At 42.4% G+C, this 72089-nt stretch overlaps 2 protein-coding genes across 2 annotated transcripts; both read left to right on the top strand.

Moving 5' to 3' along the window:
* Nucleotides 1–28936: 28936 nt before the first annotated feature.
* LOC124696657 (B3 domain-containing protein Os11g0197600-like) lies at nt 28937–34444 on the top strand. The gene is made up of 5 exons (XM_047229356.1): nt 28937–29158; nt 31601–32384; nt 32851–32961; nt 33089–33252; nt 33949–34444. Exons 1-5 carry the CDS (start codon nt 28937–28939, stop codon nt 34228–34230), a joined length of 1563 nt encoding a protein of 520 aa, XP_047085312.1. The 3' UTR covers nt 34231–34444.
* Nucleotides 34445–35652: 1208 nt separating this feature from the next.
* On the top strand, nt 35653–40687 carry LOC124696656 (B3 domain-containing protein Os11g0197600-like). The gene is made up of 5 exons (XM_047229355.1): nt 35653–35787; nt 38288–38999; nt 39459–39569; nt 39697–39860; nt 40139–40687. Exons 1-5 carry the CDS (start codon nt 35653–35655, stop codon nt 40418–40420), a joined length of 1404 nt encoding a protein of 467 aa, XP_047085311.1. The 3' UTR covers nt 40421–40687.
* The last annotated feature ends 31402 nt before the right edge of the window (nt 40688–72089 follow it).

The following is a 72089-nucleotide window of genomic DNA, read 5'->3' as shown; positions in this document are numbered from 1 at the left end:
CTAGACGTAGAGGGCTGTAGCTAATGTTTTATTGAGTTCTTGCAATGTGCCACTACAGGACCAAGGTGGATTCAAATTTTTTGAGTACTAACCCCTCTAATGAAGTTTATGAGAAGTTTGGTGTGAAGGAAGTTTTCAAGGGTCAAGAGAGGAGGATGATATATGATCAAGAAGAGTGAAAAGTCAAAGCTTGGGGATGCCCCCGTGGTTCATCCCTGCATACTTCAAGAAGACTCAAGCGTCTAAGCTTGGGGATGCCCAAGGCATCCCCTTCTTCATCAACTTATCAGGTTCCTCCCCTGAAACTATATTTTTATTCGGTCACATCATATGTGTTTTACTTGGAGCGTCTGTCTGTTTATTTTCGTTTTGTTTATGTTTGAATAAATTCGGATCCTAGCAATCCTTGTGTGGGAGAGATACACGCTCCGCTTTTTCATATGAACACTCGTGTTCTTCGTTTTACTTTTAATGTTCAATGATAAAAGTTGGAAGCTACAATACTTATTTGGTTGGAAAAGGAAAATGCCTCATATGTCTTGGATAATTTGACACCTGGCAATTGTTTTGAGCTCTCAAGTAGATCATGATTAAGTTTTTTTTTCATGTAGTCTAAGCCTATTAGTGGAGAACTACTGTAGAGCTTGTTGAAATTGGTTTGCATAATTGATCTCTCTTAAGGTCTAGATATTTTCTAGTAAAAGTGTTTGAGCAACAAGGAAGACAGTGTAGAGTATTATAATGCTTGCAATATGTTCTTATGTGAGTTTTGCTGTACCAGTTCATACTTGTGTTTGCTTCAAATAACCTTGGTAGCCCAAAGCCTTGTACTGAGAGGGAATGCTTCTCGCGCATCCAAAACCTTGAGCCAACCACTATGCCATTTGTGTCCACCATACCTACCTACTATGTGGTATTTCCTGCCATTCCAAAGTAAATTGCTTGAGTGCTACCTTTAAACAATTCAAAATGCTTCTCAATTTGTGTTAATGTTTTATAGCTCATGAGGAAGTATGTGGTGTTTATCTTTCAATCTTGTTGGGCAACTTTTACCAATGGACTAGTGGCTTCATCCGCTTATCCAATAATTTTGCAAAAAGAGCTGGCAATGGGATTCCCAGTCTCAAATTAATTAAAAAAAAATAGACACTCCTCCATGGTATGTGATTGTTGGACGGCACCCGAGGATTCGGTTAGCCATGGCTTGTGTAAGCGAAGGTTGGGAGGAGTGTCATCATAATAAAACTAAAATAAAAAGGCACTCCTTCATGGTATGAGATTGTTGGCAAGCACCCGAGGATTCGGTTAGCCATGGTTTGTGAAAGAAAGGTTGGAAGGAGTGCCACCCAAAAATAAAAATAATTCATGGGAGCCGCTCTTTGAAGGTTTGTCTAGCAAGGGGGTTAGAGTGCCCACTACCATTCGTTGACAACAACAAACACCTCTCAACACTTTACTTTTATGCTCTCTTTATGTTTTCAAAACCAAAGCTCTAGCACAAATATAGCAATCGATGCTTTCCTCTTTGAAGGGCCATTCTTTTGCTTTATGTTGAGTCAGTTTACCTACTTCCTTCCATCTTAGAAGCAAACACTTGTGTTAACTGTGCATTGATTCTTACATACTTGCATATTTGCATTCATCATATTACTTTGTGTTGACAATTATCCATGAGATATGCATGTTACAAGTTGAAAGCAACCGCTGAAACTTATATCTTCCTTTGTGTTGCTTCGATGCCTTTACTTTGAACTTATTGCTTTAAGAGTTAACTCTTGTGCAAGACTTTTGATACTTGTCTTGAAAGTACTCTTCATTAAAAGTTTTGCTATATGTTATCTATTTGTTAGCAACTATAGATCATTGCCTTGAGTCACTTCATTCATTTCATATGCTTTGTAATAGTATGATCAAGGTTATGTAAGTAGCATGTCACTACAGAAATTATTCTTTTTATCGTTTACTGCTCGGGACGAGCGAGGAACTAAGCTTGGGGATGCTGATACGTCCCCGACGTATCCATAATTTCTGTCGTTCCATGCTTGTTTTATGACAATACTTACATGTTTTGCTTGCACTTTATGATGATTTCATGCATTTTCCGGAACTAACCTATTAACAAGATGCCACGGTGCCAGTTCTGTTTTCTGCTGTTTTTGGTTCCGGAAAGGTTGTTCGAGGCAATATTCTCGGAATTCGACGAAACGAAGACCAAACCTCCTATTTTTCCCGGAAGCATCCGAACACCGAAGAAGAGTCGGAGAGGGGCCGAGAGGGCCACCACACCATAGGGCGGCGCGGCCTGGCCCGGGCCCGCGCCGGCTGTGGTGGGGAGCCCTCGAGTGCCCCCTGCGCCGCCTCTTCGCCTATAAGATCCCTTTCGACCTAAAAACACCGTAACTCTTGACGAAACTCCGAGAAAGACTCCGGGCGCCGCCGCCATCGCGAAACTCCAATTCGGGGGAAAGAAGTCTCTGTCCCGGCACCCTGCCGGGGCGGGGAAGTGCCCCCGGAAGCCATCTCCATCAACGCCATCGCCTCCATCATGCTCCGTGAGTAGTTCCCCCATGGACTACGGGTTCTAGCTGTAGCTAGTTGGTATCATCTCTCCTATGTACTTCAATACAATGATCTCATGAGCTGCCTTACATGATTGAGATTCATCTGATGTAATCGGTGTTGTGTTTGTCGGGATCCGATGGATTGTTACGTTATGATTGTCTATCTACAAAGTTTATGAAGTTATTGTTGCTGCAATCTTATTATGCTTAATGCTTGTCACTAGGGCCCGAGTGGCATGATCTTAGATTAGAGCTTTATAATTATTGCTTAGATTGTATCTACAAGTTGTATGCACATGTCACTGTCCGGAACCAAAGGCCCCGAAGTGACAGAAATCGGGACAACCGGAGGGGATGGCGGTGATGTGAGGGACACATGTTTTCACGGAGTGTTAATGCTTTGCTCCGGTGCTCTATTAAAAGGAGTACCTTAATATCCGAGTAGTTTCCCTAGAGGCCCGGCTGCCACCGGCTGGTAGGACAAAAGATGTTGTGCAAGTTTCTCATTGCGAGCACGTACGACTATTATTGGGAAACATGCCTACATGATTAATGATCTTGATATTCTGTCTTAATGCTATTTCAATCCTATCAATTGCCCGATTGTAATTTGTTCACCCAACACTTGTTATTGGAGAGTTACCACTAGTGTAGATAGCTGGGAACCCCGGTCCATCTTTCATCATCATATACTCGTTCTATATGTCAATGTTTTCTGGTGCCATTGCTCTCATATTACTATTACTGCTGCTGTGTTATTGTTACTACTGCTCTCATATCACTGCTACTTTCACATCACCCATGTTGCTAGTGCTTTTCCAGGTGCAGCTGAATTGACAACTCAGTTGTTAAGGCTTATAAGTATTCTTTACCTCCCCTTGTGTCGAATCAATAAATTTGGGTTTTACTTCCCTCGAAGACTGTTGCGATCCCCTATACTTGTGGGTCATCAGTCGTCGTCAGGTGACCTGTGTCGTTTGTTTTGAACAACATCTTCTCCATCTGCCCAGCGATTCGCTATTTCCATGAGCGTTGCTATTGTTTTCGGGTTAGTCCTTCCCAAGTCCTCGATTAGGTCCTTTCTTGGGATCCCCGCAAAAAACGCATCTATTGCTCTTTCGTCAGATATGTTTTCTGCCGAATTTTTAATAATGTTCCACCTCTGGATGTATGTCCTCATTGGCTCATCAAACTTCTGCCTGCATGCCCTCAGCTGCTCTATTGATGCAGGTTTCTTGCATGTGGATAGAAAGTTTTTCACAAACATGTCCTCGAAAGGTTCCCAGCTGTCGATGGATCCTGCTGGTAACTTTTTTATCCATGATCTTGCGGCTCCGCTTAGGTGGACCTGGATGCTCTGCATGGCAGTTGCTTTAGTTCCACCTGTCAACTTCACTGTCTCCAGATAGTCGACTAACCAGTCCTCAGGATCTTGCAAACCATCTAATTTTTTTTAGTTGTCGGGTAACTTAAACCCAGACGGAACCCGAGTTTTACGAACTCGTCGAGTAAAGCAAGGGAGCCCACACATATCCTCCTCATCTACTTCTGGTGAATGCCGACGTTCTCTCCTTTCTTGCCGTGATCTATCGACTCGTGCTTGCGTCGTTGTGTCTCTTGCGTCACCTATCCTTGGAGGATCTTGCGCTACTATGGCGGTCGAGGACTATTTCGCCTCGGGGCACCTTCGGGTGGTGCGCTTGTACTTGCGAACGCTATTCCCATGGCCCCAACTCCTGCCATAGCCATGTTGTACAACGCTTCTCTTGGATCTCCAGGAGGTGGCCTGGATGCCAATATATAAGCCTGAGTCGCCATGTATCCAGCTTCCGGTGTTTTGGGAATGATGTTTCCTCTTGTATCTATCGACATAAAAGACATGTCGAGGTTTTGGATCAGATGCTCCCGCTCGCCCTCAGGTATATGCTATAGCCGAGATCTTCCTCTATCACAAGCTGCTCTATGGTTATCTCCCGAGGTTCCTGATTGTCTACTTTGCTAAGCTCTTCGCTTGCTCAACGCGGAGACTGCAGCTTTTCTTTGCCCGAGTATCACCCTTTGTTTTTCCAACTCTCGGCTAGCGCATGTGAGTCTATATTGATATGCTTGCAGCTCTTCCACCGTGGCCATGGTAGTCATCGGTTCTGTACCGTTGATAGCTCTTGTCGCTCTGTCCCAAGCTTCTTGCGAAAGTTGTAATCTCTGGCGAGGCGTAGGCCCGACGTACTTGCTCCCCAATCCTCGTGTGAGGTCAGCGGGATTGATGTATGGATTTCCCAAATCATCGAAAGCCTCTGATGCTTCCTCATCTGGACGACTTGACTCCCCGATCACACAAACTTGATGGTATGTTGGCATTGTGTCCTCATCTTCGGGGTCGGTGACACCGTCGTAACGATCGGCGAAGACCTCCCGAATAGAAGTTGATCTGTCGATGAAGTTGAAGCTATCGATGCTTTCCAAGTCGCTGTCCAGATCGGAGTCCGTAAACGACCCGAAAGACATCCCGCCGAACAGATTGGTGAGATCTCCGCCGGTAGCGGGCTTGACGCAGGTTGCCGACGAAATTTCCTCGTCGCTTAACTTGATTGATGATGATGATCCCGAGAAATCGGAACCAAACGCTAATGGTCCTGAACAAATCGATGCCGCTAAACGATGTGATCCTTCTATCCCGATGCAGAAGTGGAAGCTCCCGAACTTCATCTCCATTGGCTCTTCCAGATAGGCATATGCATCCAAACGGAGGGTGAGGAACAAAATAACCGAGACCAGTTTTGATCTGTTTACCTCCGTCCATCATGTTGCTTGACACCGAAGATGTCGATGATGTTGAACGTGCCATCGAGATCAGCTCCTTGTCGCCTCTAATTTCCACAGACGGCGCCATTGACAAGGTATCTACTTGTCAATGCCTACAAGTTGTAGACTAGGATTTCGTGGAAAGTAGAAGGCAAGTAGATCTCGAAGGTTTCAGCCAAAAAGGTGCTCGACTGCTAGGGTTGTGTTGACAATGAATCGATACTTTCTTTCTCCCTCGACTGCCCCTTATATAGGAGGTGGAGCCGAGGGTTTCGTGATGTACAAGTTACAAACAGCGGGAGACTCTTTGAGTTCGTCCCGTATAATTACAAGTCTCTATTCCTAATATATCTATAATTTCCATATCGATGCTTTATTGGGGATGCCTATGTCACTTACCGATTGTCTACCAAGTCTGAACTCTGACCCCTTCACATGGAACAATTGGGGAACACTTATATTAAGGACGTATGCATGGGAGTGAATCCAAATAAAAATGAAGAATTATTTAGTGAGAGCAAGGTTGTAGAGGTAAAAATATCAATTTCCTGGCAGTTTGCATGTGAACTTTCATAAATTTTCACTGGAAACATTAAACAACTCATCATGAAAGAAAACTTCAAATATTATCATATACTAGTACAAATGCCCGTGCGTTGCAACGAGAACGATACTAAAGTATTTGCTTTGGACACACTGATGCGTTGCATCTAGAAAAAACAACTTTTTTGACGAAAATCATTTATATGACCTAAATTTTTTCAAAAAATCAACTCACATAATCCTAGCATCAATTTTCCTTTTTATCCTAATCATTAATTTTTGTTATGTTTTTGTTTGAGCTGCTCCCATAATTTTTTGAATTAGCTTTATTTAATTATTTTATACTCTATTTAAATTTATTTCCAAATCAACCGACCACAATCTAAGAGAAATTGTCGGATTCACATATGACTGTAAAAGGTTGAATGCACAGATGAAAAAGATAATAAATAAATAAAAGCACTGATCTACTTACATCTTACTACGAATCAGCAGCTCAAAAATTAAACGCTCTAAGCAAAAGTTAGCACATATAAAACACTGAAGACTTAACTTACCAATGCAATACCTAAACCCACGGCACGGAGAGCTCCCCAGACCAAAGCCATCACCCATGAGGCTCCGGTTCAATACTCAAGTGTGCTACTCACATTGGCGTGGAGTGCTAATAACATGTCTGTTTATGCAGCAATCAAGCTACATAGAAATTTCATTGAATCAGAAAATCTGTCATTCTTTACAAGTTTTCAGTTCGTCTACAGAGAGTGCATTGCCCAACACTGATCTTGTCATGAAAGCCGTTGGTGGTGAAATCCAGGTCCAGCCGCTTGCAGGGGTGATGAACATTGGTGCGCAAAAATTAATGCAATTCATATGCATCATACAATACACACGAACGTACATGACATAAGTACCAATCGTAAGAAACTAAACCCGCCCCAATGGGCAGCAGCAACGGAGGCTGCATGAAGGTACCCTGCTCTTCATCTCTACAGGTAGAGAAAACTACAGGTGTCTAGGATATACCACGCCGGGCACTCCATCCCACGGGTTTGTAAATCAGGCCGAGCACCTGCCTCGCCATCCTCGACCGCCGTCGAGGCCACCTACTCGACCAGGATAATCCCCTTGTGCTGACGTTGCTCCATCCACACAGCCGCCGGTGCACGTCGTGTCAGATCTCCGGTAACGCCGACCGTCTCCGGTCATACCTCGCCGAATAGGTGCACCACAGGAAGGGCGTCTCCCTGATGTGCCTCACGATCTCCACGATCGACTCCCGCATCCTCTCCTCCACCGTCCACCCTCCCCCACCTCCTCTTCATTGCAGCCATCTTCCCCGGTCACAGACTACACCTGCTTATATAGGCTGCATTAGGAAATAAGTGTATACACACAAAATCATATATTGGAAAACCTGCAATCCAAAGCTGTTCACACAGCCAAATAGCAAAGCTAGACACCACAAGTGTTGTTTCAATTGGTGTACATGAAGTAGCATTATATTATTGTTATCATAGATCATCATCGTGTATTTGAGTTTTCTAAGTGCCCTTTCCATGTTTTTATTATAATAGTATAGTACAAAAAGTAAAATAGGTCGGATTATTTTGTACAAATTTCAAGATAATCCCGTAGCATGAAAGGTAAATCTAATTCTTGCTCTTATACTTAGAATTGTTGATATGTATAAGTGGATTACACAACCTACACTATATGACGTGTAGACTACATCTATATCAAAATGAAAAAGAAAATATCATCGGGAGGATACACATCGCAATAAATGTTTACAGAAATTTCAATATGAGTGCACTATTAGAGTTCAGTATGAGTTTGCAAAGTTAATTATGTCGTAATTCCTTACATTTTTCCATGAAGTGTAGCTTTCAGGAACAATAATGTTATCCCCTTGATGATACAGAAGTAGCAGTACATGAAAACGATATGTAAGATACTGGGAACATCAAGTGCAAAATGTAATAAACATGAGACATGCATTTCTGTAATCACTGTATTAATGATAAAGAATAATACAACACCTCAGATATGTACCACTTATCCGTAGTCAAAGGTGAAGAGAACCCACCTCTCTCTTCTAGTGTAATAATAGATGGCTCTGAAGATATCTTGCAATTTCATCTAAAACTCTGATAAATAAGCATCAATGGATGATGCTCCAAAACTGAAATAAATCAAAGTGAATTTTGCCAGTTTTCACACACGGAAAAGTCATGGACCTATATATACAGCATAATCAAAAGCACTAAATTACTTAACTCAAATTGTATTACCCATGTATGCAACTTTTAGTGAACTACTTACTTATTTCACACATCAAAAGTCAAGGGGCCTATATAGAGCCAGCTATTACATTTTGAAAGATGCCACTAACAAGACACATTAGGATCATCAAGGATTGTTTGGAAGCATGACCTTCATTAACCACTTGTCGAACAACAATTCCAAAAACATGGCACACATTTTTTTAATTAGTATGTCACATGGAATGTAATTTATGTACTAAATATTGAAGGTTTGGCAAATCGCATCCTTATTTCCTATTCGTGACAGTAGGTTTGATTACAACATATTTGCAACACTCTTTTGTGATTTACATATCATGATATTTTCTTAACATTCATGAAGAAAAGGTAGTCCTACAGCATAACCAAAATGACTGACTGTAAAATAAAATAAAATGGTGTGGTTCAAGCATATACCAAGTCTGTAGAAGCGTATTTTAACTTTAGACCACTGGTGTGCTCCCTGTGAGCTCTGTAGTTTTCTTCTTGTGTTCTGTTTCAACTTATTTCCTCTACCACAGAACAAGTAGCAGACGGGCCTGAAGCCGAAAGCGAAAAGACCTAGGGTTGGGATTTTTGTTGCCATAACTGTTTCAGTACTTGACCTGTTTTCATTAGCATGGAATGGATACTATGTTCTTGCGTTCGATTAGGAATTTGATTACTCTGTCTGATTAGATAAGATTGCCAGTCTGATTTGAGAACACTGTATTGTATGCAAGATCTGTCTCCTATATCAGAGTTGAGTTAGTTTGCTCAATAATCAAGAAAATAAGTTACCCGTCATCTTCCTTTCCACATGCAGCCCATTGACATGACCACCCAGAATCTTCTCTTTGACTCCGTCGATTCATCTCATCTCAAATAGAAAATGTGCTGTACCGAACCAATTTGCAGCGAACCAATTTGCAGCTGAGATGGAACTAATGCAGTAACCAGAGTAGGCAGCTGGGGCTGGGCGGCGTCTGGAACTGTAATGGGGATGGAGAAACTGTCTTCTTGGAGGGGCACAAACGAAAATCATTGGTAAATTTTGCATTTCCTGGCATTCACGGATTCAATTCTAATCAACTATACTGATTTGTAAGGAATAAAAGGGAAATCCAAAAGGATACTGGAACCAATAACCTAACACCACAACAGTAATAATATCCTATGAGACCATAAAGATTTTTGTAATGCATCATCACTTCATATAATATCATGAACCAACATGCAGAGATACATGCGACCAACTTGTGTTACCATAACCTGGGCCCTTGTGGAAGGCCTCTTTTGTGCAACTCAACGGTGTATAGATTGCACTAAACAATATATAAAATGTGAAAAATGAATAACCAGACTAAGGAAATAGTCGGAGGTCAAAAGATACTACCAGCTTTTACAGGACCAAAGACAGGGCCAGTATCATCTATGTACTCAGCAATCTTGAGTCCATATACCCTAGTAACACAAAGATAAGGACATTAAACGGGGATAATTCTGCATGTTTAGTCAACACCATTAGATTGGTTGTTTCTACCTCTGTAGAAAACACAAATTGTCAATCAACCCCAAATCCAAACGTGCAGAAGCATGAAATCATGGGGGGAGGATGATACTACGAGGAGATAGATCGTGACTGGTAGCTCACCCCTATTGATTTCTTATGAGTTTGCAAAAAAAAAAGTACGGTATCGTACATCAGGAATGGTTGAGACCATCAAATGAACAAAAGAACAATATCAATAAGGGATGATATTTATCATGCCCAATTAGAAAAAATATGAATAAGAATTTTAAAGATCTTACCTCAGTACCAGTATATGCAATTCCAAGAAGCAGGCACTTCTCAGCCAGATCACACCTATAGTTGATAATATAATGAATGGATCGCCTTGATTACAATGCGAAGAAGAGCATCCCCCATAGGTTCTTTTTAGTAGTAACATCAAAAGGAGGAGAGCATACCTCTGGAAGCTATATAAAATGTGTGTGTGAATGCACAATGTACAGTGATTTAGTGAAGGGGCGTGCTGCAAAACCTGCACATTAGAAGATATGTGTGTGTGAATGATCCTAATCTTTTGCCCTCAAAGATAGATATTGCTTATTGCTAAAGCATTCCTGCAATTTCTTCTTCTTGCATAAACAAGGCCGACATTTTCTTTCTGTACAAATGGGGAACAATAATAAAAGGAGATAACTGTAAGATCACTAAATATGAAGCTAGTTATTTTAAAACATGCATACCGCAGTTTTTTTCCGTCATCCAAGTAAATTGTTATTCCAATCGTTGTCAACATCAGGAATCCTCATCCTTTCAATCTTCCAATCTTAAGATTCTTAGCTTAGTCATAAAACAGGCATCATTGAGAACCCACCCTCCAGGATTGAGGTCCAGAATCAACAAATCTGCCATAAAAAGCAAACGTCATGTCCATGAGACACCAATCTCAGTTTTAACGGAATCTCTTATGATAGCTAACCTTCTAGGATTGAGACTAAAAATCAGAAAATATGGAATAAGAAAACTATAATGTCATGCCCATCAATACATCCATTTTTTTAACTCCGGTCTATTCAGAAATTCAGATGTCCAGCAGTACACAATTAATACTGAAAATAATGGCAGTATTCTCTCCCTGGAAATAATCTATAAAATTTACAGATAAGAAAAGAACTTCTATAAGATAGGCCAGGAAAAGACCTTGAGGGAGAAGAAGAGCAATTTCGTGTAATTTGTACAATAGTGATGGATCGGAGACCATGGAGATGAAGGCGTTCAGAGGAATACCGTTGGATTCGAGGCTGCTGCGGACACAGATTGGTGCTGCGGTGAGGTGACGCCATATCCGCCCATCCTCTTATCACCGGCTCCTTACCTTGGTCGCAATTCGCAAATTACACCGATCTGGCGCTACCACCGCAGCTTGGGTTACGGCCATGAGCATTGCCACGCCGGAGGAGAGAGGAGGGAGGTAGAGGAGAGGTAGAGGCGTGAGCCCTTCACATCCCTCAGAAGCTAGACGGGTCCTCCTCAGTCATCTCCTGGAATCAGACCACCCTGCGAGATCTGAGCTACAGAGGCATGACGGCGGCGCGAGATCTGAGCTGCTGAGGAAGAGCAAACGCGTGTGGTGGGCGGGCCGGCGGCGGCGATCAGGGTGCCCGGCGGCGCACGAACTGGTGAGAGGTGGGGATTTGGGTGTGCTCGCTCGAGTTGAGACTGACCAACGAAGAGGTGCTACTGTGCTAGTGATTTGCTGGGCTTGGCCCATTTGAGCCCGGGCGAAGCGTGACGAAATGACGAAAGGCAAAGTTGTATTGGCAGAATAAGGAACATGTTTCTCCTTTTTAAGTAGTGTAGACTTTAAACATGATAGAAACTCCCATAATTCCTCGTGTTTATGTGGGAAGTTATAGATCAAATTTCGAGGTGATATTACGATTAATTGGCACCATAAGCTCTGCAACACAGACATGACTTTGGTCATATCTTCCTTTGGCTTGCCACATGTGTAAATTTAGTAGGAGAGTGGTACTCACACTTGGAAGCACTAGTTCATGAACTGGTTTATATCAACATCAATAATGAATCCAGTACTAATTCCGGCTCCCAGATTTCACCAAAATCTTCATGTGCATCAGTTATTATGCATTTCGTAATATACCTTCACGGTGGAATACAAACGATAGAGCTATGTGTTGTCATCATCATCAATAAAACTAGACTATCAACCCATTTTAGGATCTCCATGTATGGTCATTTGATCACATCGACTAACAAAACGATTTCATCAATATGCTTTTGTCATACAAATCTGAAACTTAACAATGTAGAGTCCCACATAGGGGATATGGATAGGATACACTATAGTATAGCACACAGTTTAATAAATACTTCACAGTGTTTGGTAACCCATATAAGTAAGTCACTACACATCTCAAGTGCATTTGACATTGCGTTATACCTAGAGATGACAACTTAGACATTTTTCCGTAACGTCTCAAGTTTGGTGAGTCCATGAACTGTGGAACATCCAAATATAATTGGTTCAATATCTACATATCCATGACATGCGAAATATAGTCATCAACCACTACATATGCTAGTATATTATTCATATGTCTTCTCACATGGATTTTGAATGTGGACCAATTTATTATAACATTCAAGTTTTGTACAGAATATCATAAATAGAATACAACTTATGAATGATTTGGTGATTTAACCATGGTTCATGGTCTCACAACGAGAGGGAAAACTACAATTATGAGGATTAATTTGAATATGATGATTGGCTAACTAATCCATGAATAAACGGATTACTGATATTCACTACAAAAGTTAACTAGATGAATGATTCTATCAAGTCGTCCTAGAACCACAATTAACTTACGCAAGAAAGACTTTAGTTTCCTACAAATGAATAAGAACACAGAAGAAGATAATGCAACATGCATTTTTTTACAGTGTGTTAAAGGAGATTGTCTATATCATGATCATCAAGAAAAGGTGAAAATGAGGGTTCAAACCCTCAAGTTTTTTTAATTACACTCTAAATGTTCTCCCAAATTGATGAAAGAATTGTGGCATCTTATCATACATGGATAGCAGTTCTTCACAAACTTGTATGACATTAGGATGATTTAAACTTGTAAAAAAAATCATATTGTTTAATACCAATTTAAGGGAATATCAAATACATATCAAATGGAGGCACTTATTGTCTATGAAAACTCGATACAGCTTGTAAATGTTATTCCTATACTAGTATGAACCTACTATAAAATTTCCATGGATTTTTTAATAGTAACATGTATCCTCATGCTATAAAATTTCAAGGTGTGCCAACAAATTCCTAGTTCTTTGAAAGTGCACATCTACTTCCAAATTCTGGATAAGTCATTCAGGGAACACTGCAAAAAAGTCCACCTTACCCGACGGATTTTTTTGACGGCACAAGCGGTAGTCGCCTGCAAAAATATTTTGGCCGCTGATGGGCATTCCCGGCGCCCAGCAAGGCAAAAGCCTAGAAATTTTTCCATGCTAGATGTCATGCCAGCGAAATATTACGCCATGGTTGTCGGCAAGCAAGCCCGGCAACACGTAATGCCGCGGTAGATTAAGGGAGGCACATAGTAGCGCGATGTGGATCCTGTGTGACGTGTTGACTTGTAAACCTTGTCTCACTGACTGGTATGATCCACCACTTTAATGTTGTACGTCCGAGACATTTGCAATATTTTTTTCTGTTTCATGCATATTGATAGCTAAATATAACTAATGATTTTGTGTATCCCCAGACTAATAATGTTTCACGTTATACATGGACAATTTAAATTTCACAACTTTCTAAAACTTCACTCGGAGCAATGTGCACCAAACCCAGGTCAATGATCCAAATCACTTTAGCCTTCAATTTTATAAAGGTGGAACTCAGCTGATCCGTTGCTGACTACATATTATGGGCCCTTTTAGCAAGTGCGGCTCACATAGCTGGACCACACTTGCTCAAAAGGTCCTAGAGAAGTAAAGAACTAATCCGTATTTGCCACACTCCCACTATATATATATAAGAGAGAGAAAATAAGAGAGAGGGAACCCTAGCCCCACCTCCCATTTTCACAACCTATCCCCACACCGCTGCATTTTCTTAACACTGGTTTCCAGTTAATTAGTAAGCGAATTGTATGCTGTGAAACTGCACCGGATCTTGCACGGCTCTCTAAGCGCCGTGCCGAATCCATATATGTACGCTTGTTCTTTTGTCCCCTTCTATGCAGATTTATTCCCCATCCAATCACACATCCCATTGCATCTTGTTTATCTGGATAAATATGCTTGTTCTTCCGTCTCCTTATTAATCATTGGAGTTCTTCTTTCAGATCCACACCGAGGTCGTCAACTTAGGCATGCGCAAGATGGCGTGCAGATGCGCTATGATGATGATGTCTTCATCTAGCTTTCGGATTATAGCATGTAGATTAGTTAACACCGACGCGATTCATAAATTGTGCAGAATAGAGAGAAGCTCACTATATCTAAGAGACTAAAACTAATTGATAGTTTGCTTTCTAACTAGTTTTTTAGATCTAGATCTGCTGAATAGAGAGGGGCTCAAGAGGCTATCTCTTTTCCCCTCTTTATTAGAAAATTTACAACTAACCTTTGTGTCTTAGTGGTTGCACTGTAATTCGATGTAATTGAATGAAAATATTTCATCTTAATGAAGTTAGAAATCTTTATCTGGAACGAGATCTTGTTAGCACTAATTGCGATTAACTATTCTACTGTCGATATATCCACAAAACACGGCAAAATAATGTGCCACCACTTCTTTGTGCACGACACTAAAATTATCAGCCGAGGCATTTCAATTTATATGGCGCGCACGAGAACGCATGGCGTATCACGATGTGCCAAGTGAAAAGACTGCCCGCTTTGTAGTTTTCTCGACATAGGTATCCCCGGTAGCTTTTTTCTTGTTGTGCTAGCGCGAACTTGGGGATTACGGACGGGCTGCAGCGTTTAAAGCCGTCGCGGGCTGTAACGGCCCAGGATAGGACCCCTTATTAGATTCTCTGTTCTTTTCTTTTGTGCATCATCATGGTATATGCATCATCTCATTCATGTTTTAACAAAATAAAATTAGTTTTATAAACCCTAGCTATTTTATTTTTCTCTCTCATATGGTTTTAATAATAAAACCTCCTCTTCTCTTTCTTTTAACCAAACCCTAACTTCCAAAATCAGTTTTGTAATTTCATTTTAAAACTGGACTTGTTTTGGTGTGGTTTTCAAAGTTGTAATCAAAATCAGTTTTCAAAATCAAAGAGGAAAACAATTTTGAAATAAAAACAAAACCTCTAACCCTCTCTCCTCCCCGGCCCACCCCTCTCTCTTCTTCTTCTTTCACCCGGTGACCATCTCTCTCTCCCAGCCCAGGTGGCCACTTTCTTCTTCTGGCCCTTTTCCTCTCTGGCCCGAGTCCAGCCCACCTCCACACATCGAAGGGGTATCCCCTTCTCATATGTCGTCTTCCTGGACGAGTCACGCAGAAGGCGTGCTCGCCCTACGCCACCACTCTGTGGTCCTCCACCGCAACCACCGCGCCTCCCTCCTCCCCTTTTTAATCCTCTCCATGCCTTCTCCAAACCCTAGCTCTTCTCCCTCCCTCACGCCGCCACGCCCATCTTTTCTTCCACCCCTTTTCTCCTTCTGTGTGAGCACCCCGTGAACCACCGCCGCAGCACCTCCGGCGCCCCAACGTTCTGGTCAACCCCGAGCTCATACGAGACCACCATTCGACGTGCCTCATCCTCCTTGTCTTCCTCCCCAAGAGAATCGAACCGTGGCGCCCTAAATCGAGCGGTATATCGCCGTTCCCCTTCTTCGTCTCCGGCAGCAAATCGGCGATTCCGGCGACCACCGCCCTCCTTCGGCGCCATAGGCACCTCCTTCGGCTTCCTGGTAATACACCGCACCCCCTGGTCCTCCTCTCGCCCCTTTTCTTCCTCTCTACCGTGCTCCCGTTGTTGATGCCGGCCGCTCCTCCGCAGGTCCTCGACGCCGGCGATGCTCCGGTGAACTTCAGCCGACGGCGCCGCCTCCATACGGTCCGCGCCGATGAGACGAACCTGACGCACCCCCCCGCGCATCCAGGGACACCCTGCAACGCCCGCACGCCATGCCGCCCCTGCGTGGTCACCGCCGTTTCCCGCGACGCGCGCGGCATTCTTTTTTTTTGCCGAACAGCTTCCGTGCATGCTCGCACACTTCGCCACGCAAGCAGCCAACGTGGCAGCGGCCCCACTTGTCAGCCTATGCGGCTAGGTAACCCAGGGGTGAGAAAAGCCTCCACAGATCTGGATCTGTTCCTTTTTCATCAAGCCCCCTGCCAGTTTTTATCTCCTAACCCGCAGTCCCTGTGACTGTCTGTTTCGAAGAAAACCCCCTGCATTCCTGGAGATCCAACTCGGGCCCCCTTCTGCCTAGTCAGCGTCGCGTCAGCACCCTGGCCCCATCTGTCAGCCACCGTGGCTAGCTCCCTCTCGGTGAGAAAAGCCCCGGCTCTTTTCTGTTTTACTGAAAATTCCAGAAAATGTGTAAATCTCGTATAAATCATATCTTTTAAATCGTAACTCGAAATTAAAAGTGTTCTATATGAATTTTGATCAGAAAAATGCAAGGAACATTAATATGCCATCCATTCATTTGTTCGCATCTCGCATCATGTCGTGACGTGATAGTTCGTGCATCCCACCTAACATATATGCGGAGTATTTCGGAACACCACCTAGGTTTTCCCCGCTCCGTTTAATTTTGATGTAGCGCACCCCTGCCATGCTATTCCATGCTAATCAACACTTAAATTTGCCGGTAGAAAATGCAAATTCAACCCTAATTGTTTGCCCGGGTTCCGATCCCGCTTAATGTGGATAAGATGCATTGCACCATCGCTGCCATGTTATGCACATCATCTTGATCATGTTGGATCTTTATTCGTAGTAGTAAGTTTGCATTCGTTGCTTGTTCCAGCATTTGCTTCTTCCCGGATAGGACCACGAAGTGATGTTGTGAGATACGACGAGTTCTCCGACAAGTTCTTCTGCAGCTTTTCACAGGCGAGCCCTCTCTCTTCCCCTATTTTACTCTCTCCCTCGCACTGCTATCCTTATGTTGCGATTCTTTATCGAGTCACGTGTCCTATTCCACTTGTTTACCATAATAATCCTATATGTATCATTCCTTACCCATAGCCGTTGCTTGATGTTTGAGCCTTGCGAGTCGTAGGCGTGTTTAGGCTCGTTGTTTATCTCGATCCGTTATCGGGATATGCTTGGGTTGTTGGGAGGTTATCACATGCTATATCGGTTGTTGGAGATACACATGCTTTACTTATTTGTTAACAACTAAAATTGTAAGCGAGAGGCATCTGTGAGCCCCTTTGCGAAAGCATCGGAATTTTGACTTGCTAATGTCCCCTAGGACCCGAGTTCTTGTTATCTGTTCCGAGATTGAGCGCTCTACCCATGCGTGGGGACGATTATCGGGACCCCCCCTCACGCATTACCTTTTCTCAAGTCAGTTGAAAAGGGGGCCACAACCTGGTTTTATTTGCCTATGCCATGTATGCCATGCTTTACTTACTGTTGCCTTCGGGTGTTTACTTCCTGTTGCCTTCGGGTGTTTATATTATGTACTGTACCCTGCGGGACGTTTAGCGAAGCGTGTGGTTTGCACGCCTAGCCGCCGACGCAAACCCTGAGTCCATCTCGGAGTACGGCCAGACTTCGTCACGGGTAGCTTAGTTGGGTGGCCCCCCTAGACTTTCTTGTTGAACTGGGAATGGTCTTGTTGTGAGACATCCACCTGTCGTAAGTGGGTCGAGCATGCGTATGGTTACATTTGGGTAGCCCCTGCAGGGTGTACATCTTATCGATAAGCCGTGTCCGCGGTTATGGACGACTTGGAATTGTATAGCTTGATCATAGAACAACTTACACCTTATAGTACTTGTTGTTAGTAATTTGATAATAACTGGCGTAGTAATATAGCATTACTACAACCGATACCTAATAAAACTTGTCCACCGTTGAGTGCCTTTTACATTGCCTCTTCGCAATTGTTGGAGGGGATATGTGTAATCGGTTGGGTTATGTTTGTGTAGTATTTTATCTGTTACCTTATGCGCTCTCTTATCTTATCTGAGTAGACGGATGTTGTAGTGTGTCTCTATTGGTTATAGTTTTGCTGCCGCTAAACCTACCATATAGCCCCAGGCGATATATATATATACTCGCCCGGCGAGCATAGCCATTTCTAGTCTTGCTAAGTACGTGCCGGAGTTCGTTCCTTGGTACTTATTCTCGCCTTTTCTCTTTCTCTTCTGTTCCCTCCCTTTTGTCGGCAACCGATGGCCCGACTTCGACAGGTACAAGATGACGACGTTAGCAAGGTTACCCTTCCGGCTTGGCCTGGGCAGGGTTATGGACGCCACTGGTTATCTTCAGGACCCTTAGTCCAATTTGTATCTTGTCCGTACTCGGATGTATTCGATCTTCTGTATGATCTGGATCTTTGTATTGTATATTTGTATCTTGACTCGTTGGAGTCATTGTTGTAATATATGTTTCTTGTGGGCTCTATTGTAATCCTGTTGTAATGTTACCGCTCGTGTTAATTCCTCTGGCATCACGTGTGTGCTTCGTCGCGCACGTCGTGTCGGAGGGCGTCTCAGAATCGATATCGTTCGGATTTTGGCGGGATCGCTGGAATCCTCATGGTACCGGTTCTGGGGCGTCACACGGGCCGCATGTCGTGTTGTAGTGGCATGTTCTAAGCCAGGCTAGCATGCGTGCCTGCCGCGTTAACTGATGTCACATATTCTATATTCTGCCAAACACCCCCCTTAATTCATCTCTATTCTAATCTCTCGTCCCTCTATTAGACCAACACTATTGTGTTCATCTTCACCATGCGCCTACGAGACGGATGTTTTGCACCCCACCAGCAACCAAGTCAAGAGTCTTATATCTCTTATCTTTCTCATGCAGATTGATACGTCTCCGACGTATCGATAATTTCTTGTGTTCCATGCCACATTATTGATGATATCTACATGTTTTATACACATTATATGTCATATTTATGCATTTTCTGGAACTAACCTATTAACAAGATGCCGAAGTGCCAGTTCTCGTTTTACGCTGTTTTTGGTTTCGAAATCCTAGTAACGAAATATTCTCGGAATTGGACGAAATCAACGCCCAGGTTCCTATTTTGCCCGGAAGCATCCAGAACACACGAGAACCGCCAGAGAGGGGGCACAGGCCCACCAGACCATAGGTCGGCGCGGCCTGGGGGTGGCCCGCGCCCCCCTATGGTGTCGCCGCCTCGTTGACTCTCCGACGCCGCCTCTTCGCCTATAAGAAGCCCCTGGACCTAAAACCTCGATACGGAAAAGCCACGGTACGAGAAACCTTCCAGAGCCGCCGCCATCGCGAAGCCAAGATCTGGGGGACAGGAGTCTCCGTTCCGGCACGCCGCCGGGACGGGGAAGTGCCCCGGAAGGCTCCTCCATCGACACCACCGCCATCTCCATCAACGCTGCTGTCTCCCATGAGGAGGGAGTAGTTCTCCATCGAGGCTCGGGGCTGTACCGGTAGCTATGTGGTTCATCTCTCTCCTATGTACTTCAATACAATAATCTCATGAGCTGCCTTACATGATTGAGATTCATATGATGATGCTTGTAATCTAGATGTCATTATGCTAGTCAAGTGGGTTTTACTTATGTGATCTCCGGAGACTCCTTGTCCCACGTGTGTAAAGGTGACGAGTGTGTGCACCGTGTGGGTCTCTTAGGCTATATTTCACAGAATACTTATTCACCGTTATGAATGGCATAGTGAAGTGCTTATTTATATCTCTTTATGATTGCAATGTGTTTTGTATCACAATTTATCTGTGTGCTACTCTAGTGATGTTATTAAAGTAGTTTATTCCTCCTGCACGGTGTAATGGTGACGAGTGTGTGCATCCGTGTTAGTACTTGGCGTAGGCTATGATTGTGATCTCTTGTAGATTATGAAGTTAACTATTGCTATGATGGTATTGATGTGATCTATTCCTCCTACATAGTGTGAAGGTGAGAGTGTGCATGTCTGTGTTAGTACTTGGTTTAGTCGTGTTGATCTTTCATGCACTCTAAGGTTATTTAAATATGAACATTGAATTGTGGAGCTTGTTAACTCCGGCATTGAGGGTTCGTGTAATCCTACGCAATGGTGTTCATCATCCAACAAAAGAGTGTAGAGTATGCATTTATCTATTCTGTTATGTGATCAAAGTTGAGAGTGTCCACTAGTGAAAGTATGATCCCTAGGCCTTGTTCCTAAATACTGCTATCGCTGCTTGTTTACTTGTTTTCTTGCATCTCTACTGTCCACAATATCACCACCATCAACTACACGCCAGCAAGCTATTTTCTGGCGCCGTTACTACTGCTCATATATATTCATACCACCTGTATTTCACTATATATCTCTTCGCCGAACTAGTGCACCTATTAGGTGTGTTGGGGACACAAGAGACTTCTTGCTTTGTGGTTGCAGGGTTGCATGAGAGGGATATCTTTGACCTCTTCCTCCCTGAGTTCGGTAAACCTTGGGTGATCCACTTAAGGGAAACTTGCTGCTGTTCTACAAACCTCTGCTCTTGGAGGCCCAACACTGTCTACAAGAATAGAAGCACCCGTAGACATCAAGCTATTTTTACGGCGCCGTTGCTCGGGGAGGAAAGGTAAAAGGTACTCACACTCCGGATCTCGGCTACTAAGCTATTTTCGCCGTTGTAAGTACTCGAAGCTATTTCCTTTAGATCCTGCAATTGCATCTTTTTGTTTCTTGTTTACACTAGTTTGGCATAATGGACAACAATGAGCTTCTTATTCTATTTCCTGATTTAAGACATGGATGGTTTGATGCGAAAATTAAAAAACCCATGGAACATATTAGCATGAATACTTTGAATACCATTGTTGCTAATGATATGGAAAATTCTAAGCTTGGGGAAGCTGGTTTTGATGAGCATGATATTTTTAGTCCCCCAAGCATTGAGGAGAAAATTTACTTTGATGATACTTTGCCTCCCGTATATGATGATTATAATGATAGTAGTCTTTTGTTACCGCCTGTTATGGAGGATAAATTTGATTATGATTACAATATGCCTCCTATATTTGATGATGAAAATAATAATGATAGCTACTTTGTTGAATTTGCTCCCACTACAACTAATAAAATTGATTATGCTTATGTTGGGAGTAGTAATAATTTTATGCATGAGACTCATGATAAGAATGCTTTATGTGATAGTTATATTGTTGAGTTTGCTCATGATGCTACTTGGATATTATTATGAGAGAGGAAATTATGGTTGTAGAAATTTTCATGTTACTAAAATGCCTCTCTATGTGCTGAAATTTTTGAAGCTACACTTGTTTTATCTTCCTATGCTTGTCACTTTGCTCTTCATGAACTTGTTTATTTACAAGATTCCTATGCATAGGAAGCATGTTAGACTTAAATGTGTTTTGAATTTGCCTCTTGATGCTCTCTTTTGCTTCAAATACTATCTCTTGCGAGTGCATCATTAAAGCTACTTGAGCCCATCTTAATGGCTATAAAGAAAGAACTTCTTGGGAGATAACCCATGTGTTCATTTTGCTACAGTACCTCTATTTTATATTTGTGTCTTGGAAGTTGTTTACTACTGTAGCAACCTCTCCTTATCTTAGTTTTGTGTTTTGTTGTGCCAAGTAAAGTCTTTGATAGTAAAGTGAATACTAGATTTGGATTACTGCGCAGTTTCAGATTTCTTTGCTGTCACGAAATTCGACCTGCCTCCCTGTAGGTAGCTCAGAAAAATATGCCAATTTACGTGCGTGATCCTCAGATATGTACGCAACTTTCATTCAATTTGGGAATTTTCATTTGAGCAAGTCTGGTGCCTCAATAAAATCCATCTTTACGGACTGTTCTGTTTTGACAGCCTTTTATTTCGCATTGCCTCTTTTGCTATGTTGGATGAATTTCTTTGATCCATTAATGTCCAGTAGCTTTATGCAATGTCCAGAAGTGTTAAGAATGATTGTGTCACCTCTGAACATGTTAATTTTTATTGTGCACTAACCCTCTAATGAGTTGTTTCGAGTTTGGTGTGGAGGAAGTTTTCAAGGGTCAAGAGAGGAGAATGATATACTATGATCAAGAAGAGTGAAGAGTCTAAGCTTGGGGATGCCCCGGTGGTTCATCCCTGCATATTTCAAGAAGACTCAAGCATCTAAGCTTGGGGATGCCCAAGGCATCCCCTTCTTCATCGACAACTTATCAGGTCACTTCTCTTGAAACTATATTTTTATTCGGCCACATCTTATGTACTTTACTTGGAGCGTCTGTGTGCTTTTGTTTTTGTTTTTGTTTGAATAAATGCTTGTGTGGGAGAGAGACACGCTCCGCTGGTTCATATGAACACATGTGTTCTTAGCTTTTAATGTTCATGGCGAAGGTTGAAACTGCTTCGTTAAATTGTTATATGGTTGGAATTGGAAAATGCTACATGTAGTAATTGATAAAATGTCTTGGATAATTTGATACTTGGCAATTGTTGTGCTCATGTTTAAGCTCTTGCATCATATACTTTGCACCCATTAATGAAGAAACACTTAGAGCTTGCTAATTTGGTTTGCATATTTGGTTTCTCTAGAGTCTAGATAATTTCTAGTATTGAGTTTTGAACAACAAGGAAGACGGTGTAGAGTCTTATAATGTTTTCAATATGTCTTTTATGTGAGTTTTGCTGCACCGTTCATCCTTGTGTTTGTTTCAAATAACCTTGCTAGCCTAAACCTTGTATCGAGAGGGAATACTTCTCATGCATCCAAAATCCTTGAGCCAACCACTATGCCATTTGTGTCCACCATATCTACCTACTACATGGTATTTATCCGCCATTCCAAAGTAAATTGCTTGAGTGCTACCTTTAAAATTCCATCATTCACCTTCGCAATATATAGCTCATGGGACAAATAGCTTAAAAACTATTGTGGTATTGAATATGTACTTATGCACTTTATCTCTTATTAAGTTGCTTGTTGTGCGATAACCATGTTTCTGGGGACGCCATCAACTACCCTTTGTTGAATATCATGTGAGTTGCTATGCATGTCCGTCTTGTCTGAAGTAAGAGAGATCTACCACCTTAATGGTTGGAGCATGCATATTGTTAGAGAAGAACATTGGGCCGCTAACTAAAGCCATGATTCATGGTGGAAGTTTCAGTTTTGGACATATATCCTCAATCTCATATGAGAATAATAATTGTTGCCACATGCTTATGCATTAAAGAGGAGTCCATTATCCGTTGTCCATGTTGTCCCGGTATGGATGTCTAAGTTGAGAATAATCAAAAGCGAGAAATCCAAAATGCGAGCTTTCTCCTTAGACCTTTGTACAGAGCAAGCATGGAGGTACCCCATTGTGACACTTGGTTAAAACATGTGTATTGCAATGATCCGGTAGTCCAAGCTAATTAGGACAATGTGCGGGCACTATTAGTATACTATGCATGAGGCTTGCAACTTGTAAGATATAATTTACATAATTCATATGCTTTATTACTACCGTTGACAAAATTGTTTCATGTTTTCAAAATAAAAGCTCTAGCACAAATATAGCAATCGATGCTTTCCTCTTTGAAGGACCATTCTTTTTACTTTTATGTTGAGTCAGTTCACCTATTTCTCTCCACCTCAAGAAGCAAACACTTGTGTGAACTATGCATTGATTCTTACATACTTGCTTATTGCACTTGTTATATTGCTTTGCATTGACAATTATCCATGAGATATACATGTTACAAGTTGAAAGCAACCGCTGAAACTTAATCTTCCATTGTGTTGCTTCAATGTCTTTACTTTAAATTATTGCTTTATGAGTTAACTCTTATGCAAGACTTATTGATGCTTGTCTTGAAAGTACTATTCATGAAAAGTCTTTGCTTTATGATTCAGTTGTTTACTCATGTCATTACCATTGTTTTGATCGCTGCATTCATTACATATGTTTACAATATTATGATCAAGGTTATGATGGCATGTCACTCCAGAAATTATCTTTGTTATCGTTTTACCTGCTCGGGACGAGCAGGAACTAAGCTTGGGGATGCTGATACGTCTCCGACGTATCGATAATTTCTTGTGTTCCATGCCACATTATTGATGATATCTACATGTTTTATACACATTATATGTCATATTTATGCATTTTCTGGAACTAACCTATTAACAAGATGCCAAAGTGCCAATTCCTGTTTTCTGCTGTTTTTGGTTTCAGAAATCCTAGTAACGAAATATTCTCGGAATTGGACGAAATCAACGCCCAGGTTCCTATTTTGCCCGGAAGCATCCGAACACACGAGAACCGCCGGAGAGGGGGCACAGGCCCACCGGACCATAGGCCGGCGCGGCCCGGGGGTGGCCCGCGCCCCCTATGGTGTCGCCGCCTCGTTGACCCTCCGACGCCGCCTCTTCGCCTATAAGAAGCCCCCGGACCTAAAACCTCGATACGGAAAAGCCACGGTACGAGAAACCTTCCGAGCCGCCGCCATCGCGAAGCCAAGATCCGGGGGACAGGAGTCTCCGTTCCGGCACGCCGCCGGGACGGGGAAGTGCCCCCGGAAGGCTCCTCCATCGACACCACCGCCATCTCCATCAACGCCGCTCGTCTCCCATGAGGAGGGAGTAGTTCTCCATCGAGGCTCGGGCTGTACCGGTAGCTATGTGGTTCATCTCTCTCCTATGTACTTCAATACAATAATCTCATGAGCTGCCTTACATGATTGAGATTCATATGATGATGCTTGTAATCTAGATGTCATTATGCTAGTCAAGTGGGTTTTACTTATGTGATCTCCGGAGACTCCTTGTCCCACGTGTGTAAAGGTGACGAGTGTGTGCACCGTGTGGGTCTCTTAGGCTATATTTCACGGAATACTTATTCACCGTTATGAATGGCATAGTGAAGTGCTTATTTATATCTCTTTATGATTGCAATGTGTTTTGTATCACAATTTATCTCGTGTGCTACTCTAGTGATGTTATTAAAGTAGTTTATTCCTCCCTGCACGGTGTAATGGTGACGGTGTGTGCATCCGTGTTAGTACTTGGCGTAGGCTATGATTGTGATCTCTTGTAGATTATGAAGTTAACTATTGCTATGATGGTATTGATGTGATCTATTCCTCCTACATAGTGTGAAGGTGAGAGTGTGCATGCCTGTGTTAGTACTTGGTTTAGTCGTGTTGATCTTTCATGCACTCTAAGGTTATTTAAATATGAACATTGAATTGTGGAGCTTGTTAACTCCGGCATTGAGGGTTCGTGTAATCCTACGCAATGGTGTTCATCATCCAACAAAAGAGTGTAGAGTATGCATTTATCTATTCTGTTATGTGATCAAAGTTGAGAGTGTCCACTAGTGAAAGTATGATCCCTAGGCCTTGTTCCTAAATACTGCTATCGCTGCTTGTTTACTGTTTTACTGCATCTCTACTGTCCGCAATATCACCACCATCAACTACACGCCAGCAAGCTATTTTCTGGCGCCGTTACTACTGCTCATATATATTCATACCACTCGTATTTCACTATCTCTTCGCCGAACTAGTGCACCTATTAGGTGTGTTGGGGACACAAGAGACTTCTTGCTTTGTGGTTGCGAGGGTTGCATGAGAGGGATATCTTTGACCTCTTCCTCCCTGAGTTCGATAAACCTTGGGTGATCCACTTAAGTGAAACTTGCTGCTGTTCTACAAACCTCTGCTCTTGGAGGCCCAACACTGTCTACAAGAATAGAAGCACCCGTAGACATCACAGATTACCCCCACCTTCGTTTTCTACAAGGATAAGTGGGGAAGCTTTTCCAAGGCATAGCGGTGATGAACTCATGGTCGTGGTGGGGTACCGCATGCCTGCCACTGGTTGGTGAGTTGGAGAGGTGGATCTACCGGGTTGTGAAGCCGCCACTTCCGTCGCATACCTAGGGGTCGTCGCCCGTAACAGTGTCAATATGTTGACACCTCACTTATGTTGGTTTGGAGACGTGCAAGGAGGAAGCGTGGTACATGTCATCTAGCTTGTTGACACGGCGGAGGGCTAGGATGACCGGTTGATTCTATTCTTTCGAGTGGGGCTCATGGAGAATTTGTGATGGGTGAGGATGTTCTCGGATCGAGGGAGGAGGGATAATGACAAGACGATTCGAATAGATAAATTGGAGGGACTATTTTCCAAAATATTGTCTATGTGGCATCCGTCAACGTGCCACACATGCATCTCAGACCTAGGTAGCTCTTCTTTTGACCCACCTGTTAACAATTCAAACATAGATATTAGAATTAGGACCTAGATATGCATTTTCAAACTAATATATGGCCCCACACACACAACATACTTTGAGGATTACCGATACATTTCCCATTTTGGAATGCCAAATCACAAACTCCTTGTTAACTTAAAGCTAGGTTTGTTTTTATAGAGAAGAAAGGTTGCACTGAAGTGATGTTGGAAATAATTCACAATGATGTGGTATTGTACTAGGAAACACTATAAACATTTCCAGATTATTCTGTGGACATTTTGAACTCCAAATAATTGAAAAATAGTTATCTCATTTTATCACAGAAAAAATAAACAAAATCTTGTGGAAAACCCATAAGCCTAAGTAGGACAAAAGCATGCCAAACCCAACCACTCTCTCTCCTATACAGCTTCTCTTTATCGCTTATGGATGGGTCCCACACAACAAGGGGCTCCATCTTCAAGTGAGTAGGTGTGCGCCACCGCAAGATCGAATACCTCGCATCATCTCACCGCCATTGTTGACTATCGAAAGATGACAAGCCTCCGAGGAGATTTGTTAGAGAGCCCATGGATTCCACCGGTGGGCATCAAAGAATGATTGGTGTGATGCCGGCCCCACGCGTGTCCACATTCATCCTGGTGGTATCTCATCACGTTGACTCGATGTCATCCTGCGTTCTTCTAGCCTCTGGTCCTAATACAAGCCTCCGTGTCTCTCCTATCTATTTCCCCACCCAAAATCAACTCGGGAAGCATCGTCTTTCACGCATTCGTCTAAACGTTGTTGTTTTCCTTGTCGTCTCCCCACCCTCCTCGACCATCTTCGACCAGGAATTCATCCTCCATGAAAGATTCTGGTCCATCTGGACCATTCCCCTTCTCCATGTGCCTTTTATTGATGAAGCTTCATGTGCCATCGTTGCTCCTGCGATCATATCTCCCCATGCCCCTGCCCATTGTTATGTTGATGTACACCTCGTCCTTTTGCAAGATCTAGTGCATTGCCAAGGATATCCACCATGTTATCATGTGGCGCTCACGAACATGGGTCCCACTATCGAGCCTCCTGATCACTGGGACCCACGTAGTTTTATTCATTTAAAACCCAATGTCTTGACCCCATATGTGACCCAATATGGTTAGCCAAGTAGTCCGTGAGAAGTGTTTTCCATGTTTTATTGTGTTTCTCAAAAAAATCCAAGTTAGCCATTTAATCTTGTAAAAATTTGAAAATTCATATGAAGTCGGGAAATTGTGTATAACATACCGAAATTTTAATCAAAATACGAAGATGTTTACAACATGTTTCATGGATGATAACCCAACTGTTCAACATGCTGGTGCTAATAACTCTAAAACAACTTTAAATTAATATTGTTTTTAAAATGTTATAATAGTTGCATTTTGAACCAATGAAATTGAACCTTGTTGCATTACACTCTTCATACAAAACATATTGCCATGTCATATCATTTGTCTAGCTCTTTTTTGCATTGTATTATCATTCTTTTATTGAATGAATGCCCTTCAACTTTTCTGGTCCTTTGCTTCTTCTCAATGGAGAGAAATACTTCGATGTAGAGTCCAAGTACACCAAAGAGCGGTGTTGAAGCACTATGATTCCAATCAAGCAAAACTTGCTTGCTCAATTTGATACCTGGTTTGTCAAACTTACTTTGGGTTCGCTTTATCAGTTGCATTTGGTTCAACTATAGTTTACCGATAGTTGATTAGAGTAACCCTAATCCTTTGCATGACTTGATCTTGCAATTCTGGTATGCTTTACTACCGATCATATCACGATTAAGAGTTTCTTGAGCTCTAGCTGGTGTTAACCTTTATGTATCTTCTATTCTTATCCATGCTTAGTTGTTATGTGTTTACCCATCTATGGTTTGTTGAATGGGAGCTCCAAGTTGAATCTTGGATGTCGGAAGTTTACGCGGATAACCGAATTGTGGGCACGTGCTTTAAAGGTTCGCATGAGAGGCCACTTCGGGAAGGCGGTAGGTTGTCTCATGTTTGCCGCTCTTAGGACTCTCCTCGCAATGATGATCAATATGACAGTCAAAGTTAAATGACACAAAATAATAACATGGTACACATGTAATTTGGTGCTCAACTTTGACTATCATTTGACCAACAAGATGTGGGTTATGTATGTGCCAAAAAGAATATCATCGAATTCATATTCAAGAAACATCCCAATAATATTTTTTTATAATACACATATTATCAATCAAGTTCATGTCCAAAGTAAAATCACAAAATACGAGGACACTTTGTGTATAGGGAAGGACGAAGCAGTATTTATGTCCCAGATAACACCCTTCCAAAAGACAAATTTTTTTTTTGGGATAAACTCCCAAAATTTAACTCAGTGGATTGCTACGATCAAAGGTGACCAAGGAAATTGAATGGTTCGAAAACATTGAACATAAGCATGACGATTACCCTATTTTGTCCCTCAAAGAAAAGAAAAAGATATCCAAGAAAAAGTCGATCAATCATTCATTCACTCATTTTTCTATTTTCACGCACACTGCCCAAAATGGACCATCAGGTGAGTGCCTTTCCTCCTTAGCCCAGGCATGTTCCCCTTTTCTCCGAAAAGACATTGACCATTTCGTCCTCAGGGATCTCAGGCTAAAACCCACGCCGAGAATTAGGCTAGTGTCAGCGAGTGTTGGCACTAGGAGTCAGACTCGCCCCGCTCCAGCCTCCAGTAGTAACTGAAGCTTCTAAACCTCGGCGACATCCTGCCAAGAGTAGAGCAGAGGGGCTAGGTGAGAGAAGAAGAGAAGCTTAGTCGGGCATGGTGGGGCGCGAGGGTCAGGGGAGCAGGCGGTCGGAGCTGCCGGAGAGGGAGAGGCGGCAGCGGGAGGAGGAGCAGGAGAGCGCGCGGCGGGAGGAGCAAGAGAGGGAGAGCAGGGAGGCGGCGGCCGCCATGGCGGCGAAGGAGAAGGAGGGGGAGAGCGGCCAGTTCGGGCAGCAATTCGCCAGGGTGTTCTTTCCGCACCTATACGGGGGGAGATTGGTGAGGTTCCTTGAATCTTTGATTATAATCCGCAGGGTGTTGTTGATTGATTTCTCTTGGATTGACTGGAGTTGCCATTTCTATGATTAGCCGATCCGATGTTGGTTCTGTGCTCAACTCCTCATTTGCTACATCTCAGTACAAAAAGCAGAGTGTTGTCTCTCTGATTGTCTGATCTATGAGAGTTTTGCTTTTGATAGTGTTTCTGATGCCACAGGTGGATCTTGTATGATGTTGTTTGAAAGATTCTTAGCTGGTTATGCCTTTGTCTGTGGGAGTGGAATAATGTGATCTCTTTGATCCACTGCCTGGTGGCAGGGGAATCTCCTCGGTTGATGTACATTTAATGGCATAAATGTTTTTTTATTTTGCTTTCAGTATCAGGGCCTCTTTGATTCCTCTTTGGTTTAAATGTTTTTTTTCCTTTCAGTATCAGGGCCTCTTTGATTCTTCTTTGGTTTAAATGTTTTTTCTTCATATAAAATTTGGAAGGACTGGAATCCTTAGGAATTTTTTCTATCAAGTTGTGTGAAGGCCCGTGGGTGCAGTAACTCTAACAGTCTAACTTTCCATTAACATTTTTTTTCACTTTCCCAAGGTAGAGAAATTCCATGTTATGCAACCTGCAGGAATGGTCGCTACCGTCAATGCTGCCGTCTCTGGCATTGACCCGGTGAAGTTGTACTCTCCGTGAAGATGCAGAGTACCAATTGTTAGACGGTCTTAGGGTTGAATTCCATAGGAATTTATTCTAAGGATTCTATTGCGCTATATTTTATAAGAAAATTTCCATCGACTTAAACCTCTTGAAATAATCATTTTTCCAATGGTGTAATAAACAAAACTCTTGCCCAAATTCAATCTTGTGGGATTCAAGTGGACATAACATTGCACTACTATGTCCTATTCATATTCCCACATTTTTGAAATTTGATAGGAATTTTTCAGGATCCTGTCTCTTAGGATTTGTTTTTGCTATAGATCTTGTTTGATTGAAAGATAGGAACTCATGGAAAAAATATGTACTCTACATACATTTTCGAAGGAAAATATCCATTTAGTCTGATCACATTGACACACTCGTATTTTCATTTTTTTTTGGTAGTACTGAGCATGCCATGTCATCCAGGTCCTATGTTTTTGGAATTCTGTCAATCAAAGAGGCCCCTAGTATTTTTGTCAATCTTTGTTAGTTCAGCTGCCCTCCTTGAGGGTGGAGGAATTAATCTTTATCAAGCTAGCACAGCATTGCCTATGCTTACACAGTTACACTTCTTCTGTCAGGGTTGAGAGTGCTATTTTGTGTGTTTCATTTAGCTGATTAGGAGCTTTCTCTGCATAGAGCTTGTACTTATATACAGAAGTGCGCTCTGGTAGTCCAGTATATGGTATAAATGTTGATTAACAGCTTAAGGGGCATATAATATGGTATGATGTGATTTCTTTCTTTCCTTCCGTAAAAACAATGTTGTCCATTTACATATTAGTACTTCAGCCCCAAGTTGTCGGCAGATGTATTAGTTGCTCAACTAACATGTAGAGATAAATGCACAACTGTTGTTTTGTGTTAATAGATGATATTTTATCTGTTCATTGTTGCCTTAATAAGCTTGCAACATCAACATATACGTGATTCTGTGCATTAACAAGAGATGAAGAGAACAAAGAGGCAACTAGTTGTGAAGGCAACACATATTTTTGTTCAAACAATGTCTGAACTCAGAAAAACAAATCAGAGGCTTTGCTGTCCTTAGAACTAACACGATCTTCGTTTATTGTGATTGCGTCTGTAATTCCTTCGTGAAGAGCAACTTTTTGTTGTATCTCTTGTCCAGCAGCAGAATCTTTGCCCTCGCCCTGCGTTATGGTCGTGTCCTTGGTCCTCATCGCATCACCCTATAGAATATGGAAAAATCCGAAAGTAGCGGGACCAAATTATAGCATAAAAAGGTCAAGACCAAAAGTGAATTTTACCATTTTATCAATTGACTTAAACCTTAATGTTAAGTAGATAGTATTAGTGATCTGTTAAATAATTTCCTGAGGATAATGATACGATACTCATAATAGAAAGTTTTGTATATGGATATCCTTGTGTAAATTATTGCATGGTTTAATTGAAGGAACCATCTTGTATCAATATCCCTTGTATATATGAAATGCATTACCATGGTATGTGGTCAATGGAAAGACATGCTAGATAGATACTCTGGCAATGTTTCACTAATGCACATTTCATCATTTAGGAAATGATATCAGGCTTGTTTTTCTGACCTAGGATAACCGGAACCTTCTAGTCTGTCACATCACATGTCATATAGTATTTGCTTGGTAGCGTTGTCACCAAACTGTGATCATATTGCACATTTAGTTCACATCGTTACAATTACTTGTGTGTATTCCAGAAAAAATAACAAGGCTTTGTATGTTGATGCTATGCAGAGAATTCCAGCATCGTTCAACCAGTACCTTCAGAATCAGCCTACTGGAGTGGTTTACCTAAAAGGTCAAAGTGGGAACACATGGCTTGCAGAACTGGTTTCAGACAACGAAGGGTTGTTCTTTGTGAAGGGATGGAAGGAATTTGTAAGAGATCATTCGATTGAGACTGGTCACTTTTTAACCTTCCGTTATGATGGGCGCTCACGGTTCTCAGTTGTTATATTTGATAAAATGTGCGTTGAGAAGCCTTCTGCTTTCTATGCTAAGCCTTGCAAGGATCAGGCTGTTAAACAAAAAATTAGTGAAGGGGACATTGACATGAATGTAGCTGATCCATCAGAAGTAATGGCCTCCCCCCTGGGGGTGAGTGATGAAACCACAAGGAAAAGGGTTACAGTGGATGCAAATGGCTCTACATCGAAGAAGTGCTCTTGTGTGTTTGAAAACTGTAGGCCTGAAACTTCTGTCATTCCTTGTAAGGCGACACTTGGTTGTGTGCATCAACCGATGCAGAGGCTGGAGTTATCCTCCTTCTCAAAAATAACTTGTAAGGTGACATTACCTAGTGTTAACATGGATATGAATTCGGCTGACCGACCAGAAACAGTTGTTGTCCCCTTAGAGGAGAGTAACAGGACCACAAGGAAGAGGATTAGAGAAATGGACGCAAACCGTTCTGTATTTCAGAAGTTATGTATTGCCTCAGACAAGGGTAAGAAAAAGTGTCCTGGAGCTTCAGTTGGTACTCACAAGTCGGGATCAACAGGTCTTAACAGCAATGAAGGTAATACATGTCTCTAGTTTTGAGGGCTGTGTAAGATTTTTGTTGACATAGTCAGCATATATGTAGTAGCTAGTAACATCTCACAATCATAGGCGAGGGAGGTTCTATCTCTGTTATCTAAAATAAAGTAGCTAGTAATAGTCTAACAGATGACAATTAATTTATTTTTTTCAACTCTTGGAGCGACAAGCCAACAACATGAAATAGTGTTCATATTTGCATAAAGGACTTGCCCCATCCATAACATGTCTAATACAGTACAGTTTACACTCTTTATTGGTTTCCATCATTCCATGCATCATCGTAATACAGTACTGGCAAGTTTTTGCTAGAAGAGTCCCATTCTGAGCTGTAGGAAGACTGTTAATATCCATTTCGTTAAAACTAGCTGAATTTTTACCGTAGCTTACTTGAAAGTGCTAAATATTCTTATATTTCTGTTACAAACATACTCTCTAAACCACAGATTCTGATTCGTCAAGGAGCATGTTAGAAAAAAGTATCTCTTGCATCAAGTCTGAATCGTCATCAGCCATGCGACTCAAAATGAATAAGGATGTGGCTAGACGTGGTAAAAGTAAGTTGTCCGTCGCAAAAAACTCCCCTGATGTCAATAAGCTCTGCTTCAATGTATGATTAGTAAGACATGCAGTATTATAAGTATGTGATTTTTGTAAAAAAACTTATGCTGTTGCACTTGTCAGATAGAGTGACAGGTGGAAAACAACTAAAAGTAATATCGCAAAGGCCAGCGGTAACTGAAGAACAGAAGAATCAGGCTCTGCAAAGGGCAAAGCAATTTAAATCCAAAAGTCCTTTCGGTCTCCATATAATGAAGGAGTCTTATGTATACGTGGGTTTTTTCATGGTGATGTTGCTTTTCTCGCATATTTAGTACTTCTATCAAGTTCAAAATGGTTCCTTTTTTTCTGGATTTTAGTACCATTTCTTTTTGTGTGTGCATTAATAGAACCAAACATCACTCCGGTTGGCTACCTGAGTACCTGTGCTGTGCAAGTAGACTCACTGCCTATTTGTGCTTGAGCCCTAGACTCCGCAGGGTGCTCAGGTCTTCTACTTTATTAACAAAAATACCACCAAGGGCTAGTCCTGGCTGATGCCATTTCATTTGTTTGGGTGTGCATGAACAGGATCCTTTAGTGCACATATTGAATTGCCACTAGTTGTTATTCAGTTTATTCTGTCTCTGTTAGATAATTCCGTTGATGGCGTTGCTTAGCCAATTCATTGATTTCACATCCATCCGTGTTATTATGTTAGGAGATAAACATTTACTGATCTTTGTTTATAAAATTATCAAGTGGTGTCCGTGACACGAGATTGTTGCTTTAGACTCCATTTCCCCGCTCAAAATTTTCAAGTAGAAAATCCCGCCAAAGTACCATCCAAAAAATTTGGTTGTCTTAGTTTACTTCACGGTAGGGAAACATTTATGTTTCAGATACTTTCTAGTCCAATTAATAGTTGCGCCATATATGTATATCTGTGACTTGCCTGTTTTCGCTGTCACCCCTTTCCTGAAATACTTCCTTGTATATTGCAGAAAATATCATGTGAATTCGTAAGGGAGTATTTTCCACATGCCAGCAGGAATTTTAAACTGTGGGATCCACAAGGAAAGTCTTGGGACGTAAAGTATGTCTACTACAGTGAGCGTTCTTGCGGTGCTTTCAGCGCTGGATGGGGCAAGTTTGCTGTAGGCAATAATCTGGAGAAGTTCGACATCTGCATCTTTGAGCTATTCGGAGAGGATAACATAAAAGTACATATCTACAGAGTTGTCCCAGAAATAACTCCGTTCCTCCCCGGTCCTGGCAGGAAATAACAGTCATGTGCACATGTTGAGGGAGTGCTCTCTTCCATTATCTTGAACATATCAGGGTATGTCTGAAGTTCCACTGATCAGGGATTGTAGTAGGAAAGAAGATGACAGTATTCAGATATTGGTGACATTTTGTTAAAAAAAGTGACTGGCTAATAAAAATGGCCCCTGTCCAAGATTTTTTTTTGTAGCATTGCTGCAATCGTAATGCAACATTATTTGAACAGCATATTTTTTTGTGTGGATCTCTACCCTGAAGATGAACCAGTGGTTGATTGCGGTGATGCCTTCTGAAGCGAGTGCATGAGACGCTCGCCGAGGGTCTGCTAGACCGGATGTGTGCTCCTATTTTAACAACATGTTTCTTCACCCATTGCCGGGTTTATAGGTGTTGAGCGGTGACTCTGGATTAATGCAGACGTTGGGTTTCTCCTTTTTGGAAAAAGAAAGATAGCACCCTGATCCAGAAAGCTGTTTGTATCTTTTATTAAATTTGGCATTTTATTAGTACTACTGTTGTTAATGGTTACTAATAAATCGACTTGTCCTTTTCACAAAAAAAAACTCAGTAGTGCTGTAGTAAAAAAAAATTAATTAGTGTACATCAAGTAGACACCGCCCTGTGCTACCAGATCTGTACAATCAAAGGTGAATTTTGAATGCTTCGAAAATATTGAACATAAATGCATGACGAATTCTCTATTTTGCCCCCGAAAGAAGAAGAACAAAAAAAATCCAAGAAAAGTTCATCGATCATTCACTAATTTATCTATTTTCACGCACATGCATGCATGATCTCTGCAGCACAATTGCCCAAAAAGGACCATCAGGTCAGGGCCTTTCATCCTCAGCCGACAGTAATCCTAGATCTACGGACGGTTTGGCTTACGGAAACTTGTACGGACTGACGTGGCGTGAATTTGTTGGCTTAGCTTTGATTCTTCCCTTGAATCACGGGCCACGTTCTGATTTTGTGCTCGGCTTGCAACTGTCCGTAAGAAATTTCCGTAACCAAATTTTGTAGGTGTAGCATTACTGCTCAGCCGAGGCATGTTCCCTTTTCTGTGAAAAGACATTGACCATTTCGTCCTCGAGGATCTCACGCTAAAACCCACGCTGAGAATTAGGGGAGATGGGGCCCACAGTCAGCGAGTGTTGACCGTGGGAGTCAGAGGACAATGACACCCTCACTCCCTGCTCCAGACTCCAGCGGTAACTGAAGTTCATAAACCTCGGCGGCATCCTCCCAATAGTTGAGTACGGGGTAGGTGAGAGAAGAAGAGAGCTTGGTCGGGCATGGTGGGGCCGGGTAGCAGGCGGCGGGAGCTGCAGGAGAGGCGGCGGCGGGAGGAGGAGCAGGAGAGGGAGGGGAGCGCGCGGCGGGAGGTGGAGCTGGAGAGCGAGACCAGGGAGGCGGCGGCCGCCATGGCCGCGACGGCGATGGAGAAGGGTAAGGAGAAAGAGAAGGGGAAGGGGAAGGAGAAGGAGGGGGAGAGCGGCATCAAGTTCGGGCAGCAATTCGCCAGGGTGTTCTTTCCGCACCTATACGGGGAGAGATTGGTGAGAGCTCCTTGCATCTTTGATTATAATCTGCAGGATGTTGCTGATTGATTTTTCTTGGATCGACTCAAGTTGCTATGTGTATGTTTATCCCGATCCGATGTTGGTTCTTTTTTTTCTGTGGGAAGGTTCATTTGCCATATCTCAGTACAAAACGTAAACAGAGTGTTATCTTTCTGATAGTCTGATATATGAGTGTTTGCTTTTGATTGTGTATCTGATGCCAAAGGTGAGCTGGATGTTTACTCATTATTATCGTGAATCTTGTATGGTGTTATTTGGAAGATTCTAAGCTGGTTATGCTTTTGGATGTGGGAATAAAGCGCTTCCTTCGATCCACCACCTGGTGGCAGCAGAGGAATCTCGGTTGATGTACATTTAATAGCATGTTCTTTTTTTTCTGCTTTGAATATCAGGGCCTCCTTGGTTCGAATGTTTCTTTCATAGATATTTGGAATAATTGGAATTCTTAGAAGTTTCCCTAAGAAGTTCGTTTGAAGGCCCACGGCTGCAGTAACTCTAACTGTCCTTGTCGCATAAGTAGAGACCTGCACGAATGGTGTAACCAGCACCCCACTGTCTCTGACATGGACCCGGCGAAATTGAGTTCTTGGTGAAGATGCAGTGTATCAGCGGCTAGATGGTCTTAGGATTGCATCCATAAGAAGTTTTTCTAAATTTTACTATCTATTTTCGTAAGAAATTTTCCATTGACCCAACGCTCTTGGAAAGAATCCTTTTATTTTTGCTATTGTAACCAAACAAAACTATGGAGCAAATTCAATCTCTTGGGACTTAAGTGGACATAACGTTGCAATCATATGTTCTTGTCATATTCCCGCGTTTTTGGAATCATGCAAACCAAATAGGCTCTCCATGGAATTCGATAGGAATTTTTGAGGATTCAATTTCTTAGGATTTTTTTCCCCTGTAGACCTTGTTTGATTTGCAAGATTTGATTTTTTTAGGATTGAACATGTCATGACATGGAAAAATATCCATTGAGTCTGACCTCATGGAATTTTTTGTTTGTTTTCTGATAAGCTGTTAACTATGGCAATCACTTAATCCTTCAAAAAGTTTGTGGGCTTCTCTTTGCCCCAACCAAAATAACCTTGTATATGTAATCTCGTATTTTTAATTTTTGTAGGATTGAGCATGTCATGACATCCAGCTCATGTGCTTTTGGAATCCTGTCGAACAAAGAGGACCTTAGTATTTTTGGTAATCTTTGTTAGTTTAGTTGTCCTTCATGAGAGTGGAAGAATTAATCTTGATCAAGCTAGCACAGCATTGCCCATGCTTACACAGATACACTACTTTGTCAGGGTTGAGAGTGGTATTTTGTGTGTTTCATTTAGCTAGTTAGGAACTTTTCTCTGCTTAGGGCTTACTACTTATATATGGAAATGCGCTCTGGTAGCCCAGTATATAGTATGGAATGTTGATTAACAGCTTAAGGGACGCATTATATGGCATAATGTCCTTTCTCAGAAAAAAAAGATATGGTATAATCTGATTTAATTTTTTCCTTCCGTCAGAACAATATTGTCCATTCACATATCGGTCCTTCAGCCAGAAGTTGTCGGCAGACAATCATTAGTAGTTTACTTCTTGAGAGTTCCATGGAGATAAATGCACAAATGATGTTTTGTGTGAATAGATGATATCTCATATGTTTATTGTTGCCTTCATAAGTTTAAGCTTGCAAAATCGCATGTGTGTCCTCATGTACATTAATAAGAAAACAAAGAGGCAACTAGTTGCGGAAGCAACTTATATATATTTTCAAACAGTGACCGAACTCAGAAGCACGAACCAGAGATTTTCATGTCCCTAGAATTAACAAGACCTTGGTTTCTTGTAATTGCCTCTTTAATTCCCTTCAAGAAGAGCAACTTCTCGTTGTGTCTCCTATCCAGCATCAACATATTTGTCCCTGCCCTGCGTTGTGGTGATGTTCACAGTTCTCATGACAGCACCCTATAAAATATGGACAACTTCCGAAGTGGAGGGACTGAATTTAGCATTAAAAGGTCTAGATTAAAAGTAACCTTTTACCCTGAACTCACTTAAACTTTAATCTTCAATCTGTTAAATCATTTCCTGAGGATTATGATATGATGTTTAAAACAGAAAGATGTGCATATGGATATCCTTGTGTAAGTTATTGCATGGTTTAATTGAAGGCATCATGTTTTGTCCATTTGTGAAATGCATTACCGTGCTATCTGGTGCATGGAGAAAGTGTTATATAGATGTTCTTGCAGTGTTTTATTAATGCATTTTTTTATCGTTCAGGCAGTGGTTCAGGCTTGTTTCACTGGCCTAGGAAATTGGCGCCTTTTAATATGTCACCTGACATGACATGCCATATAGTATTTGCTTGATAGCTTTGTCCCTGATCTGTGATCATATTGCACATTTAGTTCACATCGTTACAATTACTTGTGTGTATTCCAGAAAAAATAACAAGGCTTTGTATGTTGATGCTATGCAGAGAATTCCAGCATCATTCAACCAGTACCTTCAGAATCAGCCTACTGGAGTGGTTTACCTAAAAGGTCAAAGTGGGAACACATGGCTTGCAGAACTGGCTTCAGACAATGAAGGGTTGTTCTTTGTGAAGGGATGGAAGGAATTTGTGAGAGATCACTCGATTGGGACGGGTCACTTTTTAACATTTCGTTATGATGGACACTCACAGTTCTCAGTAACTATATTTGATGCAATGTGCATTGAGAAGCCCTCGGCTTTCCACGCTAAGCCTTGCAAGCATATGGTCGTTAAACTAGAAGTTAGTGAAGGGGACATTGACATGAATGCAGCTGGCCCATCACAAGTAGTGGCCTCTCCCCTGGAGGCGAGTGATAAAACCACAAGGAAGAGGGTTACAGAATTGGATGCAAATGGCTCTACATCGAAGAAGTGTTGTAGTGTCTTGGAAAACTGTAGGCCTGAAACTTCGGTCGTAGCTTGTAAGGAAACACTAACTAGCGTTAACATGGACATGGATTCAGCTTACCCACAAGAAAGAGTGGTTGTCCCCCTTGAGGAGAGCAACAGAACCACAAGGAAGAGGATTAGAGAAATGGATGCAAATGACTTTGAATTGCAGAAGTTGTCTATCTCTTCAGACAAGGGTAAGAAAAAGTGTCCTGGAGCTTCAGTTGGTACTTACAAGTCGGCATCAAGCCTTAACAGTACCGAAGGTAAAACTTATCTTCAATTTTTAATATGGACTAATATTCGTTTTGACATAGTCAGCATATATGTAGTAGCTAGTAACATCTCACTATGTGTAGGTCAGGGAGGTTATGTCTCTTCTTATCTAAAATAAAAGCTAGTGAACAGTTCCATTATTTTTTAAATTGTTGGAGCAACAAGCCGACAGAAAGTAGTATGCATATTTGCATAATAATTGCATGAAGGACTTGCCACATCCATGCCATGTCTAGTACAGTACAGCTTACACTCTTTATTGTTTGCCATGCATTGTCGTACTACAGTACAGGCAAGTATTTGCTAGAAGAGAACCATTTTGAGCTCTAGGTTAGAGATGGCTAACATCAACTTTGTTAAAAGTAATTATGAAATTTGTACTGTATCTAGTACTTGAAAGTCCTAGGGATTTATATATTTCCTTTACAAACATACTCTCTCTATCACAGATTCTGATTCCTCAAGCAGCATGTTAGAACAAAGTATTTCTTCGATCAAGTCTGAATTGTCACCACCCATGCGGCTCAGAATGAATAAGGATGCAGCTAGATGTGGTAAATGTAAGTTGTCCGTCCCAAAAACCATCGTGATATCAGAAAGCTTTGCTATAATTTACGATAAGTAGGACATGCAGTTATTATAAATGTGTGGTTTCTGTATATAAATTTTTGCTATTGCGCTTGTCAGATAGCGCTTCAGGTCAAAGACAACTGAAAGTAATATCGCAAAGGCCAGTGGTAACTGAAGAACAGAAGAACCAGGCTTTGCAAAGGGCAAAGAAATTTGAATCCAAGAATCCGTTCGGTCTCCAGATAATGAAGGAGTCTTATGTATATGTGGGGTTTTTCTTGGTAATGTTACTTCTTTTTTCACATATTTACTACTTCTATTGTGTTAAGAACCATTCCTATATTCCCCCTATTTTAGGACCATTTATTTCTGTATGTGCATGAATAGAACCGAGCGTCACTCAGTTGGCTACATGAGTACCTTCCTTTAGTGCACATTTTGATTTGCCACTAGCTGTTATTCAATCTTTTTTATCACTGTTATAGTCTTTTCTTGAGGTATCTGCGACTTGCCTGATTTTTCTTTTATCCCGTTCCTGAGTCACTTCCTTGTATTGCAGACTATCCCTAGTGAATTTGCAAGGGAATGTCTTCCACGTGCCAACAGGAAGATAAAACTGTGGGATCCACAAGGAAAGTCTTGGGATGTTAACTATGTCTATAACAGCCAGCGTTCTGTAGGCGCTTTCAGCGGTGGCTGGGGCAAGTTTGCTGTAGGCAATAATCTGGAGACGTTTGACATCTGTGTCTTCGAGCTCATCTCGAAGGACAACATAAAAGTACACATCTACAGAGTTGTCCCAGAAATAACTCCATTCCTCCCCGGTCCTGGCCGGAAATAACAGTCATGTGGACATGTTGAGGGAGTGTTCTCTTCCATCATTTAGAAAAGATGTCAGGGGTCTGTCTGCAATTTCAGTGATTTGGGGCTCTAGTAGGCAATGAGTAGACATTATAGAGATATTGGTGATATTTTATTTTAAAAATAAGTGAGTCGCTAATAAAATTAGCTGTGGTCTTATTGGATTGTTCAAGAATAATCTAGTACTAGCATTGCTGCCATTGTAATTCCATATTATTTGAAAAAATTTATTCTATTATAGTTTTTATTGATGCCCCTTAGTTTCCACTTATAGGCTTGTCAGTATATTTTCATGCATTTTTGTGTATATCTTCCTGAGCGAAAAAACCAGATTGGCTCATACATTTGGCTTTGCATCTCTGGCCAGTTTTGCTTTGTCTGGTCGTTGCAAACATGTGGGCCATGTGGCTACTGGCTAGTATGCAACTGAAGCCTTGATTCATGAAAGAAAGAAAACCGGTTGTTACTTGTGAAATATTCTGGTTACCACTTCACCTTTTTCTGTGAAAACTGTTACTAGAATGACTTTCTTGTGATCATCCTCGCTCAAACACTGCTTCTTTTCCGCCGTGACCTCTGGGAGGATTGTAATTGTAGCCAGATAATCTTGAAACCAGAGCACAAAGTTCAGCCGTTTCAGAGCTTGCATGTACCCAGTTCTTGCTGTTGCTTGTAGCATAAATTCATGTGGTGGCGCGTTTGCAACTACAAGAGAAGGTCGTGATCTGATAATGGTTCATCCTTATATTCGAAAGATAGCCAACAAACAAGTGCAGATTGTAGAAAATTAGGGTTAGGAGATATTCGGTCTACCCTCTATTTCTCCGCCTTATCGGTGGTGCCACTCACAATGCATATTGAGACTAGAGGGTAAGGATCTTTATATAGACTCCAAATTCTAGATAGTACAATTCCACGTCTATTATTCCCTGTTATTTCCATGTATAATTGCACATCGAGGTTTTGATTCCGGGAGTATAACAATGTAGTGAACATGTAAAATATTGCAAGTCATAAATTCCAACATCTCGACTTGGCTGAAAATATTTTATGCAACAAAGTGAATTTCCATGCTATTAACATGGTCAAAAGATTCCCTCAACGCATTCATATTGCATATATACTTTGTGAGTTTTGGAGTCATATTATCACAAAGTAACAGGTTATGATGCACCTTCCACGACCACGATTATATATATATATATATATATATATATATATATATATATATATATATATTATAGGTAAATTAACTGGAATTATATATATATATATAATTCCCTTAGCTCATGCCTTCCTTTAATGCTTGAAGCGCATCAAAGTGTTCATATTTTATAATGAAGGAACATTTAAATCATGTTTCCTTTCTGCGCCACAAGAACTTACAAAAGTAAATATTAAGACATAACATAAAATATATTACCTTGTAAGGAGATCGTCTTGCCAAATAATGACACCAATGTATTCATGCAGCTGAAGGTTGTGACTATCAAAGTATGATGAACAATCCACAATTTCTTCATACCAGAGATCTTCTTTCCAGGATTCGTCTTACACTTGATGAAAATTCCAGCAAGTGTGATTTACAATGCTAATCAAAATAGCATTAATTCCAACGGCATGGATAAGATTAGGTCGCATGAATAATGTCCCAAAATAACTATGGGATGAAAATTATTCTTCCTTTTTTCCTCGGGAGTGCAAAGTTAATTCCTCATAGAGTAGCATTCCCTTTATCAAAAGGTACTTGACAGGTTTGCATGTTTCCATAGAGTTTCTACGTAATTTCACTCCCAAAACAACGGAAGCTTCAACAGGCCTTTCATATGAAACTTAGAACCAAACCAAGCTTTCACTTCTATCAATGTGATATTTATAAACAGCAAGAACATTGTTAGGACATATAGTAATACCAAAAATAATTCATACTAACCTTTGTATATGATAATCTTCCATCAGTAAACAAACCATAAGACCTGATATACCATTGATGTGAAGCTTGTTCCAAGACCATGTAATGATATATTCAGCTAGCAAACCCTGGCTTTGTTCCCACTTTCTCCAAATTCCAGAGAAGTAAAACATATATTCCAAAGGAGAATGAGTTTCCGCAAAGTACAAATATTTCCTTTGTGTAAAGCATTTAACAACAAGCCTAGAATTGTGGTTTCCACTAAGCATGTTGCATTAAACATTCTTGTAAATAAATTCATTTACAACCTATAGGAATGCGGTTGTTTGGTTAGATAAAAGTCTCCAAACTTTTATTATTCCTCATAGAGTTTATTCCTTCCCGCAATGCTTCCACCCATAGTTGACATTAGTAATGGATTTAAGTCCTTTATATGAGTATAATACTATAATTGTTCCTCTAAAACATAGAGTGAGTGAATTCCGCAAAGAGCATATAGACAAGATGGACCATGTTAATTCCTCCCACTTTTCCTAAGCATGTTAGTGTTGGAAGTTTAACTTGTGTTTTCCTTTGGGATTATAATAGTGTTCCACATGAGATTCCAGTGCCGCATGATTGCTAGTAATTCCAACCTTGATATAAGGATAGTGTATTCCTACTTTCCACCGCATTTCTTTTCTAGACTAAAAGTGATACCATTGCATCCACTAGATTCCCGAAATGTAATTTCTAGTAATATAGCATATCATATAGATACTATCAAACATATCAAAAATACCTTCCAGTCCACCAAACGTTACTTGATTGTCAAAGATAATGAACTATTGAACAAATAGTAGTATTTAATTCATTTTCCAAATAATCAAGGGAATAGCCAAGTGTTGCATTCCTCCATTCAACCGTGGAGTATATGCCATAATACAATGGTGCATAATTCCATGCTCTTTAAATAAGATTAATATAAATATTCCTGAAGTATACTTCCCCCACCAATCAGTGCACACACTTTTAAATCCTTTGATGGACTGATTTTCCACTTCGGTATAAGATGTTCATAGTAAACCAAAGACATTCCGACTTGTATTGTAAATAAAAGATATAAATAACCATATCAAGTGCAATCATGAAGAAATGAAATGAAATATATAATTTGACCTTTATTGGAAGTATCCAAAAAATAACATAAGGATGTTGATGAAGTACCATAACCCTCCCAGTAAAGTTTAGAATTCCAGAACTAATATGCCACTTAATTCCGTTCCTTGATATGTGACCAAGTCGTAAGATAAAATGATTAAACCTCTAGTGGGAGTGTGGAAACAATATACTATAAATGCCGCAATGAAAGAATAGAATCCGTAACTGATAGTCCTCCCACTTAATTAAGTATAGAATTCCGCAATTAAAGAGCCGCTTAATTATTTTCCTTGGTATGCAACCAAGTCGTAGATATCGTCAATAATGAAATTCCAAGCATGTGTCTTAGTATTCCTCTGTATGGAGTTATCTTCAACAAATAAAGCAATTTGTGTTCCCAGCGTCAAGTGAAGAGCAAATTTGCTTCTCCTAGGAGTGCTTTCCAGGTGCAACATCTGCAGCATGTTTGGTGCCTTCTCTTTTTTCCTTAGATAGTGTACACCAGCCATAGTAATCAACAAAAAAAAAAGATTATTCCGGCAAATGTGTAGAGTGGCGAGTTCCGGAATACGCCAAATTCCGGTGTACCTCCGTCGAGTGCAGCTGACGGGCGACGATTGTCATTCTAATCTAATCTTTGAAACTTTTAAATTATTTGCTTACTCAATTTAAACCAGCGGTAGCTGTAGCTGTAATCTATTTCCTTCTATCCTTGGTCAACATGCAGCTCAGGTAACCTCATGACTTGAAGCAAACCATATGTTCTTCCTTGCAATTAAACTACGGTTTGTGAAGCTGCATCAACAATCCAAGTAGCACATGGCTAAAGCAGATGGAGCCAAGGATCAGTGGGACGCAGTATCTGAAGTTCCGAGCAGATGGCGGACGAGAAGTCGAGCTTGTTGTGCAGAAATTCAGAAGAGAAGCTTCATATTATTAGAGCATGTCTAACATGCCCCGTATATTTTCGCTCCTTAAAACGCGAGTAGAGGGTCTTATATTTAGTTTTCACCGGCCGAAAACTAGTTTTACGGGGTGGGGATACGGGTTCTGCTAGCTCGTCCGAGTTTTCGATCCCTCAAAACAGGGTTTTAGACAACACAACAATTTCAGATCAAACATAGCACATCCAAAATATGTGATGCATAATTCATAGTTTTTAACATCACAACGCGATCATCATAGCCAATGTTCAAGCCACGAAAGTTCCCAAATATGATCAACCATCAACGAGTCCATCGCCAGCGGCACCACGACTCGCCGGAGACTCACCTTGAGCACTTCCACCACGAGCTTCACGTGTAGCTTTCTTCCTCGCCATGATCATATTTTAGACAATTTGCACAACAATTTCAATCCCCTCAAAACAGGATTTTAGACAACAATTTGCACAACAATTTCAGATCAAACATAGCACATCCAAAATATGTGATGCATAATTTATAGTTTTTAACATCACAACGCGATCATCATAGCCAATGTTCAAGCCACGGAAGTTCCCAAATGTGATCAACCATCAACGAGTCCATCGCCAGCGGCGCCACCACTCGCCGGAGACTCACCTTGAGCACTTCCACCACGAGCTTCACGCGCAGCTTTCTTCACGCGCAGCTTTCTTCCTCGCCGTGGTGGAAGGAGATCAGCTTCACGCACAGCTTCTTTGATTGCGATCATCTTCAAGTCAACCTCCCGCCTTGCTTCCACCTTGGCAAGCTTCACCTCCTTCTTCTTCTCGGTGATGAGGAGCTTGGTCTCCAATGTCTTCATCGTCAATGCCTCCTTGGACTTCATGAGTTGATCCAACTTCCCCCGGAAGCTAGCTGCTTCGCCTTCTACCTTGACCCTCTCCTTTGCTTTCTTGTTGCCCTCGGGCTTGCCGGCGTTTCTCCCACTCATTTCCTCCGCTTCATCATTCATGGTGAGCAGTGCCTCCTTCTTGCACTTTGGCTCGTCCCTCAACTTCCACTTAGGAAGATGTTAAAGAATGGAAAAGCAATGATGAAATTGAAATTCCTTGTTCTTGGAGCCGGCCATGTCCTTGTACTGTGCTTGAGCATACTTGGGCTGCACAACAATAGTATGTGATGTTTCCACATCATCAACACATAATATGGATAGCAACAAACAAGGAAAACTTACATAGTCCTCCGGCACGCATCCACTAGGGGGGTTGTCGGCCACTTGATCCATGGCGGCACTTCAACGAGAACAAGCTGGTTTGATGATGTTCCATCGGCCTTCAAGAGAGCGGTAGGATCTGTCGGCCATGCTCTTGGTGCGAGGCTTCAGCTGGTGGTACAGATCCTCAATGCGCTGCCAATAGCGCTTGCCGCCTTGGTCCACTCCGGTGCACGCATCCATCCCCACCTTGCTCCAAGCATGGACCAAGATGGCGTCTTCGATCTCGCTGTAGTTCTCCGTGCGTGGCTTCGTCGTCGACGAAGAACCGGCATCAATCTCTTCCTCCTCCTCGTCATCAATCTCTTCCGCTCTCATCCTCATCCTCGTCATCAATCTCTTCGATGTTGCACTCCCCACCGAATGCATCGATGCCGGTGTCCAAATTCACCGCGGATTCGTTGAGCATGTCCATGTACGGTGTTGTGGACTCAACATCGAACACCTTGTCTACGTCCATGGTGGGTGGCGGCGGCGCGGGCGGCGCATCGGACGGGACGGAGGGAGGAGGGGTCGTGGCCTTGGAGGGCGGTGGAGGCGCGAGGCCGATGCGGCTGATTGCCTTTGTCCGCACCTTGGCCGGCGCGACGCCCCTCGGCCCGGCCGCCTTGGTCTTCATCCTGCCCCCCTTCTTGGCAGCCAGCGGGGCTTCGGTCGGCGAAGGTGCTTCGAAGAATTGCTTCGGAATCCTCTTCCTCTTCAACGGGATGGTGGCGGAGATCATGGCCGACACGTCGCCGGCGTTCGGCGGACCTCCGACGGGGACATCAACCACCGCGGCCGAAGGAGGTGCACCGCCGACGGTAGGCGGCCCTTGCGGAAGATCCATGGCAGCGGGATCCGGCCGGGAAGGGCGGGGCGGAGGAGATCGGGCGGCGGCGCAGTGGAGTGGACGATACCGGTTTGGCCCTCTATCCCCGCTCCCACCCCGCACAAGTAGGGAGCGAAGACCCACCCTGTAATCCAAAACAGCAAAAATCGGAGCAGGGGCCATTTTTACGGGGCGTGCTAGACGGCAGGGTAGAGCCGAAACCCGTATTTCGGCGATTATTATACGGATTTGCCCCTTTTAAGGGGTCTGTTAGACATGCTCTTAGTTAAGCAGATATTACAGGTCGTCAGAGAACATAAACAGAGTTGGTGTAGAAACATATAGTTCCAGAAATGAGCATTGCAAATTCCGAACAGCAGGTGGTCATACATACGAAGAGGAGATGGGCGTCTATGCATCTTCCTTGTTATCAACTTCTTCGTGCGGTCTCCAAGAAGCAGCAGTTTCTGCAGTTTAGGGAGCCGAACAAGTCCGCCGTCGAAACCCTGATGAAGCCGAGATCGCGACCTGTTGGATGTCTCTGAAACAGCAGAGTGGATGTCGAGGGCTGCACGAATTTCGACTTCCGTGAACTCTTCAACCCGGGGAGGCTAGGCTTGGGTGAGCTGGCCGTGGTTGTTCGGACCGCCGTGGGTGGCGGGGCGGCTGGTCGCGGAGAGTGCAGCCGATTCGCCGGGGTCGCAAGCCGACGAGATCGCAAAGACTTGTCTTCACGTTCCACGAAACATCGAGTCCAACAACGGTTCCGCGGCCTCCGATGGTTAATTTCCTCCACCGGCTTGCACGAGACAACATCGTGGATGAGCAACAACAGAGATGTAGTTATAGGGCGAGAGTGCGCAGCGGACTTGATTCCGTCGGCGACGATGCAATCGACGGGACATGGGGATGGAACGCAGGCCTGCGGCAGAGTTTCGCAGCAGCGTGCGCATGAGAGCATTTACAGCCCACGTCCGCCCCAAAGATATTTGGGCGCACCGGATAAAATTCTGTTCCACCCTCGGCCGCACCGAAAAGCCCTTTCCATCCGATGTGGTTCAATATGGTGTTCGAAGCCCCGAGCTCGTTCCCGCTCCACAAGGGACGCTCCGGGCACGCCAGATAAAACGAAATGTGAGGCGGTGAGTGGCGGGACCAACGCATCAGCGACACGAAAGTCTAAAACCCGTCGCCTACCTCTGGTCAAGCGACGTTAATGGCGTCCAGCTTTTCCAGGTGACGTAGTGACACGTCTCGTCGTGCATGGCCGCGTGGCCATCCGCGCCGGCGTTTATTGCGGCCAATTCCCCGTTGTCGCTTCGCCTGCCGCCGCTGTACAATAATAGCGCCTCTCCTTCCTTCTACATTCCAATCTTCCCGCTCCAATCTTGCCGCACCCAATCTCTCGCCGCACCTCCTAGCCGCTCCAATCTCGCCGCTCGCAATGTCGTTGTGGTGATCCTGCATACCACTGCATGTTGTAGTATGATAGTCGTTGATATAACATTCACGGAGTACCAATCCGCAAATATTACATCCCTCATAGTAGTACAACAGAACATAGCTGGTTCATAACTCATTCCTTTATTATTCCAAACCATATGTACATATCATCACGGAGTTCCTCCTGGGTCCAGAGAGGAATACTCCTGGGTTCCAGGTGAACCCGACTTAACTTACAATATAGAAGTCTTAGCAGGTTATACATTTATTCCACACGAGCAGCTAAATACTAGAGTGTTCGCACTGCTCGGTTACTACTACTACTCCATGGTCCTAGACTTGTTCTCCTTCGGAACCGTCCCCGGCTCCGTAGACTATAAGGTAGTCTACACCTTCTACACCTCCGGAGAGGTCTGATTCTTCATAGCAGATGTCTTCTGCTCCTTCTTGGTTGTCGGTGTCCTCCTCAAGTCGATTCAGGCAATCTAAGCGTGGGATTTAAGAGTGGTATGAGTACGAGCGTACTCAACAAGTTCATATTAGGAAAGAGGTGTTTAATGCACTAGCTACGGTACTGGACCAGAAAGTCTAATACCAATGCAGGTTTTAATAACCATTTCTTCAAAAGATTGCTTTTATTAATAAGAACTATGTCCGTCAGGCTTCACCGATTTACTAGAATTTCATGGAGTTCCTTTCCGGCAGCGTTCGCGGTTCCAAACCCGGAACAGGGAGTGACAGGTCACGATTCATTACACTATGCAAAGGTGTGTTGCTTTACCCATAAGATATCTTAACCTTGGTGCCAACCGGGTAGCTTTCCCGTCCACACTTCCGATGGTGTGAGACCCGGTATAAGGTCCTAGCCAATTATATTCCTCCGCTACCTCGCACACCCACCCTTTGTTGCAATCCCCGACTCTGGGTCCTCGCCGGTGTAGTTATACCACTTAAGGATGGCCCCCGACCACGACAGCAGTTCTGGGCTCTACCATAAACTCCTTCGCCGGTAGATGCAACCCATCATAGACCACATTACTGTGGGGAATTAGAAGGGATCCCCACCCTCCTGTTGTTCTCGCAAGATACAACTGCTACGGTAAGCGCATCCGTTGATGTACGAGAGGTGAAAATACAATTGACTACTCCGTCCCACTCCAGATCTTATGGTTAACACGAGTTTTACGGCACAAGAATCACTGGACGATATTTGTTGTTTCATCCTAGATGGATATAAACCCATTGCAATGGAACCTCCACCATATCAACACATACCATGGTTCCATTGCCAACCACATAGTCATATTCATAGTTATGAAAAATAGTATCTTTGGTTTTCATGCAAGAGTGATAAGTATAGTAGTTTGCAAGTAATTTGGTAAAAATACTCAAATGACATGAGCAAGCGATGAACTTGCCTGAAGACTGCAAAGTGTTGCAGTTCGAAGATGTGGACTGACCTTTATCCTCTGTTGCAATGGTTAAAGAAGCATTTATGCATGATTCAGCTTTTAGGGTTTGTTCCCCCCCTTCCCGATGCTTTATTATTTCATGTAAGAGGTAATTACTAAGAACAATTTAGGGATACTCTGTTTAGGGTAAAATACTACCTTGAAATGTTGTCAAGGTGTTTTTAAAGTCCAAAAGTATTTATGAACTTATTTTTATCATTAAAAATACAAGGTTTAATTTTTTATGATTAATTCCTTGCATTTAAATATGCCTCATTTTTAATTGTCTCAAAAATTCCATTTCATATTTTATTATGATAGAGAATTTTATGCTGAGTGATTTTCATATTTTTATTTATGTTTTAGAGCTATATTTATTTTATGAAAATTCAGTGAAGATTCACTTAATTTGGTATTTTTGAAATGTCAAAAATACCCCTCGGGCCCACCTGTCAGGCGGCCGAACTGGTTAGGTTGGACCAGCCCACTGGGCTCGGTCCAACCGACCCAGTCGCTCGCGTCACTCTCTCCTCTCCTAACCCTAACTCTTCCCGTGCGCTCGCGATCCATGGTCGCCGCCGCCTTCGCCGATTTATCCCGGCCAACTCAAGCCATCCCCGGCGACGAGATGGGTCGCAATCGAGCCGCCGTTCGACGGCGCACCTTCTGGTCCGCGTCGATATGTGTTTCGCCGCCATCTCCGCTCACCCCCAACCTCTCTGCGTCTCGGCCGCACGGATCCGTGGCGATCTACCGCTCACCGACGTTCCTGGTGTCATGGTGCTGCTGCGCTGGTCGAGGCGTGGCTTGGCCTGGCCTGGTGCTGCCGTGCGCCCGGCGTGTGCCGCCGTGGCCGCCATGGCCGCGACTGCTGTCTGCTCGCCCTGCAGTGGCGGCGCTACGGGTGGGCCATACTGGGCCGTGGCCCACCCTTCTCTCTAGCATTCCTTTACTATTTGGCACGAATTCGGCCTAATAATAGCAGATATCTCATTTCGGCCCATTCTTTGCAGTACTGTATTGAACTGGCCTAGTCTTCTATGCGGCCCATGCTCCGCCACTGTCGCCCTGGTATGTGCTCCGCTCTCTTTCTCTCTTGTTTGTTCTTCCTCCTCCTCCACTGGATGCCTTGGCGTCCAGGTTGTTGTGCTGCTGCTGCTCCTGCGCCTATGTGCTTTGCGCCATGCTACCTCTTGTGCTGCCATGGTGTGCTAGCTGCTGCTGCTCTATGTGCCATGGATACTAGCTGCTGCTGCTCTACTTGCCATGTTCTATGCCTTTCTGTTGCATGTTCTATGCCCTGGCTTGCCTATGCTTGTATGGCTTGTCTGCAGCTATTCCTGTTACTACTACTAATGCTATGCCTTTGCTATGCATTCCTATATCTGCCCCTGGCTTGATCCCTGGGAAGAATCCTTGCCAATGGCAAGTGCCAGTGCTCTTGATGTGTTTGTTTATTGTGCTCTGGTTCATGGAAATGCTCTATTGAGCACAGCTGTTGGCTAAACAGCTCCATCCCTTGATGGTGTGCTTCTGGATACAATTATGTATGGTTTATTTGATTATCTGTGATGCAATTAATCATGATCTGTTGCTATTTAGTATCTATGGTGCATGTATTAGTACTAGACTTGGTTCTAGCATGCTCTTGCATGCTCTGCCAAGCCCTGATGATCATATGATTATCAGATGCTTGGTGGTTGTCTACTGACCTATGGTTTGGTGCCTCACTTGTGCTTCTCCTGGTGTCTGTGTGGCACCCAATCTTGTGCTGGTGCATGCTCTTACTTGTTCCAGCACCTGCTGATGCTTGCAGTGATCCATTGGATCATATGCAGTTCCTGATGCATGCTTTATTTGTCTGTCTCATTTATCTGTATAGTTCTAATTTATTAAATGGATTAATGAGGTGAACTGCTTAGCAGTGATGATCATATAGATTGATTTAATATAGCTAAAGGGATGCCAACCACTGGTTGGGTACCCTAGCTCATGCTGAACCCTATTGGATCATGATGCAGTGGCTTGGTGAGTGATCATGTGGGTTTGAGGTGGCCCTGATAGCTCTTTGGTGCTGTCTAAGGGTGGCTCCCCCTTCTGTGGCTTTGTTGTGACTCTCTCATGCTATCTGGTTGATCCATGACTGGATTTCCAGTAGCTTTTGATGTTGAAAACAAAATAGACATTTAGATGTCTATATTCTGATGGTGTAACTAGTTGTGTGGTGCTAGGTGAGTTTGGATGGCTAGTTAGGGATTAAATCCATGCTGGATTTCTTTGAATAAGCCACCTATAATTCTGTTGGCTTCATCAATGTTCCCTTGGATAGTTTCCTAATGGTTTTTCCTTTATTTTGCTTGCACCATATGGCTGGTAGCCAAATGATGATACAAACAGGGTACCTCAACCCTCTGGCTTGTGTGACTTATGCATATGTTGTATTAGTATGAGGAAAACATTGATTGCTCATGATTTTTGGGTATACCTCACTCCAGCTCCTAGAAAGTGTGCTGATGTAGAGGTTTTGCTTCTACCGGATGGTTTCTGTGCTTGCCCTGCTCCTCCTAGTGGCTTGTGATATTGCTTCGGGTGATTTGCTCAACAACACAGTTTCTGTTGGAACTGTTCTGGATGGTTTGGTGAATTTGGATGGATGGAAGAGCTTTGGTGTTCTTCCAGTTCTTCCTGTTCTAAGGCTTTGGCTGTGCTTACCCTTGGAGAATATGTCGATGGATTTTCTAGGGTTTGGCTGTGAAAAGTTTATATACTGTCTCCCTTTGCTCCCCTGGTCGACAGCTCTCCATTTCCTGGGTACTTCAACCCTGGTTGTGTGTGTGTGATGTGAGACATGCAGCACAGCCTGTGAGTTGCATGTGTGTTTCACAGGTTGGGACTTGGTCCATGGCTTGGCTCTCCCGGCAGTGTTGAGATTATCCTCTCAATTCACTTGATTTGCTAACCTGCCAAGTGGTTTTACCACTTGGCCTAATGGTATTTCTTGTCTTTGCTGTTTACTATGCAGGTTTTTAAGAAGATCATCAAGAAATTCTTCATCAAGGGTTGATCAAGAATTCTTGAAGAATTTATTTATTAGTTTAGCTATTTGCATATCTTTGTAATTTTCATTTTCTTTTTCATTATTTAATTTCTGTAAGGTGTTGAAATATTCATAATTCAATTTGGGATATTGTAAATTGACAATGTATCTTGTGTGGTTATCAATAAAGCTCAAGTTTTCCTTAATGAGCTTTATATATGTGATGTACTATTTTATATACTTGATTATCTATTTGTTTAATGAATTATCTCAATTTGAATTATGGTAAATATAATTAATGTTTGAATTTAAAATTCAAACTCAACTTGTTTGAATTCAATCATGCAACTTAAGTTGAGAGGTAGATTGTTCCCCTCTCTTCTCGAAAGCCGTAGTTCAGTATAGATAGGTTCAAGTTTATCGCACTCTCGAAACCCTAACCCTAAGTGGTGTCGAGAGAGAAACTTGTCCCCCTAAGATGCAAGTTTTTATAAAAGCGCGAAATTTCCCCAGATTTTTACAATGCAATGCACATCCCTTTCTAATTTCTACCCCTCGATCGTCTCTAAACCTGGGATATTACAGCCTTTCCTCCTTAAAGAAAACTTCGTCCCGAAGTTGTGGTTGTAATACTCCGAACAGTTCTGGATATGATTTCCTTAAATCTTCCTCCTTCTCCCAGGGGGCTTCTCTCTCAGGATGATGCTTCCACTGTATCTTGCAGTATTTGATTGCTCTATTCCTGAGTTGTTTCCAGTTCTCCTCGAGAATCTTGGCTGGCTTTTCTATATAAGTCAAATCTAGCTGTAGATCTAACTCATCATGGGATACTGGCTCATCTGGGGTTTTTAAACATTTTCTTAGTTGTGATACATGGAATACATTGTGTACCTGAGCTAACCTTCCCGGTAGATCCAATTCAAAGGCTAACCCTCGGTTCTGGCTCAGAATCTTAAAAGGTCCGATGTATCTAGGGCTAAGCTTCCCCTTTACTCCGAATCTCTAGAGACCTTTCATCGGGCTTACTTTAAGGTATACCATGTCTCCAACCTTTGGTTCCCATGTCCTTCTCTTTTGGTCTGCATAACTCTTCTGTCGGCTTTGGGCTATCTTGAGTCTATCCCTTATCACATCAATTATCTGTTGTTTCTCCTTCACATAATCTGGATCAAACTCCTTGCTTGAACCTGCCTCGTACCAACAGATATGTGACCTACACTTCCTTCCATACAGAGCTTCAAACGGTGCCATCTTGATGCTGCTTTGGTAACTGTTGTTGTAAGAAAACTCTGCTAAAGGTAAGTGTTCCTCCCATGATCCTCCGAAATCTAGGGCACAAGACCTAAGCATATCCTCGAGTATCTGATCTGTCCTCTCCGTTTGTCCTCCCGTCTGAGGATGATATGCAGTGCTAAAGTCCAAGTTAGATCCTAAAGCTTCATGAAGTTGCTTCCAAAAAGCTGAGGTGAACACAGATCCTCGATCTGATACTATTTTCTTGGGAACTCCATGTTTTCTTACTATCTCCTTGATGTATAAATCTATAAGTTTTTCTCCCTTGTCTTGTTGGTTTACGGCTAAGAAATGTGCACTTTTCATCAACCGGTCCACGATTACTGATGTCTACGGGAGCTTCTATTCTTGTAGACAGTGTTGGGCCTCCAAGAGCAGAGGTTTGTAGAACAGCAGCAAGTTTCCCTTAAGTGGATCACCCAAGGTTTATCGAACTCATGGAGGAAGAGGTCAAAGATATCCCTCTCATGCAACCTCGCAACCACAAAGCAAGAAGTCTCTTGTGTCCCCGATGTCTACGGGAGCTTCTATTCTTGTAGACAGTGTTGGGCCTCCAAGAGCGAGAGGTTTGTAGAACAGCAGAAAGTTTCCCTTAAGTGGATCACCCAAGGTTTATCGATCTCGAGGAGGAAGAGGTCAAAGATATCCCTCTCATGCAACCCTGCAACCACAAAGCAAGAAGTCTCTTGTGTCCCCAACACACCTAATAGGTGCACTAGTTCAGCGAAGAGATAGTGAAATACATGTAGTATGAATAAATATAAGCAGTAGTAACGGCGCCAGAAAAGTGCTTGCTGGCGTGCAGTTGATGGTAGTAATATTGCAGGAAGTATAGATGCAGTAAAACAGTAAACAAACAGCGATAGCAGTATTTAGGAACAAGGCTCAGCAGTTTTTATGATGTACTCGCAAGAAATAGTAGTTGAAGCAAAAGAGAGCATCAAGAAGCAAATTCAAAACAAATTTAAGTCTAACATGCTTCCTATGAAAAGGCCCAGATTCGTGACAGCAAGAAATCTGTTTCTGCGCAGTAATCCAAATCTAGTATCAACCTTTCTATCAAAGACTTTACTTGGCACAACAATGCAATAAAATAAGATAAGAAGAGGTTTCTACAGTAGTAACAACTTCCAAGACTCAAATACAAAATAAAAGTACTGTAGCAAAATAAACACATGGGTTATCTCCCAAGAAGTTCTTTCTTTATAGCCATTAAGATGGGCTCAGCAGTTTTTATGATGTACTCGCAAGAAATAGTAGTTGAAGCAAAAGAGAGCATCAAGAAGCAAATTCAAAACAAATTTAAGTCTAACATGCTTCCTATGAAAAGGAATCTTGTAAATAAACAAGTTCATGAAGAGCAAGGTAACAAGCATAGGAAGATAGAACAAGTATAGCTTCAAAAATTTCAGCACATAGAGAGGCATTTTAGTAACATGAAAATTTCTACAACCATATTTTCCTCTCTCATAATAACTTTCAGTAGCAACATGAGCAAACTCAACAATATAACTATCACATAAAGCATTCTTATCATGAGTCTCATGCATAAAATTATTACTCTCCACATAGGCATAATCAATTTTATTAGTTGTAGTGGGAGCAAATTCAACAAAGTAGCTATCATTATTATTCTCATCATCAAATATAGGAGGCATATTGTAATCATAATCAAATTTATCCTCCATAACAGGTGGTACTAAAAGACTACTATCATTATAATCATCATAAATAGGAGGCAAAGTATCATCAAAGTAAATTTTATCCTCAATGCTTGGGGGACTAAAAAGATCATGCTCATCAAAACCAGCTTCCCCAAGCTTAGAATTTTCCATAGCATTAGCAACAATGGTGTTCAAAGCGTTCATACTAATATTACTTCCAGCATGCAAATAAGGTTCCATAGGTTTTTAAATTTTCGCATCAAACCATCCATGTCTTAAATCAGGAAATAGAATAAGAAGCTCATTGTTGTCCATTATGCCTAACTAGTGTAAACAAGAAACAAAAAGATGCAATTGCAGGATCTAAAGGAAATAGCTTCGAGCACACACACGACGGCAACAGAAAAGTACTTTACCTAAGACCGGAGTATGAGAGCCTTTTACCTTTCCTCCCCGGCAACGACGCCAGAAAATAGCTTGATGTCTACGGGAGCTTCTATTCTTGTAGACAGTGTTGGGCCTCCAAGAGCAGAGGTTTGTAGAACAGCAGCAAGTTTCCCTTAAGTGGATCACCCAAGGTTTATCGAACTCGGGGAGGAAGAGGTCAAAGATATCCCTCTCATGCAACCCTGCAACCACAAAGCAAGAAGTCTCTTGTGTCCCCAACACACCTAATAGGTGCACTAGTTCAGCGAAGAGATAGTGAAATACAGGTGGTATGAATAAATGCGAGCAGTAGCAACGGCACCAGAAAAGTGCTTGCTGGCATGCAGTTGATGGTAGTAGTATTGCAGGAAGTAAAGATGCAGTAAAACGGTAAACAAACAGCGATAGCAATATTTAGGAACAAGGCCTAGGGATCATACTTTCACTAGTGGACACTCTCAACATTGATCACATAACAGAATAAATACATAGATGCTAGACTCTACACCCTCTTGTTGGATGATGAACACCACTAACTATGTAGGATTACACGAACCCTCAATGCCGGAGTTAACAAGCTCCACAATATTCAATGTTCATGTTTAAATAACCTTAGAGTGCATGACAGATCAACATAACCAAACCAAGTACTAACATAGCATGCACACTCGTCACTTTCACACTACGAAAGGAGGAATAGATCACATCAATACCATCATAGCAATAGTTAACTTCATAATCTACAAGAGATCACAATCATAGCCTACGCCAAGTACTACACGATGCACACACTCGTCACCATTACACCGTGCGAGGAGGAATAAACTACTTTAATAACATCACTAGAGTAGCACACATATAAATTGTGATACAAAACACATTGCAATCATAAAGAGATATAAATAAGCACTTCACTATGCCATTCATAACGGTGAATAAGTATTCCGTGAAATATAGCCTAAGAGACCCACACGGTGCACACACTCGTCACCTTTACACACGTGGGACAAGGAGTCTCCGGAGATCACATAAGTAAAACCCACTTGACTAGCATAATGACATCTAGATTACAAGCATCATCATATGAATCTCAATCATGTAAGGCAGCTCATGAGATTATTGTATTGAAGCACATAGGAGAGAGATTAACCACATAGCTACCGGTACAGCCCCGAGCCTCGATGGAGAACTACTCCCTCCTCATGGGAGACAGCAGCGTTGATGAAGATAGCGGTGGTGTCGATGTTGGAGCCTTCCGGGGGCACTTCCCCGTCCCGGCGGCGTGCCGAAACAGAGAGTCCTGTCCCCCAGATCTTGGCTTCGTGATGGCGGCGGCTCTGGAAGGTTTCTCGTCCCGTGACTTTTTCCCGTATCGTGTTTTAGGTCAGGGACCTTTATATAGGCGAAGAGGCGGCGTCAGAAGGTCAACGAGGCGACGACACACTAGGGGGGCGCCCCCCCTAGGCCGCGCCGGGCTATCGTCTGGGGGCCCAGTGGCCCCCCTCTGGCCTCTCTCGGGTGTTCTGGATGCTTCCGGGGATTCTAAGATGCTGGGCGTTGATTTCGTCCGATTCCGAGAATATTTCCTTACTAGGATTTCTGAAACCAAAAACAGCAGAAAACAACAAACTGGCCCTTCGGCATATCGTCAATAGGTTAGTTCCGGAAAACGCATAAATATGACATAAAGTATGCATAAAACATGTAGATATCATCAATAATGTGGCATGGAACATAAGAAATTATCGATACGTCGGAGACGTATCAGCATCCCCAAGCTTAGTTCCGCTCGTCCCGAGCGGTAAACGATAACACGGATAATTTCCGGAGTGACATGCCATCATAACCTTGATCATACTATTGTAAACATATGTAATGAATGCAGCAATCAAAACAATGGTAATGACATGAGTAAACAACTGAATCATAAAGCAAAGACTTTTCATGAATAGTACTTAAAGACAAGCATCAATAAGTCTTGCATAAGAGTTAACTCATAAAGCAATAAATCAAAGTAAAGGTATTGAAACAACACAAAAGAAGATTAAGTTTCAGCGGTTGCTTTCAACTTGTAACATGTATATCTCAATGATAGTTTGTCTATGCAAAGCAATATAACAAGTGCAATATGCAAGTATGTAGGAATCAATGCACAGTTCACACAAGTGTTTGCTTCTTGAGGTGGAGAGAGATAGGTGAACTGACTCAACATAAAAGTAAAAGAAAGGTCCTTCAAAGAGGAAAGCATCGATTGCTATATTTGTGCTAGAGCTTTTATTTTGAAAACATAAAGAGAGCATAAAAGTAAAATTTTGAGAGGTGTTTGTTGTTGTCAACGAATGGTAGTGGGCACTCTAACTACCTCATCAACCAGACTTTCAAGAGCGGCTCCCATGAAGGACGTTATCTCTACCAGCAAGGTAGATCATCACTCTTCTCTTTTGTTTACACATGTATTTTAGTTTTATTTATGGTTGACACTCCTCCCAACCTTTTGCTTACACAAGCCATGGCTAACCGAATCCTCGGGTGCCTTCCAACATTCACATACCATGAAGGAGTGTCTATTTGCAAAATTAAGTTGATTACTGATAGATCAGGGCAAAACATGTGAAGAGAATTATTAATGCAAGTTAATTAATTGGGGCTGGGAACCCCATTGCCAGCTCTTTTTGCAAAATTATTGGATAAGCGGATGTGCCACTAGTCCATTATGTCAGGAGTAAATGACAAGATTGAAAGATAAACACCACATACTTCCTCATGAGCTATAAAACATTGACACAAATCAGAGGTGATAAATTTTGAATTATTTAAAGGTAGCACTCAAGCAATTTACTTTGGAATGGCGGAGAAATACCATGTAGTAGGTAGGTATGGTGGACACAAATGGCATAGTGGTTGGCTCAAGGATTTTGGATGCATGAGAAGTATTCCCTCTCGATACAAGGTTTAGGCTAGCAAGGTTATTTGAAACAAACACAAGGATGAACCGGTGCAGCAAAACTCACATAAAAGACATATTGTAAACATTATAAGACTCTACACCGTCTTCCTTGTTGTTCAAACTCAATACTAGAAATTATCTAGACTTTAGAGAGACCAATTATGCAAACCAAATTTTAGCAAGCTCTATGTATTTCTTCATTAATGGGTGCAAAGTATATGATGCAAGAGCTTAAACATGAGCACAACAATTGCCAAGTATCAAATTATCCAAGACATTTTACCAATTACTACATGTAGCATTTTCCGTTTCCAACCATATAATAACGAACGAAGCAGTTTCAACCTTCGCCATGAACATTAAAAGCTAAGAACACATGTGTTCATACGAACCAGCGGAGCGTGTCTCTCTCCCACACAAGAATTTATTCAAACAAAAACAAAAACAAAAACAAACAGACGCTCCAAGTAAAGTACATAAGATGTGGCCGAATAAAAATATAGTTTCAAGGGAGGAACCTGATAATGTTGTCGATGAAGAAGGGGATGCCTTGGGCATCCCCAAGCTTAGATGCTTGAGTCTTCTTGAAATATGCAGGGGTGAACCACCGGGCATCCCCAAGCTTAGAGCTTTCACTCTTCTTGATCATAGTATATCATCCTCCTCTCTTGACCCTTGAAAACTTCCTCCACACCAAACTCGAAACAAACTCATTAGAGGGTTAGTGCATAATCAAAAATTCACATGTTCAGAGGTGACACAATCATTCTTAACACTTCTGGACATTGCACAAAGCTACTGGAAGGTAATGGAACAAAGAAATCCACCCAACACAGCGAAAGAAGCAATGCGAAATAAAAGGCAGAATCTGTCAAAACAGAACAGTCCGTAAAGACGATCTTTATTGAGGCACCAGACTTGCTCAGATGAAAATGCTCAAATTGAATGAAAGTTGCGTACATATCCGAGGATCACTCACGTAAATTGGCATAATTTTCTGAGTTACCTACAGAGAATTAGGCCCAGATTCGTGACAGCAAGAAATCTGTTTCTGCGCAGTAATCCAAATCTAGTATCAACCTTTCTATCAAAGACTTTACTTGGCACAACAATGCAATAAAATAAGATAAGAAGAGGTTTCTACAGTAGTAACAACTTCCAAGACTCAAATACAAAATAAAAGTACTGTAGCAAAATAAACACATGGGTTATCTCCCAAGAAGTTCTTTCTTTATAGCCATTAAGATGGGCTCAGCAGTTTTTATGATGTACTCGCAAGAAATAGTAGTTGAAGCAAAAGAGAGCATCAAGAAGAAAATTCAAAACAAATTTAAGTCTAACATGCTTCCTATGAAAAGGAATCTTGTAAATAAACAAGTTCATGAAGAGCAAGGTAACAAGCATAGGAAGATAGAACAAGTATAGCTTCAAAAATTTCAGCACATAGAGAGGCATTTTAGTAACATGAAAATTTCTACAACCATATTTTCCTCTCTCATAATAACTTTCAGTAGCAACATGAGCAAACTCAACAATATAACTATCACATAAAGCATTCTTATCATGAGTCTCATGCATAAAATTATTACTCTCCACATAGGCATAATCAATTTTATTAGTTGTAGTGGGAGCAAATTCAACAAAGTAGCTATCATTATTATTCTCATCATCAAATATAGGAGGCATATTGTAATCATAATCAAATTTATCCTCCATAACAGACGGTACTAAAAGACTACTATCATTATAATCATCATAAATAGGAGGCAAAGTATCATCAAAGTAAATTTTATCCTCAATGCTTGGGGGACTAAAAAGATCATGCTCATCAAAACCAGCTTCCCCAAGCTTAGAATTTTCCATAGCATTAGCAACAATGGTGTTCAAAGCGTTCATACTAATATTACTTCCAGCATGCAAATAAGGTTCCATAGGTTTTTTAATTTCCGCATCAAACCATCCATGTCTTAAATCAGGAAATAGAATAAGAAGCTCATTGTTGTCCATTATGCCTAACTAGTGTAAACAAGAAACAAAAAGATGCAATTGCAGGATCTAAAGGAAATAGCTTCGAGCACACACACGATGGCAACAGAAAAGTACTTTACCTGAGACCGGAGTATGAGAGCCTTTTACCTTTCCTCCCCGGCAACGGCGCCAGAAAATAGCTTGATGTCTACGGGAGCTTCTATTCTTGTAGACAGTGTTGGGCCTCCAAGAGCGAGAGGTTTGTAGAACGGCGACAAGTTTCCCTTAAGTGGATCACCCAAGGTTTATCGAACTCGGGGAGGAAGAGGTCAAAGATATCCCTCTCATGCAACCCTGCAACCACAAAGCAAGAAGTCTCTTGTGTCCCCAACACACCTAATAGGTGCACTAGTTCGGCGAAGAGATAGTGAAATACAGGTGGTATGAATAAATGCGAGCAGTAGCAACGGCACCAGAAAAGTGCTTGCTGGCGTGCAGTTGATGGTAGTAGTATTGCAGGAAGTAAAGATGCAGTAAAATGGTAAACAAACATCGATAGCAGTATTTAGGAACAAGGCCTAGGGATCATACTTTCACTAGTGGACACTCTCAACATTGATCACATAACAGAATAAATAGATAGATGCTAGACTCTACACCCTCTTGTTGGATGATGAACACCACTAATCGTGTAGGATTACACGAACCCTCAATGCCGGAGTTAACAAGCTCCACAATATTCAATGTTCATGTTTAAATAACCTTAGAGTGCATGACGGATCAACATAACCAAACCAAGTACTAACATAGCATGCACACTGTCACCTTCACACTACGAAAGGAGGAATAGATCACATCAATACTATCATAGTAATAGTTAACTTCATAATCTACAAGAGATCACAATCATAGCCTACGCCAAGTACTACACGATGCACACACTGTCACCATTACACCGTGCAGGGAGGAATAAACTACTTTAATAACATCACTAGAGTAGGACACGGATAAATTGTGATACAAAACACATTGCAATCATAAAGAGATATAAATAAGCACTTCACTATGCCATTCATAACGGTGAATAAGTATTCCGTGAAATATAGCCTAAGAGACCCACACGGTGCACACACTGTCACCTTTACACACGTGGGACAAGGAGTCTCCGGAGATCACATAAGTAAAACCCACTTGACTAGCATAATGACATCTAGATTACAAGCATCATCATATGAATCTCAATCATGTAAGGCAGCTCATGAGATTATTGTATTGAAGCACATAGGAGAGAGATTAACCACATAGCTACCGGTACAGCCCCGAGCCTCGATGGAGAACTACTCCCTCCTCATGGGAGACAGCAGCGTTGATGAAGATAGCGGTGGTGTCGATGGAGGGGCCTTCCGGGGGCACTTCCCCGTCCCGGCGGCGTGCCGGAACAGAGAGTCCTGTCCCCCAGATCTTGGCTTCGTGATGGCGGCGGCTCTGGAAGGTTTCTCGTACCGTGGCTTGGCGAAGAGGCGGCGTCAGAAGGTCAACGAGGTGACGACACACTAGGGGGGCGCCCCCCCCTAGGCCGCGATGGGCTATCGTCTGGGGGCCCAGTGGCCCCCCTCTGGCCTCTCTCGGGTGTTCTGGATGCTTCCGGGGATTCTAAGATGCTGGGCGTTGATTTCGTCCTATTCCGAGAATATTTCCTTACTAGGATTTCTGAAACCAAAAACAGCAGAAAACATCAACTGGCCCTTCGGCATCTCGTCAATAGGTTAGTTCCGGAAAACGCATAAATATGACATAAAGTATGCATAAAACATGTAGATATCATCAATAATGTGGCATGGAACATAAGAAATTATCGATACGTCGGAGACGTATCAATTACCCATATCATGTCCTTCTTTTTATTGGTCATGGGTAGTCCGGTCATGAAATCCATTCCTATCTCTTCCCACTTCCATTCTGGGATTGGTAAGGGTTGTAATGGTCCTGCTGGACTTTGGTGCTCTGCCTTCACCCTTTGACAAGTATGGCACTCCGCCACATATTGTGCAATTTCTCTCTTCATGTTATTCCACCAGAATAACTCTTTTAGGTCCATGTACATCTTTGTACTTCCTGGATGGATTGAATATGGTGTTTGATGGGCTTCTCTAAGTATAACTTCCTTGATTTCGGCGTTATCTGGAACGCAAATCCTTTTCTGGAACCATAATGATCCAGACTCTCCTCGGTGGAATTCTGATGGTCTTCCTTCATCGATTCTTCTCATTTCCTCCATGATGAATGGATCATCAAGTTGACCCATGATAATCTCATTCCTTAAGTTCACACTTAACTCATCTGCAACTTGTAGTGCTGACAGTCCTTCATGTGCTTCCTTCTCCCAAAGTTGTATATGTGCTTGGTTTATTTCCTTCTTCAACTCCGGTGTTATATCTTGTTCTACTCCTCCAGTACTCTTTCTGCTTAAGGCATCTGCTACCACGTTGGCCTTTCCTGGAGTGTAATTAATGGTTAGGTCATAATCCTTGATTAACTCGAGCCATCTTTTCTGTCTCATGTTTAGTTCCTTCTGAGTGAAGAAGTACTTGAGACTCTTATGATCTGTATAGAGCTCACACTTGGCTCCATAAAGGAAATGCCTCCAAGTTTTTAGTGCAAATACGACCGTTGCTAGCTCTAGGTCATGTGTTGGATAGTTCACTTCATGAGGTCTGAGTTGCCTCGATCCATAAGATATTACCTTCCGATCTTGCATGAGTACGCAACCTAATCCATGCTTGGATGCGTCACAATACACGGTGTAATCCTTGCCAGCTTCCGGAACTGCTAACACCGGTGCTGTGGTGAGTTTCTCCTTCAGAGTCTGAAAACTCTTCTCACACTCATCAGACCACACGAACAGTGTGTTCTTTCTTAACAACTTAGTCAGTGGTCCTGCTATCTTTCAAAATCCTTCGATGAACCTTCTGTAGTATCCTGCCATTCCTAAGAATCCTTGGATTTCCTTGACATTCTTTGGTGCTTCCCATTCTAAAACTGCTGCTACCTTGCTTGGGTTTACTGCTATACCATCCTTACTGATAACATGACCAAGATTTTCTACTTGATCTAGCCAAAACTCACATTTGCTGAATTTGGCATAGAGTCGATGTTCTCTTAGGGTTTGCAACACTATCCTAAGATGCTCAGCATGTTCAGCTTTATCCTTGGAGTATATCAAGATATCATCGATGAATACGATGACAAACTTGTCCAGACATGGCATGAAGATCTTATTCATAAGATTCATGAATATTTCTGGGGCATTAGTTAATCCAAAAGGTACTACTAAGTACTCATGATGTCCATACCTTGAGACAAAGGCAGTTTTCGGAACATCTTCCTTCTTGATCTTTATCTGATGGTATCCTGATCTCAGATCAATCTTGGAAAAGACTCCCGCTCCTCTAACTTGATCAAATAGATCTTGTATTCTGGGAAGTGGATACTTGTTCTTGATAGTAACATTGTTCAGGTTCCTGTAGTCTCCACACATCCTTCGGCCTCCATCCCTTTTATCCACGAATATCACTGGTGATCCCCATGGTGAAATACTCTCTTGAATGAATCCTTTCTGTTCTAGGTCATCCAACTGTTCCTTGAGTTCTTTCAACTCCTTAGGCCCCATCTTGTATGGTGCCTTAGCAATCGGAGCTGTTCCCGGAATTAGGTCGATAGTAAACTCTATCTCCCTATCTGGTGGCATTCCAGGTAATTGCTTTGGAAAAACATCCTGTAACTCGTTAACTACGGGTATATCCTCCAGTTTCACTTCCTTCATACTATTCAATTGTAACTCTACCTCAATCTTGGTATGTTTATCTCCTTGATAAATCATTCTGCCTCCCTCGGGGCTTTTCAAAGACACTGTCTTGTTTGCACAATCTATCAAGGCTCTGTTTGCCTCTAACCAGTTCATACCAAGAATGACATATATGTCCTTCATAGGTAGAACGAACAGGTCTACGTCAAACGCACACTTATTGATCATAATGACTTGTCCTTGTTTAATGTGGGTTACTACTATCGTTCCCCCCGCAGATAGTATGGTGATAGGTATATCTAACTTAGTGCAACTAATCCCATGTTTGATGATGAATTGCTGAGAAATGAATGATGTAGTTGCACCAGTATCAAAAAGTACTTTGCCAGGATGAGTGAGTATCTGAAGCGTACCTATCACTGCTTGATCGGAGTTTACCACCTCCTCAAGACTGGTGCAGTTAGACTTTCCGAAGGGATTCTTGGTTTTCCAATTCCCTCCGGAATTCCCACTTCGGTTACCTCTTCCTGACTTTCCTCCTCTATTCTTTTTCTTGGGGCAATCCCGAAGCATATCACCTTTGGCTTCTTGCAATCCTTCGAGTAGTGTCCTGGGAATCCACAACTTCGGCAAACTATCTGTGCCATATATGGATTACTTGGAGCCTTCTTGTTATTGTTGTTGTTGTTGTTGTATCTTGGCTTAAAACTCAAGCCAGTGTTGGGCTTGTTGCTGATAAACTTCTTTGGCTCAAATCTGGCCTTCTTCCTCTTCTCCTCTTGCAGCTGTTTGAAATCATCCTCAAGAGTGATGGCTGCATCCACCAACTCCTGGAACTCAGTAGCTCTCAACATTCGGAGCTGTACTTTAAACTGAGGATTCAATCCTCTCATGAACCTCTTTTTCTTCTTGTCCTCCGTGTTGACCTCTTCAACAGCATAACGGGACAATTCTGAAAACTCCCTGACATAGGTCGGGATAGCCTTATCCTTCTGCTCGAGACTCTCGAACTCTCGACGCTTCAACTCAACTATACTTTCAGGGACATTGGATTCCCTGAACTTCCTCTTGAACTCTTCCCAGGTGAAAACCTTTTCAGCTGGGTAAACAACAACGATATTATCCCACCATGATGCGGCGGGTCCACACAACAAGTGTGTAGCATATCTGACCTTCTCCGGGTCGTTGCATCCAACAGTGTTGAGCTTTCGCTCGGTATCCATCAGCCAATCCTCCGCGTCCATAGGTTCAGGCGCGTAGGAGAATGAGATTCGCTTGGTGTTCTGGAAATCTGACAGAGTAACCCCTGGGTTCTCTGGCCTCTCTACCCTATTCTGTTGCAGCAACTCTTGAAAGAATTTATTCTGCTGCTCCATAGTCAGACGTTGTCTTTCCTCCAACATTTGCATGTATTGGAGGAAGTTCTGCTGCGTCATGGGTGGTGGTGGTGGAAACTGATTTCTGGCGGCTTCATCCGCCTCCTCCTTCTGCTTTGCCTCGCGCTCGAGGTGCTGTGCTTCACTCTCGTCGCCTAACGTTCCCGACATCTTGCCCTAGTTCTGTAACACAAAGTGGTACTCATAATTACTCCATGCGCAAGTTTTCTGAGCTCAACTTTGTGCACAGAACTAGTCACGCAATGGAAATCAAGAAGCAAATCCAAATCATACAAAACATATACCATGTATATACATACTTAAGTGGTTTATTACAATACTCAGTAGTAGTGTGAGTATGCAAACTCACTTATTGAAGTATAATTACAATTTATACAAATATTACATACTACAATACATGTGGTACAACTGTATTGTAGTCCCGCCTCCCGTGGTGGTCTCTAGTCGTGGCTTCATTCCCGGTACATCCCAGGCTTCCATCCGGTCGAACGAGTAGTCCTCCTGATAGAGTCTGGGACATAGGATCTTCCAGTCAGCTGGTAGTCAGAATCAGAGGATGATCCCAGGGAGAAATCTGTTGTCATGAAATGATTATTTAATGCAGCATAATCCTCCCCTGGGGTGTACTCCCCTGTGACTTCATCATATGCATTACCTCCATCTGTGTCTGACTCTATCATGATCGGATACTCCTCATAATCTCCCCTACTGTACTGATGGTTCTGATACTGGTTTATGGCGTCTTGATCTATCTCAGGATTACATCTAACTGGATCACTATCCGTCCCCATGAATGATCCCCAACGCCAAGCTGTGAAGTTCTCAATAGGAGTCCTGGAACGCTGATGGTTTCCGGATTCCTCTCCGCCCTCATATCCACCTTGGGAGCTACTAGGAAAGTACCTAGGTGTTATAGGTGTGGGTTGCGGTTTTGGATGGTCAATACTAATAAAATCACCAGCTGAATAAACTGGTGAGTGAACCTCACCCTCCATTGGTTCCTTTCCCTTCGACTCTTCCTTGGGCTCAGTGAATTCATCCAACATTGTGTCAATTGCCCCCGACAGATGTCGGTTCAACTGAAAGAATAATGTCAGTAGGTTTCGGCAGTTATCCATGTACTTAGCGGCTTCTGCAGGTTTTCTCTTTGCAAACTTAAAGTGGTTCAACATAGGATCATCTTCCTCCTCCATATGTGGAATATGTGCGAATTCGGAACCAATAAGCTCCTTGGTCTTATGTTCCCGAATATCTGTGATGGCTTTCATTATGGCTATGTGATAGGCTGTTCTTATGGTCCTAGCCCCTCCTGCTGGCATTACTGCACTCATTCCTAGGGATACTGGGAGTTGTAATCCTACCCTACACTTTGCCAATACTGTACCATCGTAGTACATGTATTTCATTACTCGGATTTGGGGATCGCACCCAAACTCGAGTAACATGGCTCTGAGTATATCCGCAAGTCCCCCGTTATAATCATCCAACGTGGATTCTTTCACCTTCACGTTACGGCCCGAACGTGAACTTGCCATAGTTGGCTGTAGATAAGAAAGAGCATAATATTAGTAATGATGCATCGTAATAGTGATAATAAAGAATTATCGCACTAAAAGATATGATTGTTTTATTCTCAAGTGAATATACACCATAGTTTTAGAGAATTCTTTACTAATCATATTTGACTCCTAACGTTCGGTCCCATTTACTAGGTTCCAACCTAAGGTCAAAGCTTTTGCTCTGATACCAACTGTGGTGACCCTGCATACCACTGCATGTTGTAGTATGCCAGTCGTTGATATAACATTCACGGAGTACCAATCCGCAAATATTACATCCCTCAGATTAGTACAACAGAACATAGCTGGTCCGTAACTCATTCCTTTATTATTACAAACCATATGTACATATCATCACGGAGTTCCTCCTGGGTCCAGAGAGGAATACTCCTGGGTTCCAGGTGAACCCGACTTAACTTACAATATAGAAGTCTTAGCAGGTTATACATTTATTCCACACGAGCAGCTAAATACTAGAGTGTTCGCACTGCTCGGTTACTACTACTACTCCATGGTCCAAGACTTGTTCTCCTTCGGAACCGTCCCCGGCTCCGTAGACTATACTATAAGGTAGTCTACACCTTCTACACCTCCGGAGAGGTCTGGTACTTCATAGCAGATGTCTTCTGCTCCTTCTTGGTTGTCGGTGTCCTCCTCAAGTCGATTCAGGCAATCTAAGCAGGGGATTTAAGAGTGCTATGAGTACGAGCGTACTCAACAAGTTCATATTAGGAAAGAGGTGTTTAAAGTACTAGCTACGGTACTAGACCAGAAAGTCTAATACCAATGCAGGATTTAATAACCATTTCTTCAAAAGGTTGCTTTTATTAATAAGAACTATGTCCGTCAGCCTTTACCGGTTTACTAGAACTTCATGGAGTTCCTTTCCGGCAGCGTTCGCAGTTTCAAACCCGGAACAGGGAGTGACAGGTCACGATTCATTACGCTCTGCAGAGGTGTGTTGCTTTACCCATAAGAGATCTTAACCTTGGTGCCAACCGGGCAGCTTTCCCGTCCACACTTCCGATGGTGTGAGGCCGGGTATAAGGTCCTAGCCAATTATATTCCTCCGCTACCTCGCACACCCACCCTTTGTTGCAATCCCCGACCCTGGGTCCTCGCCGGTGTACTTATACCACTTAAGGATGACCCCGACCACGACAACAGTTCTGGGCTCTACCATAAACTCCTTCGCCGGTAGATGCAACCCATCATAGACCGCATTACCGTGGGGAATTAGAAGGGATCCCCACCCTCCGGTTGTTCTCGCAAGATACAACTGCTACGGTAAGCGCATCCATTGATGTACGAGAGGTGGAAATACAATTGACTACTCCGTCCCACTCCAGATCTTATGGTTAACACGAGTTTTACGGCACAAGAATCACTGGACGACTTTTGTTGTTTAATCCTAGATGGATATAAACCCATTGCAATGGAACCTCCACCATATCAACACATACCATGGTTCCATTGCCAACCACATAGTCATATTCATAGTTATGGAAAATAGTATCTTTGGTTTTCATGCAAGAGTGATAAGTATAGTACTTTGCAAGTAATTTGGTAAAAATACTCAAATGACATGAGCAAGCGATGAACTTGCCTGAAGACTGCAAAGTGTTGCAGTTCGAAGGTGTGGACTGACCCTTGTCCTCTGTTGCAATGGTTAAAGAAGCATTTATGCATGATTCAGCTTTTAGGGTTTGTTCCCCCTTCCTGATGCTTTATTATTTCATGTAAGAGGTAATTAATAAGAACAATTTAGGGATACTCTGTTTAGGGTAAAATACTACCTTGAAATGTTGTCAAGGTGTTTTTAAAGTCCAAAAGTATTTATGGACTTATTTTTATCATTAAAAATACAAGGTTTAATTTTTAATGATTAATTCCTTGCATTTAAATATGCCTCATTTTTAATTGTCTCAAAAATTCCATTTCATATTTTATTATGATAGAGAATTTTATGATGAGTGATTTTCATATTTTTATTTATTTTTTTAGAGATATATTTATTTTATGAAAATTCAGTGAAGATTCACTTAATTTGGTATTTTTGAAATGTCAAAAATACACCTCGGGCCCACCTATCAGGCGGCCGAACTGGTTAGGTTGGACCAGCCCACTGGGCTCGGTCCAACCGACCCAGTCGCTCGCGTCACTCTCTCCTCTCCTAACCCTAACTCTTCCCGTGCGCTCGCGATCCATGGTCGCCGCCGCCTTCGCCGATTTATCCCGGCCAACTCCGGTCATCCCCGGTGACGAGATAGGTCGCAATCGAGTTGCCGTTCGATGGCGCACCTTCTAGTCCGTGTCGATCTGTGTTTCGCCGCCGTCTCCGCTCACCCCCAACCTCTCTGCGTCTCGGCCGCACGGATCCGTGGCGATCCACCGCTCACCGACGTTCCTGGTGTCATGGCGCCGCCGTAGTGGTGCTGGGTGCTGGTGCACTGGTCGAGGCGTGGCTTGGCCTGGCCTGGCGCTGCCGTGCGCCCGGCGTGTGCCGCCGTGGCCTCCATGGCCACGACTGCCGTCTGCTCGCCCCGGTATATGCTCCGCTCTCTTTCTCTCTTGTCTGTTCTTCTTCCTCCTCCTCCACTGGATGCCTTGGCGTCCAGGTTGTTGTGCTGATGCTGCTCCTGCGCCTATGTGCTCTGCTCCATGCTACCTCTTGTGCTGCCATGGTGTGCTAGCTGCTGCTGCTCTATGTGCCATGGATACTAGTTGCTGCTGCTCTACTTGCCCTGTTCTATGCCTTTCTGTTGCATGTTCTATGCCCTGGCTTGCCTATGCTTGTATGGCTTGTCTGCAGCTATTCCTGTTACTGCTACTAATGCTATGCCTTTGCTATGCATTCCTATATCTGCCCATGGCTTGATCCATGTGAAGAATCCTTGCCAATGGCAAGTGCCAGTGCTCTTGATGTGTTTGTTTATTGTGCTCTGGTTCATGGAAATGCTCTATTGAGCACAGCTGTTGGCTAAACAGCTCCATCCCTTGATGGTGTGCTTCTGTATACAATTATGTATGGTTTACTTGATTACCTCTGATGCAATTAATCATGAGCTGTTGCTATTTAGTATCTATGGTGCATGTATTAGTACTAGACTTGGTTCTAGCATGCTCTTGCATGCTCTGCCAAGCCCTGATGATCATATGATTATTAGATGCTTGGTGGTTGTCTACTGACCTATGGTTTGGTTCCTCACTTGTGCTTCTCCTGGTGTCTGTGTGGAACCCAAGCTTGTGCTGGTGCATGCTCTTGCTTGTTCCAGCACCTGCTGATGCTTGCAGTGATCCATTGGATCATATGCAGTTCCTGATGCATGCTTTATTTGTCTGTCTCATTTATATGTAGAGTTCTAATTTATTAAATGGATTAATGAGGTGAACTGCTTAGCAGTGATGATCATATAGATTGATTTAATAGAGCTAAAGGGATGGCAACCACTGGTTGGGTACCCTAGCTCATGCTGAACCCTATTGGGTCATGATGCGGTGGCTTGGTGAGTGATCCTGTGGGTTTGAGGTGGCCCTGACAGCTCTTTGGTGCTGTCCAAGGGTGGCTCCCCCTTCTGTGGCTTTGTTGTGACTCTCTCATGTTATCTGGTTGATCCATGACAGGATTTCCAGTAGCTTTTGATGTTGAAAACAAAATAGATATTTAGATGTCTATATTCTGATGGTGTAACTAGTTGTGTGGTGCTAGGTGAGTTTGGATGGCTAGTTAGGGATTAAATCCATGCTGGATTTCTTTGAATAAGCCACCTATAATTCTGTTGGCTTCATCAATGTTCCCTTGGATAGTTTCCTAATGGTTTTTTTCCTTTATTTTGCTTACACCATATGGCTGGTAGCCAAATGATGATACACACAGGGTATCTCAACCCTCTTGCTTGTGTGACTTATTCATATGCTGTATTAGTATGAGCAAAACATTGATTGCTCATGATTCTTGGGTATACCTCACTCCAGCTCCTAGAAACTGTGCTGATGTAGAGGTTTTGCTTCTGCTGGATGGTTTCTGCGCTTGCCCTGCTCCTCCTAGTGGCTTGTGATATTAATTCGGGTGATTTGCTCAACAACATAGTTTCTGTTGGAACTGTTCTGGATGGTTTGGTGAATTTGGATGGATGGAAGAGCTTTGGTGTTCTTCCAGTTCTTCCTGTTCTAAGGCTTTGGCTGTGCTTGCCCTTGGAGAATATGTCGATGGATTTTCTAGGGTTTGGCTGTGAAAAGTTTATATACTGTCTCCCTTTGCTCCCCTGGTCGACAGCTCTCCATTTCCTGGGTACTTCACCCCTCGTTGTGTGTGTGTTGTGAGACATGCAGCACACCCTGTGAGCTGCCTGTGTGTTTCACAGGTTGGGACTTGGTCCATGGCTTGGCTCTCCCAGCAGTGTTGAGATTATCCTCTCAATTCACTTGATTTGCTAACCTGCCAAGTGGTTTTACCACTTGGCCTAATGGTATTTCTTGTCTTTGCTGTTTACTATGCAGGTTTTTAAGAAGATCATCAAGAAATTCTTCATCAAGGGTTGATCAAGAATTCTTGAAGAATTTATTTATTAGTTTAGCCATTTGCATATCTTTGTAATTTTCATTTTCTTTTTCATTA

Source organism: Lolium rigidum, chromosome 3 (assembly GCF_022539505.1).
Source record: "Lolium rigidum isolate FL_2022 chromosome 3, APGP_CSIRO_Lrig_0.1, whole genome shotgun sequence".
NCBI classification, from domain to species: Eukaryota; Viridiplantae; Streptophyta; class Magnoliopsida; order Poales; family Poaceae; genus Lolium; species Lolium rigidum.
Note: the sequence above shows the minus strand (reverse complement) of the source record. Positions and strands in the feature narration are given on the sequence as shown.

Coding starts and splice junctions, on each gene's coding strand:
- LOC124696657 (XM_047229356.1), top strand. CDS start 28,937: ATGGTGGGGCGCGAGGGTCAGGGGAGCAGGCGGTCGGAGCTGCCGGAG. Junction 32,385..32,850: donor AGGTCTTAACAGCAATGAAG/GTAATACATGTC, acceptor TCTAAACCACAG/ATTCTGATTCGTCAAGGAGC. Junction 33,253..33,948: donor TATACGTGGGTTTTTTCATG/GTGATGTTGCTT, acceptor TGTATATTGCAG/AAAATATCATGTGAATTCGT.
- LOC124696656 (XM_047229355.1), top strand. CDS start 35,653: ATGGCCGCGACGGCGATGGAGAAGGGTAAGGAGAAAGAGAAGGGGAAG. Junction 39,000..39,458: donor AAGCCTTAACAGTACCGAAG/GTAAAACTTATC, acceptor TCTCTATCACAG/ATTCTGATTCCTCAAGCAGC. Junction 39,570..39,696: donor TGCAGCTAGATGTGGTAAAT/GTAAGTTGTCCG, acceptor TGCGCTTGTCAG/ATAGCGCTTCAGGTCAAAGA.